The sequence below is a fragment of the Zingiber officinale genome, chromosome 7B (genome assembly GCF_018446385.1).
Source record: "Zingiber officinale cultivar Zhangliang chromosome 7B, Zo_v1.1, whole genome shotgun sequence".
Taxonomy (NCBI): Eukaryota; Viridiplantae; Streptophyta; class Magnoliopsida; order Zingiberales; family Zingiberaceae; genus Zingiber; species Zingiber officinale.
In genome coordinates this window covers 5,081,544-5,153,632 of record NC_055999.1, presented here as the reverse complement: position 1 = coordinate 5,153,632, position 72,089 = coordinate 5,081,544, and the positions used below count along the sequence as shown (strand labels likewise).

The following is a 72,089-nucleotide window of genomic DNA, read 5'->3' as shown; positions in this document are numbered from 1 at the left end:
TCTCGCTGCAGGCCGTCCACGTACTATGATATGCTCATACCCATGATGCAAGCATGTTAAGAGCTGGGAAATATTAGCATTATCTCAAGGATCTGAAAAAGAGACAGAGAAAATTCACTGATACTAGCCAATTGGAGAACAGGTAGGTTAACTCCAGTGGTGGGCCTTCCAAAATCTGGTCGGCGGTAGTTTTCCAGGACTCAGCCAAGGCCCCATGAAATTTCACCTGACCAGAGAAGGGAGAGGAGCTGGCAGAAGGAATGGAGCCCTGCACCTACAGAGATGGCAGCTGGAAGGAGGAGGTGAAGGCGTACTTGCTCTTGAGTCGCTCCTTGGGGTAGGAAGAAGAGGCGGGTATTGAGATTGGGGAAGAGCATGGAAGAGAGGGGGTGGACGAGTCCTCGGGCTAGTCTCCTGCTCGAGGGCTGGTTTGCTCCGGGACCGAGACAGCAACCGGAGAAGAGGTCGCAGCCTATATCACTGGAGAAGGGGCCACCCGGCCGGGGGTTTTGGCCTTGGAGGAGGCTTGAGAGAGGGGAGGCCTTGACGGAGAAGCTTGGGTTGATAGGATGATGAGCTTCCTTTTACGTTGGAGGCGCAAATTCTTCTCTGGAGGAGGAGAGGGGGCCCTCTCACCCGCGGTCGCTTTAGCAGGGAGCAATTCGATTCCAAGGGTCTCGGGGTCCCCGGACGGTTGAGAGGAAGCCTCTACTAAGGCGCTGGCCTATGGGGCCTGAGGAACCTCATGGCCCTCCAAAACTTCTGGGCCTAGATTCTTCAAAATATCGCTAGGTAGCTTAGAAGAATCAAGGGCGTAGGCACGAAACATGGTGGCTTCTGCAAAACAGAAAGAAGATACCTCAGTTAGCGAAGACCGGGAAGCGGGGACATAGGATCTAACCAAAAGGAGCGCCCAAAGGCGTCCGGATAGGGCTGAGTCCAAAAGTTTATAGCTTCTCTCTCGCAGCAGCAGGGAGAGCCGAAGCTGCACCCTCCAACTTTTCGGAAGCCGTGTGGCAGTGTGGTTAATGTTGGTGGTCGCGTAGCTCAAAGGGAGTTGGAAGATTATAACGCCACTCAATAGGCCAGGATGCTGACTTGGGCAATTGGACGTAGAAGAATCTAGACTTCCAACCCTTGTTGGAAGAAGACATCCCCTCAAAAAACTTGTACCCGACCCTGGACTGCACCATAAAAATGCCCGACTCTGAACATTTGAGGGTGTAAAAATGGTGGAAGAGCTACAGGGTTAAAGGGATTTGATATAGGTGACAAAGGATCATCATTCCGCACATAGCGCGGAAGGCATTGAGGACAAATTGGGATAGGGAAATGCTAAAGTATCTGCTTAAAGAGGAAAAGAATGGATGGATAGGAAAACGAAGACTGCCAAGGAGCTGATCCTTGAAAAAGGTCACAAAATCAGTAGGAGGGGAAGAAGGATGGTCATCAAGCCCCAGAGGACGGAGCTTGTAGGCTTCAGAAATTTGCAAACTCGACTGAATCACCCTAAGGTCACTCCTATCTAAGTCGGAGTGGAAGTACACATATCAGGGAACTTCCATCTCGCCGACCAGTAGAGGATCGAAAGAAGGAGTGGAAGATGGAGAAGGAAGAATACATATAGAAGACAAAGGAGAGGCACGAGGAAGAAGGCGAGCAAGCAAAAGCAAGAAGGAAAAGGAAGGTCGAAGGAAGTCGAAGCGATAGTGAGCAACGGCGGACACCTTTAGGGTTTTGAAATCAAAACCCTTAGGAAACATCGGGAAGCGAGCCGAACAACTGAAACGACACAGCATACGTCAGCCATCAGATCGAGAAGCAGAATTGATTTGGGGTAGCGTGCAAAAAGTGTGCGTCATACATTATGATAAGTTAAGTTAATGGGGCACGTGTCATCTCCCTATGAAAGGGCATTTATGATGGAAGTGACAGCAAAATGATGGAAGGGGATATGCAAATAGGAACGCCCCACCTTGTGAAGACCATGCCTCGATGACTGAAAATTCCATGCGGTGTCCTCAGGAAATGAAGAGGAAGACGGAGGGAAGTGTCGATCCAAATTCGGTGCCTTTACTCCTCCTAGAAATCAGAGTAAAGTTTAAGTCTGACTAAAGCCTTATGTATTGCACTTTGTGGTCGCAGGAGCATTAGGCTATGCCCCCAAGTATAATCAAGCCACAGATGCTCGTTCGAACCACTTCCTGGTCAGGTCTCCAAACCATTTCCTGGTCAGGTCTCCAGATCAAATCCTGGTCAGGCCTCCAGATTGCTTCCTGGTCAGGTTTCCTGTAAAATACCAAAAAAAGGGCGAATAAACATAAGGGAATTTTTCAAAATTTTTATAAATTTTTTGAGAATTTTTCGAAGCTCGTATGACGAGTTTAAGGGGGATCAAATATTAGACCCCAGGAAAGCCTGTTTAGGCTACCCCATTTAAACGAGGAAATGTTTATTTTCTTTTTATTTTTATTTTGCTTTTCTCTCTTTTCTCCCTCGTCGAACCCGTGCCCTAACCTCCTCGCGCCGAGCGGTTTCTTCCCCCTCGCGTACAAAACTGTGGTCGAGGGTTTTTGCATCTCCTTCTTCTCCTTCATCTTCTCTTCTTCATCTCCTCCAACCTCGCGACGTTTCTCCTCTTCTCGCACTACCGACCTTCTCTGTGCCGATCCTTCTTTCTCTTCGCACCACCGCCAGCCAAGCATCTTCTCCTCTGCCGACACAAACAACTCGTGGAGCATCCCGAGTTGTTCCCTCTCCCAAATCGCCACTCCACACAAGCAGATCTTCAGCATAGAGGGGAGATCCAAGCCCTAGATCCGATCCACCGTTGTTGTAGTCACTCTTGCGCCGGGACTCCGACCATCGATCCGAGCCCTAGACGTTGATTCCCAATCAACTGATCTAGCAGTGGACGATGTGAGTGTCGTCGGTCGCCTTGTGCGTCGCTGCCCTCACCTCTTGCGATTTCATCGTCGCCCCATAACCGATCTTACCAGCATCGAATGATCCTTTTCGCATGCCCTAGTAGCCGAGGTTCCCTTCCCGATCCAAGCCGCCATCTTCGATCTGTCGATCATAGTAGGCTGTGGTTTCTGTCGGCGACCAGATCGGAGACATCGTCGGCACAAAATTGGGTATGTATGGTTCGTATTAGATTTCATGCTTGTCTGGTCATTATAGCTTCGGTTAGTACTGATTATGGGTGATCCACAGCAGCCGGTGATCCCTTAGGTGTTGAGTGTTGTTGGTCAGATTCGTTATTTTCCAAGAGGAAGCCAACATACGTGTCGTAGAGATAAGGCGCATAAATTGTTCTGGTTTTAGGTTCATATTTGGGAGAGTTTAAGCTGATTTAGGTTTAGACTTAAATCAAATTGTATAGTGGAATGATTAGGGTTAAGGAAATTAATCCTAGTTGACAAAGGGACTAAATTTAGGTAGGGTGAATGATCTTGTTGATTAGGGTATTCCCTAATTAGGTTTGGGCATTTTCTTTAGCTACTTAATTCATTTGAATGTAGCTAAATGAAACTATACATGTACGATTTATTTTAGGACTCTGATTTACGACGAGTTGCTTTGCGTGGGATTACTTTTGTCACGCACTATATTAGAGGCGGGTACCTTGACTTATCTATTTTTATATGTCATATTGATATGCTTAGTAATATTTAACAAATAGTAATATTTATGTTCATTTTTGCATGGGTATGTCATTATTTATTACCTGAGCATGCTGTATTTATTTCCTGCTGTTGCATTCATGTTCCTTTGATTATATATGACCTTAAGGTAATGACATACCATGTCTTATTATGTTCAGGACATTGATTTATTTTACCATACCTGACCCGTGTACCTAGATTATATTATTTGATCCATATATCTTTTGGTACACATTTTGGTAGAGATGGATAGGATCAGGATATTTTCATCCTTAGTGTCATGCATCATCTCGCGTGATTACATACTGTGTGATTGTTGGCTCCATTATTGTTGAGCACATCGCCAGTTACATGGATCTGCACACACAACCACTCATGGGTTAGTGGTTTTTATCAGGTAGGGTGTGTGCAGTAGGTTGCTCTATCAAGGGCTCCGCTGGTCCACTCATGGGTAGTGTGACGCAGCGTGGTAGCAGGACAGAGATCCCTCCTCTAGACTGGCTCAGGGAGGTGAGAGCATTGAGCTCCCCACTTATGATTTGGGGTAAGGAGGATAGGCGTACTCCGACAGCATCCTGTCCATTCGGTCACTCAGGAGCAGTGATGGCAAAGTGCACGATTGTCATAGCTCTACCCACTCGGTCTCACCATCGTGTGTGAGACGGCTGACTGGCAGTAGGGGTGATCAGGACATGTCATTGGCATCATACTCATTGATGCATTTATTGCTTGTGTTTGCTGCACTTATATGCTGCATATTTAGTGGATGCATATGTTTGACATGCATACAAGATTTATGATACTTTCGGTCTAACAATCTTGTTATCCTTATACCAGGTCCTGGTTAGTACAAATACTCATGTTCCTTATAGTTTTGCATTTTTCATATGATATATATATCCAGGAGACTGTATGCATATTTATTATTAGTTGTTATTTCTTACTATGCATGTCAGTAGTTACTCGCTGAAGAGTTGACTCACCCCGTTGATATTACTATTTCAAGTTGAGGTTGTCCGGAGATTTCCAGTCGCTAGTCCCCCTGCAGGTTGCAAGGATGTTGTTTGGTCTTTTGATTTTCTTATTATACTATCCAGACTATATTTTAGACTTGTTCTGATTTTGCTCTATGGATATTGTATGGTTTTTCCTTTATTTGTCGATGGGGTTTTATTTGGATATGTTCTGCTACATGCATGCCTGGACGCTAGAAGAGGTGAGTTGATTTTAATTGTGTCGTTGTGATTTGAGTTTTATGGGTGTAGTTGAGTAGGATATAAGATTTGAGTTTTATGGGTGTAGTTGAGTAGGATATTTGAGATGATTTCCTTATCGTTGTTTTAGTTTGGTTTGTTTACTATTATACTGCATGGTTGTCACTTTTATTTTATTGTATGTTTCTGGCCGTGTTGGACGTGTATGGATATGTTGTAGAAAGTTTCAGATTGTCACCCGTATAGGGGAGATGCTGTCGAAATTTCTTCTTGTAGGGACTACCTAGGGCGTGACATCTCCAAATCAAATCCAGGTCAGGCCTCCAGATTGCTCCCTCCTGGTCAGGCCTCCAGATTGCTTCCTGGTCAGGTCTCCAGATCAAATACAGGTCAGGCCTCCAAATCAATTCCTGGTCAGATCTCCAGATCAATTCCTGGTCAGGCCTCCAGATTGCTCCCTCCTGGTCAGGTCTACAGATCGAGTCCTGGGCAGGCTTCTAGAGCAATTTCTGGTAGGGCCTCCAGAGCACTTCCTTCTCATGACCAACGACCTCTCGATCAAGATTCCAGACTCTCACCCCAGTGCGAGTTATAAGTTAGCTTACTCTCATGACTAACGGCCTCTCAATTGGGATTCCAGACTCTCGCCCAGTGTGAGTTATAAGTGAGCTTGCTCTCATGACCAACGACCTCTCGGTTGGGATTCCAAACTCTCGCCCCAATGCGAGTTATAAGTGAGCTTGCTCTCACGACCAACGACCTCTCAGTCGAGATTCCAGACTCTCATCCCAGTGTGAGTTATAAGTAAGCATGCTCTCATGCCTCCAGACTCTCGCCCTAGTGCGAGTTATAAGTGAGCATGCTCTTACGCCTCCAAACTCTCGCCCCAGTGCGAGTTATAAGTGAGCATGCTCTCACGCCTCCAGACTCTCGCCCTAGTGCGAGTTATAAGTGAGCTTGCTCTTACGACCAACGACCTCTCGGTCGAGATTCCAGACTCTCACCCCAGTGCGAGTTATAAGTGAGTATGTTCTCACGCCTCCAAACTCTCGCCCCAGTGTGAGTTATAAGTGAGCTTGCTCTCACAATCAACGACCTCTTAGTTGGGATTCCATACTCTCGCCCCAGTGCGAGCTATAAGTGAGCATGCTCTCACGCCTCCAGACTCTCGTCCCAGTGCGAGTTATAAGTGAACATGCTCTCATGCCTCCAGACTCTCACCCCAGTGCGAGTTATAAGTGAGCATGCTCTCACACCTCCAGACTCTCGCCCTAGTGCGAGTTATAAGTGAGCTTGCTCTCACGACCAACGACCTCTCGGTCGGGATTCCAGACTCTCGCCCCAGTACAAGTTACAAGTGAACCTACTCTCATGACCAATGACCCCTCAGGCAGGATTTCAAACTCTCGCCCTTGTGCCTTAGCACAAGCTATAAACGAGCACACTCTCGCGATTAGTAACTCACGGGTCAACTTTCTTCCCGGGCAGGTTATCAATGATCAAAGCCTTCACTAACCTCCCTCGGGGTCTGTCTAAAGTAAAGAAGGGCTAGGGAAGAAAGTAAAAAAGAAACAAAGACTGAAGTCCAACCAGATTTGCATTTATTTGGTAGAATACAAGGGACACCCCTCAAAATCTCATTTCCACATTAAGGATATTTAAGTAATTAGAATCTTGTTCCAGTGTCAGTAGTCAGTCGGCAACTTGAGCAAAGGTTTTTCGCTTGGCCTGCCCTGAATTAGCTCGGCCTTGGTGGACTGAATAATGCGACGTTGCTGAGCAATGATTTCATGTTTAAGCCGATTTTCTTCTTGAAGATGTTGGTGCGGTTTGCACTAACGATTTAACCCAGGTTTTGATGAATGACAAATCAGGTTAAGTTAGCTTGTTGTTGTCTAACACTCTGATCGAGTGTGCAGGAAAAGTCCAGACAGGTCGACGGGCTGATCAGATGTCTGGCACGAAGCCCAGCTAGGTCGAGGGGCTGACCGGATAGCTGACGAGAAGTCCAAGCGGGTCGACGGGCTGACCGGACGCTTGGCGAGAAGTCCAGCTAGGTCGACGGGCTGACCGGATAGCTGGCGAGAAGTCCAGACGGGTCGAAGGGTTGACCGGACGTCTGGCAGGTAAGTGAGGTAAGTCATTGGAGGGGAGTGACTGCGAGGACGCGTTCCCAGGAAGGGAACATTAGGCGTCGATCCGGCTTAGATCCATTTCGGATATCTAAGTCGAGATCGTGACTAGATTCCGGTCTCGAAAAGACGGAATCTAAGTCATACTCTTTTCTTGTTAAATCATATTACTTTAGTTGTGCTAACAATCTGTTTTGCAGAATATATATTTGCCTTGGACTAACTCTGTTTTGCAGGAAAGGAAGTTTCTGGAAATAGGAGGTCCGGGCGCCCGGAAGGGATCCGGGTGCCCGGAGGTGAATTTTATCCAGGCCGAGTCGTCGCCACGTGGAGTTCGCTGATTAGACCTGCCACGTCGCACTAGGGCGCCCGGAAGGGATCCAGGCGCCCGGAGCAGCATATAAAAGAAGCCCCAGGGGTGGAGCTTCAACAACAACTGAGAACTCTTCGACTGCTTGCTTTGCTGCTCTACGCTCCTGCGACGCTAACAAAGCTCCAACAAAGTGCTCCTTCTTCTTTGGTTAACTTTCTTGTCGGTATCACTTTATTTCCATTAGCATTTCTGTACCTTAATGTGTAATAGTATTTCGAATTGCTAGTGAATTGCCCAACGAAAGTACTCAAGGAGTACGGGCCTTCGAGTAGGAGTCGTCACAGGCTCCGAACGAAGTAAAAAACACCTTGTTCAGTTTGCCTAAGTTTTTTTTATTATTCCGCTGCGCTTAACTCTTATTAACGCGATTTTTTTGAATCGATATTCACCCCCCCCCTCTATCGACGTTTCACGATCCAACAAGTGTATCAGAGCAGGTACCGCTCTGATTTGGTGCAACCACCAATCAAGCAAAGGGGGGTCGTTTTAAAGAAAAAAAATTAGATATTGTTTGTCTTTTAACGCCTTTCGTTTTTTTTCCCTCCAAAATGATTTTTGAAAAATACATCGCCATCTTTTCACCATTGTTTAGTATTTAAAAAATATTACATTTTCAAAATTTTGAAATAATATTTTTTCAAATATTTTATTAATATTTTATTATTTTTTCCGAAAATAGTGAAATATTATTTTTTTCAGCACTGCTAATCCAAGACCAAGTCTTGGGATTTTTTTCTGTTTCTCTGTGTGCAAGAATAATGACTCTTCAAGAAGGACGGAACCCCTGCGAACCACCACCTTACGATCATGAAGACTTCAACTACTGGAAGCGATTAATGGAATGCTTCTTAGGAAGTGTAGACATCGATTATATGCTAATTTTGAGGAAACCTTCTCAAAACTCGGAACTGAACAAAAAGGTAAGTAACATTATTTGTAATGTTTTACCTAACAATATTTTATGCAGATTAGAAAAGTACAAGAATGCGTATGAGCTGTGGACCCAGTTGATCAAGCTTCACGAGACGCCGATGGAGCTAGAAGATCAAGTTAAAGTCAAATATGGACTCGAGTCAAATCCAACGGAGAAGCCTACTGAATTAGGGGTTGCGCTCAAGGTTAGTAATATTTATCAAAATACCCCTGCTAATAGTAGCTTAAATAATCAGCATGATGATAAGTATGAAATTAGTCCAAGTATGATGCATGATAATCTAGATTTAAATTCAAAATCACAAAATAATCTAGACTCTGATCAAGTCAATCAGGACTCTAATCAATTTGACATCAACCTTGACTTGGTCAAACAGAACAATGACCAAATCAATTCAAATACTTTAATTAATTCAGAAAATTTAAAATTAGGTGAGCATTTAGACATAAATAAGTCAAACATTAAAATAAATTTGAATTTAAATGCTAAAAATGAGAAAATGGATAAAATCAGTAAATACCTTGATAAAATATTTAATAATCAAGATAAAATTAGTCTAGAAAATGCTATCCAAAATCAAGATAATTTAATTAATAAAAAATTAAACTTTAAAGATAAAACTAATCTAACTAATTCAATTAACCATATCAATTTAAAAGGCAAAGAAAATATAAGGATAAAATCAAACACTTTGATAAAATCAAAACGGAATTTAACAAACTTAAAATTAAATGTTAAAGATAACAAATTAAACAAAAATAATCTAGAAATTTCAAAATTAACAATTAATAAAAAGCTAAAAGATAAACCGTTAAGAAAATATAATTCAAACAGTTTAGTTAATTCAAATTTAAAAATAAATAAAAACTTAAACTTTAAAAATAAGCTATTAAAGAAAGATAATTCAATTAACCCAATAAAATTGAAATTGAAAGAAAATTCAAATATTAAATACACTCTCTTAAAGAAAGATAATTTGACCAATTTAATTAATTCAAAATTAAAAACTTAAATTTAAATTACAAACTAAACATTAAAACTTAACTAAAACCAACTCTAATTATACAAAAATCTTAAATTAATGGCCAATAATTCAGGGGGAGGCTCCAGACTAGCTGGCACCTCCAAAACTAACCTACCCGACAGGGTAATTAGGACTAGTTAAAGAGGGTTCAAGTTTAACTTGAATCATGGTACTGGTGAAGTTTTTTTATGATAGTACGTTGGGGAAGCTTGGGCATCGCATGTCTAGAAAGATATGGCTTCAATCTGGTGCATTTGGCCAAGTGGAACCGACCGAAGCTACCTTTAAATGGATCCTAACTAGTTAGACCAAGGCTTAGTACTAAGCTCCGTGGATAGGACTATTCGGAAAACCTCGAAAGGTTGGTTACTTCTAATGACGTCCAAGTGACTCACCAAGCTTAGAAGTTTATCCGAAGAATGTCTATTTGTTGAGACCAAAGCTAAACCTGAATCAAACACAAGTTAAACCAAACTCTGTAATAAAATCTAATTCATCTCACAAAATTATAGGATTCCCTGATTGATAATCTAGATCGGATGAGATGAATAAGGATTAAATTAATTTGCAAACTAAATTAAAATTACTTAAAATTAAAATTCGAATTTCAAATTACTTAAAATTAAATTTCAAATTTCAAATTAAAATTAAATTTCAAATTTCAAATTAAATTTCGAATCTAAAATTAAATTAAAATTAATTAAAATTAAATTAAATTAAATTAAAATTAAATTTTTTTAACTTAACAATTTATTTTAAAAATTAAACTTAATTTTTTTTAACTTATAAATTTATTTTAAACTTACTTTTTTTTAAACTTAAAAATTTATTTTAACCTAAAAATTATTTTAACTTAAAAATTTATAATTTTAACTTAAAAATTTATTTTAACCTAAAAATTATTTTAACTTAAAAATTTATAATTTTAACTTAAAAATTTATTTTAACCTAAAAAGTATTTTAACTTAAAAATTTATTTTAACCTAAATTTTTATTTTAAAAAAAAAACCTTTTACAAAATCATTTTAAAAAAAATCTTTTAAAAATTCTTTTAAAAACTATTTTAAAAATTCTTTAAAAACTATTTTAAATTTTTTTTCTTTAAAAACTGTTTTAAAATTTTTTTAAAAAAACTATTTTAAAAACTACTTTAAAAATTCTTTGAAAACTATTTTAAAAATTCTTTAAAAAACTACTTTAAAAATTCTTTAAAAACTACTTTAAAAATTCTTTGAAAACTATTTTAAAAATTCTTTAAAAACTATTTTAAAATTTCTTTAAAAAACTATTTTAAAAATTCTTTAAAAGCTACTTTAAAAATTCTTTAAAAACTCTTTTAAAAATTCTTTAAAAACTCTTTTAAAAATTATGTATCATTTTGAAAAATTCTTCTTATTTTTTCACTATAATAAAATTTTGTTAACTTAAAAAAATAGTAATAGTAATAAATTATTTCTATAGATTATTTTCGCTTAAAAATTATTATTTTGACTTTAGACTCACTTTTAATCTTAAACATCATTTTAGTCTTAAAATTATTTTAACTTAATTGAAAATTAAATCTTAAATTAAAACTTAATATTGAAATTACAATTAAAATTTAATAATTTAACTTAAACTTAAAACTTAAACCTAAATTAATCACTGATATTAATTTAAATCTAAAGTCAAAACTGAATTAAACGTATGTTAATTGCCATTAAATAATTAGAAATCCCTTTAAAATAATAATAATAATAATTCTTTTAAATTCAATTAAAACTTAGACACCTAACTTAAAAACTTAAATTCCGTTAACTTTAACTTTAAACTTAATTATCTAATTAATAAGTAGAACTTAACTATTTAAGCTTAACTTCATTTGAGAACTAAAGTTGACTTGAATTAAACCTTACTTAACTGTGTCTAATAATTTCATGCTAACCTCAAACTAAATTAATCCCACTTAAAAGAAAGTAAATAAAAAAAAACACTTTCATTGACCACCTCAATAAATTAAATTTAAATTATTTTATTAAGTATTAAATTATTAAATCAAGTAAAAATTAATCTATAAATTATTGATTATGGCCAACTATTTTTGATTTAATCTTGTTAAACCTTAAACTGAAGTTTAAGCGTCTGAATCTAATATTAAATCAAACTCAAGGATACAGAGATAAATATTTACCAAATCTGTTGGTTGCTACTCGGAAAACCTAGAGGTTCCACTGTACAAAAATTTTGTACAAAGGTCTGAACCTTTTCCTAGCTACCATGTGTTCTTTTAAATTAAATTTTGGATCGCCTGTGGAACTTAACACGTTTGATCCAAAACTTAATCTATTTGTTCTTTAAGGTTTAGACTTGGATCTCCTGCGGAACTTAACACGTTTGATCCAAATCACCTAAGTTATTAATTCCATTAAATATTAATTTCCATAATTGGTTCCCAGTACTGACGTGGCGAGGCACATGGCCTTCTTGGATATGGGAACAACCACCACCGACTAGACAAAACCTTTTATGGAAAGCTAATATTTAATTTCCTAAAATAACTTTAGGTCAACCAAAAGGAACAATCAAATCACAAGAAAAAGAAAAATAAAAGAACACAACTTCGAAAAACATATTCGAAATACTAGAATCGTAAGCCTCTTGTATTTGGTATTATTTCCATAAATAACTAGCATGATGCGGAAAGAAAAATTACTAGTTATACCTTCTAGAAAGACCTCCTGATCTTCTACCGTATTCCTCTTCTAACCTCGGACGTTGTGTGGGCAACGATCTTCCGAGATGAGAAGCCACCAAGCACCTTCTTCTCCTCCTAGCTAGGTTCGGCCAACACAAAGAAGCTTCACCAAGGACGAAGAACAAAACACCAACCAAGCTCCAAGGGATGCTAGAAAAAAGGCTTCTTTTCTCTCCTTCTTCTCCTTCTTAGATCTGGCCACCAAAGCTATCTCCACCATGAGAAGGTTTCGGCCACACAAAGGAGAGGAGAGGAAAGAAAGGACCGGCCACACCCAAGGAGAAAAGAGAGGAAAAATAGAATAGAGTCGTTAGCCTTGAAGCCTCCTCTACCCCCTCTTTTATAATCCTTGGTCTTGGCAAATAAAGAAAATTTAATAAAAACTTCCTTAATTCTTTTGCCATTGAAAAGGAAAATTTATTTAATTAAAATAATTTTCTCTTTTCAAATTATAATGGCCGGCCACTCTTCTCCCCAAAACAAGGAGAGTTTTAATTAAAACAAAAATTAAAACTTCCTAATTTGTTTCTAGAAATTTATAAAAATTTCTCCAATAATTTTAATCCCTTCATGATTGGTTAATAAAAAGAAATTTTATAAATTAAAATCTTTCTTTTAAACATGTGGATAATTTCCAAAAAGGAAAGTTATCTCTAAAAATTAAAATCTCCTTTCAATCTACAAATAAGGAAAGATATTAAATCTTTTCTTAATCTTTTATAGAAACTAATAAAAGAGAATTTTTAATTTTTAAACTTTCTTTTAAATCATGAATATAATTAAAAGGAAAGTTTTTACCAAAATTAAAATCAACCTTTTAATCTACAAATAAGAAAAGAGATTTTAACTCTTCTCTTAATCTTTTGTAGAATCTTATAAAAGGAAGGATTTAAATTTTTAAACTCTCTTTTAAATTATATTATCCACATAAGAAAAATTTTAAAATTAAAATTCCTTTTTATTTTAATAGGGCCGGCCACATGAATTCACCCATGAACATACCCATGGCCGGCCCTAGCTTGGTCTCCAAGCTAGCTTGGCCGGCCCCTATAGGATGGGTAAGAAGGTGGGTATAGGTGGGTATAGTACTCTATAATTAAGAGGCTACGATAGGGACCGAGAGGAGGAATTGGTTTTGGTCTCCCGATAAAATTAAGCATCCCGTGCTCACCCCGAACACACAACTTAATTTTATCAATAATAATTCATTCCACTAGAGAACTATTATTGAACTACCGCACCAATCCCAAATTACATTTTGGGCTCCTTCTTATTATGAGTGTGTTAGTCTCCCTGTGTTTAAGATAACAAATGTCCACTAATTAAGTAAGTTACTAACAACTCGCTTAATTAATATCTAGCTCCAAGAGTAGTACCACTCAACTTCATCGTCATGTCGGACTAAGTCCACCTACAGGGTTTAACATGACAATCCTTATGAGCTCCTCTTGGGGACATTCTCAACCTAGATTACTAGGACACAGTTTCCTTCTATAATCAACAACACACACTATAAGTGATATCATTTCCCAACTTATCGAGCTTATTGATTCATCGAACTAAATCTCACCCATTAATAAATTAAAGAAATAAATATCAAATATATGTCCTTGTTATTATATTAGGATTAAGAGCACACACTTCCATAATAACCGAGGTCTTTGTTTCTTTATAAAGTCAGTATAAAAGAAACGACCTCAAATGGTCCTACTCAATACACTCTAAGTGTACTAGTGTAATTATATAGTTAAGATAAACTAACACCTAATTACACTACGACCTTCCAATGGTTTGTTACTTTCCATCATGGTCGTGAGCCACTGTTTATAATTTATAAGGAACCGATAACATGATCTACTGTGTGTGACACCACACACCATGTTATCTACAATATAAATTAATTGAGCAACTACATTTATCATAAATGTAGACATTTGACCAATGTGATTCTTATTTCTAGATAAATGTTCATACCAAAAGCTAGGCTTTTAGTATACACTCTAACAGTTAAACCTTAAACTGAAGTTTAAGCGTCTGAATCTAATATTAAATCAAACTCAATGATACAGAGATAAATATTTACCAAATCCCCTAAAACACTTAGGTAGACAAATGCGTTAGGGCTTAAAATTTAACACACTCAAACCTTAGCATTATATTAAGGGGGAGTAATAAATAAAGAGGATTAATAAATTAAAGAAGTATCAAATTAAGGGGAAACCTATCTCTTTAAAATTTCTCTAGAAAATTCTACCTCAATTTTTTTTCTACTTTGAATATATTTAGCAAATATTGTTAAAATTTTATGTCAGGTTCAGGGGGAGAAATAAAACTAATTCAGTTTTTCAAATTGAATTTTAAACTTAATTTTGAAAATCAAAGTTTAAAAATCAATCGTCAAAATCAACTTGTTTAAAATTGTGAAATTTTTTAAAAATCAACTCAAAATTGTTTGTTTTAAAATCACAAACTTTTTATCCTTTTTACTTAGTCTGTGAAAACTAACTCTTATAAAACTAAGTTGTTTTTAAGAATTGGGTTTTACTTTTTATTAAAAATTGATTTTGAAAATTTAACTTAGTTTTGAAAATTGAATTTAAAATTCTAGTTCTTAAAATTTGATTGTACTTAATTTTGACATTTTGATTTGAAAGTTAAATTTTACAAAAATTAGTTTAAAAATTGCTTTGTTATTGAAAATTGTGGAAATGAGATTTTTCAAAAACTTAAGTTTACAAATTAAATCTTTTACAAACTTAGTGTTGAAAAATAAATTTCAATCAGTTTTGAAATATAATCTTTTTCAAACTCAGTTTTGGAATTTTTGAAAACTTGTTTAAAAAGCATTTCAAAATTGAAACTTGTGTTGAAAATTTTAAAATTTGATCTTGAAACTTAGAACTTATACACTTGTGGTTAAGTTAAACTCCCCCAGATTATCTTGACATTTTTTTTGTCTAAAGTCTATGCTTAGTTAATCCATGCTTATTTTTGATGAATGTCAAAGGGGGAGGGTTAGGTGGTTAAGTTAGCTGAACCAAACAACCAAACTGAAAATACAAACTAACTTAAAAACTACATTAAATGCATGTTGTTTTATGCATATATTTACACTAACTTAACCAGGTTGTCATTCCATCAAAAAGGGGAGATTGTTGGTGCGGTTTGCACTAACGATTTAACCCAGGTTTTGATGAATGACAAATCAGGTTAAGTTAGCTTGTTGTTGTCTAACACTTTGATCGAGTGTGCAGGAAAAGTCCAGACAGGTCGACGGGCTGATCAGATGTCTGGCACGAAGCCCAGCTAGGTCGACGGGCTGATCGGATAGCTGGCGAGAAGTCCAAGCGGGTCAACGGGCTGACCGGACGCTTGGTGAGAAGTCCAGCTAGGTCGACGGGCTGACCGGATAGCTGGCGAGAAGTCCAGACGGGTCGAAGGGCTGACCGGACGTCTGGCAGGTAAGTGAGGTAAGTCATTGGAGGGGAGTGACTGCGAGGACGCGTTCCCAGGAAGGGAACATTAGGCGTCGATCCGGCTTAGATCCATTTCGGATATCTAAGTCGAGATCGTGACTAGATTCCGGTCTCGGAAAGACGGAATCTAAGTCATACTCTTTTCTTGTTAAATCATATTACTTTAGTTGTGCTAACAATCTGTTTTGCAGAATATATATTTGCCTCGGACTAACTCTATTTTGCAGGAAAGGAAGTTTCTGGAAATAGGAGGTCCGGGCGCCCGGAAGGGATCCGGGCGCCCAGAGGTGAATTTTATCTAGGCCGAGTCGTCACCACGTGGAGTTCGCTGATTAGACCTGCCACGTCGCACCAGGGCGCCCGGAGCAGCATATAAAAGAAGCCCCAGGGGTGGAGCTTCAACAACAACTGAGAACTCTTCGACTGCTTGCTCTGCTGCTCTAGCTCCTGCGACGCTAACAAAGCTCTGACAAAGTGCTCCTTCTTCTTTGGTTAACTTTCTTGTCGGTATCACTTTATTTCCATTAGCATTTCTGTACCTTAATTTGTAATAGTATTTCGAATTGCTAGTGAATTGCCCAACGAAAGTACTCAAGGAGTACGGGCCTTCGAGTAGGAGTCGTCACAGGCTCCGAACGAAGTAAAAAACACCTTGTTCAGTTTGCCTAAGTTTTTTTATTATTCCGCTACGCTTAACTCTTATTAACGCGATTTTTTCGAATCGATATTCACCTCCCCCCTCTATCGACGTTTCATGATCCAACAGAAGAAGGGTTATAAAAGACGCGTGTTTCTCTTTCAAATAGATTATGAATTGGGCTTGACTCTCCAGATCCGCGTAAGCCTTCTGCTTCAGTGCTACTTCAGCTTGGGCCCGAGATTTAGTGGCTAACTAAAGTTCCTCAATGTCTCGGCGGAGAGAAAACTGAAGATCTCTATACTGCATCATCTCAGCTAAAGCAGTATTCTTTTGGACAAGTAACTGAGTCAGATGAGCTAATTGTTGGCGTAGAGGTGACACCTCATCAGACTCAGAGATAGATTCCATGGTCAAAAGAAGACAACAAGAAAAGTACAATGGTGTAAGGGGATGCAGCCCCTTTAAAGAGGAAGATGGGAAGAGTCGGCTTCGAAGGGTTTGGGAGGCCTTCCTTCCTAGGATGATAGAGTAATTAAACAGGTTATGCGATCGAGGACCTGGAAAAAGGAGTAGCATTTAAGGACTCATGAGGGAATAAGAAATCGGAGCATGAGTCTAGTCAGTCGGACCTAAGTCTCCTTCGACTAGACTTGGGGGGAGGCTTGTGATACGATACATAATGGTGGAGTCCAATGAAGTCGGGCAATCAAAAGTCAAGGGGGTGTGGTAATCATAAGTCAAAAGGACGTGACAGTCAGAAGTTAAGGGGGCGTGACAGTCAACAGATATAGAAAGAGGAAGTAGGACCATGTGACGACGTCAACAACATGATTCCCGGTCGGGTTCTCATAGACCAGGACTCCAGATCTGAGATACCTTGGTCTAAGACCTGGTAGGCAGTTGGGGTGATACCTGGCCTAGATCTGACTGGTCAAGCTCTCACGACCTGGTTGTATCTAGGCCTAGTTCTCTCAGTAAGCTAACTCCCGGTCAACAAACTCCTGGTCGACTCTTGGACGATCTCTCCACAGCTCCCGACCCACCCCCCACCCCCCCAAGATTTAGGTCAGGTGTTATACCCGACTGATCATCCCGAGCTACCCTATTCATACCCCGTCGGGACAGAAGGCGCTTCATGCAACAAGGTCAGGGAATTGTAACCGCCTATCAGAAAATAACTGTTGAGTGTCAGGGAATATTCCAACGGTCTGCGGTCATCTGCGAATGGAACCTTCCTTCAGCCTACAGGAAGATGTCACGTGTCCTCCATCACCCGATAGGACCTAACACCCGACATTCTCTGACATTGGTCAGCCTCCAGAGGTATGCACTGCCATATAAAAAGGGAGGTCCTCTCCCTTGCGCAGGTATGTTCTCTCGCACATTCGCACTTGTCTTCTACTTTTCTTTATCTTTCCTACACTATTCTTCTAGGAAAAAAGTACATGACTTAAGTATCGAAGGGCCTGCTCTGGGGACTTTTTCCCTAATTTCTGACATCTAACGTCCCGTGTGCTTATCTGAGTGTGCGCAGAGTTCGAGTACCACCGATGCGGTCATCGGCGTTTGTCAGCACCACGTGGTCGAGTCACTTCTTATAGGTACACATGAGAACGATATCCCAGTCACCTTTCTGTCAATATTAACAACAGCTTATCCAATTTTCATCTGACTCAGATTCTAGATTGGAACAATAAGCTAAGGAAGAAAATCTACATGACTAAAAGAAACATGGACACACGACCATGTTTAAAAGAATTTAAAAAAATGACTGGTTAATAAGACGTCGACAAGTGTTAATGAAGGCATGGGACCATTCTCATATCTCGTGGGCTACCCTCAATCAATCAATTCACTCACTGTCAAAAAAGAAACCACAGACTTTCAACGTGCGGAGGAATTAAGTTGGCCTAATGTCTTTAATTTTGCATTAGAAAATCATTTGATTAAAAACAAATTTGGATGTAGAGAGTATGAAAGAAGAAAAGATCGAATGAAAATGAGAGTCACGGTGGAGGCGAAAGAGACGCCGCCATCCTCTTAGTCTCGAAAAATAAATTCACATTGATGCTTTCTCAAGTTTGGTTAAATGCCATGAAACTGAGATTTAACTGTTTAATATTTAAATTTAATAGGAATATTATGTTAAATTTTAAAATTTAAGAAAATCTTTATATTAGATTTTTCCATATTACTTTATGTAATATAATATTTTAATTATATCAATGCCAAAAAGTCCGTAAGTCTCCGGATCAATCAATTATGTTATCTATAATTTAATGTTGATTAAGATTTAAAAAATAATTTGGTTGACATTTGTGAACAACGATAATTATTAATTAGCAACATTAGCTAGCTACTTTATACTATCCCAAAGAATAGAGATATAAAAATAAAATTTCTGAAATAAAATGATATCTTATTAATTTAACGGACAAATGTATTATACATCATTCCAAATTAGAACCGTAAATTTGTATTAAATATGTCGGATTGATTTATTGTGCTAAATAATTTAAGAAGATTATGTTAAAAAAAATTTAACTCATTTAAAAATAAATGATCTATGACTTGTGCAAGTTGGCCTGCGGATTGAAAAAAAAAATTCCAAACCACTAGATAAGCATCTTGTCATGACAAAATTGTCAAACTCTCTTAGCATCATTGTTGTCTTGCTATTAACCAAGAATGCAATTGATAGGATGTGTCATATTGTGTAGTTTCAATTCTAATTAATTGAAACCAAAATGATTGTGTATTTTTTTTTTTAATGAATGCATGAGATGTTTTTCAGTGAAGCATGAGTCATGACAATTAGATTCTGTCAATCATATTGTTCTATTAATGGTGTATATTATATAATACATATTTTCAGGATGTAAAAGAATTCAAGCTGGATAGGTATTTTTAAAACTTACAATTAGATTGGGAAATTCAACGGACGGTGAGTTTGACCTGAACCTCAACTATAAATTCATAACCTAAATTTTTTTTTATTTATATATATATATATATTTTATAATTTTTAGTTTTTTTTAGGCTCATAGCTTGACCCGTCTAATCCATAATCAATCTTACTTGGGTTAGATTAGAAATTTTTCAATCCTCCAAGATAATGAATCTACCATACCCTGCTAAATGACCATTCCACTATGGGTCAATTCGTTTCATCATAATTGATCCATTTGATAGCTCTAGTCTAAATTCATCTCGTGATCATTTAATATATATTTAAGAAGTTTTATTTTGAATTCTAGGGATTATAATAATGCAATACTTGGGAGAGTATAGTATGTTTAAATATTTTTATGGAATGAATGATGAATCAGTTGGTAAAAAATTTAAAATAGCATCTGAATCTTAATTTCTATGGCGTAAAGGTTTAATTGGAAGTATGACAAATGGTTTAGTATTTAAATTTAAAATTTTATTTTTTACAATAGAAAGAAAAGAAGAGTGGATGATGTACAACACGTAACATAATCAAATGGAATCTCAATAAAATATAAAAAAGAAATAAAATAAAAGCTATTTCATCTCTATTTAATCATAACAAGAAACTCCATAACTAATCTTTTAAATACCTTTAACCTCTATATTTTCTATCAAGTCACATTTTGGTCCCTTATATTTAAAAAACAGCATTTAATATAATCATCCTTTTACTAAAGTCAAATGTAAAAAAAATTTAAAGAAAATTGTATCCTTATTTTTTTATATTTTTTATACTCTTAAGAGAAAAAAAAACATATTAAATTTATTGATAATTTACCTCCATTCTTAGATATATGAAGAAATTCTAGACAATTCAAGACCCTAATTGATATTTTTAACATGTTTAACTGTTGATTTACTAATTAAAATCAATAAATTGTATATTACTTCTAACAATATATAAAGATTAATAATTAAGTATATGAATAAGATAAAATTAATTAGTTTAAAATATATATTTTCGTCGCCCGGCTGTGCAGTCTTCGAATACAATATATAATAATTATTTGCTTCACTTTTTCCTATATTTAAAATTTTAGATCCACCCCTATAAATGATTATATAATGTTCTGCGAAAATAATTAAAGGTATAATTTTCTTTTCTTATGTAAAAGCAAATTTTCTTCATCTTCTTCCGGCTCTTTTGCTTTCTCATGCATGCATGCATGCATGCGAGCCTCCCATTTCAATTCATCACTGGCTTGATCGTCAAGAGGGTAACACTAACAATGTTAACCCTCGACTGACAAGTTGTACTTTGTAAGACACCGAGAACGGACACACTTACAGACTTGACATCAACCAAAGATCTGAATGAGTGACGAAGAGTACTATTATTAGATGCTTCTATATTTTTTTATTCTTTTATGTGTATTTTTCTCCTTATATATTATTTATCTAACAATCAATAATTAAAGAGTCAACTCAAAAGATATATGTAATTATTTTTCACATCAATTTAATATACTTTTTTCCCTCTTAATATTAAAAAAATATTAAAAAAGATAAGGACATAATCATTTTTCATAAATTTTTTCACATTAAATTTAATTTTGGTCAAAAGGGAATTAAGTATTATTTTTTAAATAACGAGGATAAAATACTACTGGATAGAAAATAAGGGGTTAAAGGTATGTTTCCCTTTAATTAATTTATTTGAGTCTCAGTTATCTAATGGATGCATAGGCTATTGTATTCCATTTCATGCACATGATAAACACAACGCCATGGTTCACTTAAGTATTTCACAAATGGCCGTGGGTGCTGTTGGATTTATTATGCGGATATTGCGATATAGCATTCATCATTAATTAGGCTGAGGAATTTTCCGAATGAATTAAAGGGCGCATATTTTACACAGGCAAGCAAACTACGAAGCACATTTTGCATAAACATGCATGTTCGTAATTAATTGCGCATCCTAACGTCGACATTTATCAGCCAATTAACTTAACTACGACTTGTTTGTCGTGAAAATTAAATCATTTCACTTTTACGTGATCAACTTCTCCAAGTGCTCGTGGCGCTTTCTCGTTAATGGTTGGCCCTAACATTTAATTATTTGATTAAGCAATGAGATTTGTTACTCTCAGTGAGCTTAATCTTAGTGGAATTTCTCTCGGTATAAATGTTTTCACATCTATTTAATAAATAAAAATTGAAATCATCATTTTAACGGCTCCTTTTAACTTCACGTATTCTAGAAGAGAGGATGAAAATTAATTTATTGTCCTATTATTATAATAAAGTTAACACTCTCTAATCAATTAGTAAGGAAAACTATTCATCATTTCATTGAATACTAGATGGATGGATAAACCATATAAATATTTAATATTGAAAATCTATTTATCATAATTCTCCGATCCGGCTAATACTTTTTTTCGAGGTTCATTAGAGATGAAGACATCTCCAATTTAAGATTTATGAGAAGTTTGTAAAATCAAAAAAGTTGAATAAAATATCTTGAACCATTATAGAGATGAGGTTTGAGGTTTGTAATTTAAGAACAGTAGTGAAAACGTAAATATATTTTTTTATGTCAAATTTGATGTAATATATATGAAGTCATGCAACTCATGCTATGACATGGATCATAAAAAAATTCATTTAGAATTTTAATCATTGAAAATATTTTAATAAATTTTTATATTATTGATATGATATATTAGAATTTTGAAAAAAATTCATTTAGAATTCTAATTATTAGATGCCTCATACGATAACAGTTTGTTTTATTTTTTAGTTATCAAAAGCTTAATGAACCGCTTTGCCTTTTTAGTATAACGAGCTGTCTACACGTGTCGTAGGGTCCCATGGGACCTCACGTGGGAATCGACGATTAGCAGCTACGTCTGATCCAACCTATAAAATGCCCTCCACCCTCGCCACCTCTGCTCACCGGCTACACCGCCGACTTTCTCCGGCGCCAGCGGCACTCAAAATCGCCTCTTGCGATTCCGCCACCCACCCTCATCTCCTATTATTTATGTTCCTTTCTCCGACAGGCGTAAATCCCACTATGACGCAGCAGAATGTTGTGCCGGCGGAGGACGTCGCAGCTTTCACGGTGGCGGCGGCGGGCTCCTCCCCCCTCTTCCCCTACCCTCCATCGATCGCGCTCCGGAAAAAGTACCTTTCACAGATCGATGTTGTCGGCGTCGGAACTAGCTGTTGGCTGGAATCCATGAAGGCCTCCTCGCCCACCCACCCCATGGCCGCTCCCTGCCCCATCGTCGACTCTGTCCTCGAAGTAAAGGTGAACGACGACCTGAAAATTTCTCGCTTTCCTCTCTTCTGAAGTACGTGTCTTTTGGGCTTTAGCCCCTTCCCCCATTTTCTTCCCCGGCAGATGCGGCATCCGTCGGCTTTGAACCAGTTCGATCGCATCGTGAGAGCCTCCAAGGGAAAACAGATCGTGATGTTTATGGACTACGACGGTACCCTTTCCCCCATCGTCGACGATCCCGACTCGGCCTTCATGAGTAATGCGGTGAGTCGTTTCGCTCCGCCTTGCCTTTTCCCCTCCCACTTGCTTGCTTTGTGCTCCCTGCTTCAAAATGAGATTTTGATCGGTTCTTTGTCGCTTCGGACGCTAGATGAGGAAAGCAGTGAAGGAAGTGGCAAGGGACTTCCCCACGGCGATCGTGAGCGGGCGATGTCTCGACAAGGTAGATTTCGATTTCAGGTAGACGGTACGACTTAAGACTCCTGTTTCTTCCCTACCTCAGTGGTTCTCTTGGAGAACAGGTTGTTAACTTCGTGAAATTGGCTGAGTTATACTACGCTGGTAGCCACGGCATGGACATCAAAGGCCCAGAGACGTCCCAGCATGCCAAGGCCAGAGTATGCTCTCTTCCCCAATCTCGACCAGATTAAAACTTCTTCATCCTTTTTCTCATTTAGTTTCCTTCTCTGAGATGCTCATCTTGATTTCTCACTTTGTGTGGTTCAGGGTGCCAAAGGAGTTCTTTTTCAACCAGCGACTGAATTTCTTCCCATGATAGATACGGTCGGTTCCTCTTCTTAGTTCATCTCCTCCCTTTCTCTCTCGATCCTAAAGTTTCTTTTTTTCCTAATACTCTCCTTTTTATTCCTCTTATTTTCTTCAGGTCTATAAAGCATTGTTGGACAGAACCAAGTCCACTCCTGGTGCCAGAGTGGAGAACAACAAATTTTGTGTATCCGTGCACTTCAGAAGTGTGGATGAAAAGGCTAGTTATCACTTCACATTGGCCACCAATTTACTTGTTTATGGCAGTAACGAAAAGCAATTTTGCAAAGTTAATAAAGTTCAACTTAGTCCATGTCAATTCATGCAGAATTGGGGCGCATTGATCGAGCAGGTGAGATATGTGTTGAAGGAGTATCCCAGATTGCGGCTTACCCAAGGCAGAAAGGTGAAACATTGTTTTGATTCCTTTGGCTTACAGCATCTTGGTGTTTGATTAGAGCTTAATTGTGATTTGCTCTACCTGTTGGCTGGATATTTAGGTGTTGGAGATTCGCCCAACTATCAAATGGGATAAGGGGAAGGCATTGGAGTTCCTATTAGAGTCACTTGGTAAGCTGAGCAACAGTCCAACGTGTTACATGACATCATTTCCAGCAGTTTGGTTGGCTGACGGAATATTTATGCAAAATCATCTACCTTTAACCCGTCATTCCTTCTGATTCGAGATGCTCAGCCAAATAATCTCTTGCCTTTACAGGATTTGCCAACTGCAAGGATGTAATGCCGATCTATATCGGAGATGATCGCACTGATGAAGATGCATTCAAGGTATAGCTCTTATTCTAACTGGAAGCCATATACAAATATGGTATTCCATGGACATATGTTGATCAAGGAAGTGTCTCAACTCTTACTAACAACGGAAACACTCTCTCTCTCTCTCTCTCTCTTTTTGATCTCAGGTTCTTAGAGATAGGGGACAAGGCATTGGCATCCTTGTTTCAAAGTTTCCAAAGGAAACAAATGCTACTTATTACCTTCAGGAGCCATCTGAGGCAAGTGCCAAAGCTGATGAGCCTTCTCTTTTGTTTGCTTGGGAATATTTTTAGCGTTCAATGCACCTTAAGGACCACTAAGTTCTAGTTATATTTGGAGACTGCCAAACTGCTAACATGATTCCTGTTGTGTTCATCCAGGTTAAGGACTTCTTGATTCAGCTAGTGGAGTGGAAGCGTCTATCAATGAAGGTTCTGTCAAAAGTGTAGGTTGTATACAAGTTGCCCCACCACCTATGAAATTTTAAGATGTTTGATAGGGTTGAATGAAAATAGGAATTTTATTTTATTTCCTTTGTTCTAGGATAAGAACACCTCATAAAGAGGTTTTTCTGTTTTCCTTGTTGCTCATCCTTTTTTATATCGTCTTTTTTTGTTCCTTGGGTTTGAAAGCACTGCAACCCAAGCTTTCTTCCTTAACAAGCAGCTGAATCATGTAAGTAGATCTTGTACAACTGAAAAGGATGAAATGAGAATTAGTTTCTTACTACAGAAAATGGATATTATATCTTAGTAGTGAATGCTGGATGCTCTTTTGTTTTTTATTGTAACGAATGCCAAAGGTCCCAAATGAATACAAAGTATATGATTCGCAATTGTATACTGATTAAACAAGTTCTTTGCATGCAATGTACAGAACCTGTCTCTTTTATTGTGGTAAATCTGTTTACAACTAATTAATGAGCACCCGAAACTGTTGCCTTCAAATATATCAATGGCACACATGCCGTGACATTTCAACTAGCACAATTTAACATTTATGTGAATGTAGTTTCTCTTACAAAAGTTATTTATTTAAAGTGCTGGATGGATGATGGTCCTGAGCATGCCTTTCTCTATGCCTTAGTCACTGTAGTAGTTATCCGTGATTTACCTCTTTCATGTTAGCCTAGGGATGGATTGGCGGGAATGCTGGGGCGAATGAATCGTCTTTTGCCACATGGATGGATGATGGTCCCAAATATCGGCATATGTCATTTTCTTCTTTAACTCGTGTGTTAAATGAGAAAATTTGTCTACTTTGAACATAATTATTTGTGTCTTAACTGATTGGTCTGATGATTAATGCTTGAATATTGATCATAAAAGCCACGGTAACTTGAATTCCTTTCATTAACTCAATTGACTCTTAAAAGTTTTACAGTCATGATTCTTTTCTGAATCAGTAAAATACAGAAGGATTGGTTCTGTTGTACGTATCCATTAAATTTTAATATTTTCATATATTTGAAGTTGAATAACTCCCCTTCTGCAGAACATAGATTCAAATAACAATCCCTGGTAGGCAAAAAGGTAGACTGATGATTGTGTTACCAAGAGTCTTTGAGTGGTCCGATTTCTATATTGATCTGACACTTGTAGAATGAAACTGAGCTCTTATGTTATGAGGATATTGATTCCATCCATAAAACAAGTCTTACAATGGATGAATGACAAGTTTCAACTTCAACATGCATAATTGAATTAAAGATCCTTTGCATATTCAAAGCCTCTGCATTATATGTTGCTCTTCCTAACCATTGCTGCAGAAAATGACCACACATTTGCACATGGTCTCTACCTAATAGGTTTCAATAAGAAAACATGATTGGTTTCAACCTTTTATGCCACTTCAAGTACTAGAATCTAGAAGACATCTAAATGATTCAAATTGAGGAGCTTTCTTATCATCTTTACCTAATCCAAATCCATACTCACCAACCACAGTGTCTCAAATAAAACTGCTTGTAACAGTATATGATGAGATAGCCAGATAGGTAGCTTTATAACTGTGAGAATGCCAATAGGGTTTATGTTCTTTGATTGTTTTTGTAATAATCGTGTGTTTCCAACTCATAATTGAAGTTTGATCTTATCCTCTTTGCTTCATGAAGAAGAAGTTGAAGATTTTATATTAAAGCTCACTGGCACTGAGGAGAATCTTACTTGGGAGAGTTGAGCTCTTTCTTTGAGGAAGCTGTTCCAGGTGCCCCTCAATCTATGATTTCAGATTGCATGGTGGTGGGAGATAGTGAGGCAGCTCCAGGTAGGGGAACTAATATTTTAACCTCATGCCACATGGGTTGACATTTCCTATTCGAATTCTGCTTCAAGCTATGAGAAAAAGAGACAGTAATATAATTTATCAAAGTAAACAAATATTTTTCTTGCGGTGCAACTAAAATATCTCCATTGCATTCACTTCTCCAAACAAAGAGATAAAAAGAAACTAGTAGTTCAATTATTGAACTTGTATTCTAGAGATCTCCAACCCACTGCACGAGGAAAGATCCTTGCAAAATAAAATAATGACTGCGTCCATTATAGGATGCAAGGAGAATACTAATGCTATCCTAGGATAATGATGTAGTGGTAGGGCATCTTAAGTATCTAAGAATTGAATTTCAGCCTCGGTACATTAACGGATGAATTCCTTTAATAGATGATTGACTTAAAAACGTTAGGTTAATGGGTTGTCCGCTGTGAGCGCTTCCCGATTATTTTGATGACCGGTGAAAAAATTTTTGTGGGCGGGTTAATTGATATAAGTTGAATATTTGATGCTAAAAAAATGCTAGGAAAAGCAATGCTGTTTTAACAGATTGTTTAATAACCCAAAAGCTGGACGGCAGCCTTTCTCTTGAACCAAGAGAACACATGAGCTCGTTGTTTGGCAGCTCCATAACATGATTTGATTGCTGAATTATGATCTTTAAAGAAAAACAATAACTGCTATTACCATTGGCCATCTTAGATCGTAGGACCTTCTCTAACAGGGGAGGGGAATCTCTGCGCTACCGATGCATGACTTTTGCAATTTAATAAGCTTTGGTGTTGGGATATTCTTTGGAGTAAGTCCGTGAGGTAGGCACCAACTAAGGTTTTACTAAGGTTGAAAGGAATCAATGTGTGGTTGGGTTAGGAGTTGGAATCCACTCGAGGGCTCATGGCTTTTGTGCACAAGTTCCTATTGAGTGGGTGGGGTCAGTAACATGCCTACCTCAATCCATGCTATTTCCTGCGTGTAAAGGGGTTGTCCACTGCCAGCAGTTCCTATAATTGGAGCCAAAGTTCAAATAAATAAAGCGTCAGTTTGGCCCCTTTATTGATGTGATACACAGTTTCTTCCATTGCACTGAACCACCCCAGCAGCAGCCAGTCATAGATCCATCGAGAACACTCCCGAGAAAGAAAGCAATTAATGAACAGAAAACCAAACAACCGAAAGGATAGTGGGGGTTGAGACAGTTTCTTACTTGTGACTGATTAGGTTATCTGTTCATGGAATTGATCTAGTTTTTTCTATATATGAGTCGTAGTGTTTGCTATTCAGTTCATCTTATCTCTCCTACATGATTCTGATAGGAAGCCAAAGGATGCCTTCAAAATTGATTAGCTCATTTATGATGAACATGTGATGAAGTAGTGGAAAGTAATAGGCTGTTGTTTGTTTTTTGAGGGAAAGAGGACTCAAATCTGGTCATGAACTCCGATCAGTCTATCAATGGGCTTATATCTTGTTCTATATATTTGAGTAGTGTTTGCTAACCGTTTCAGCTCAAGATTTTTCTTAGAGGGAACTTTATTGTGCTTCAGCGAAGGAATAAGAATCAACATGAAAGTTGATCAGGTCATTAAATATAAATGTGATTGCATAGTACACATTTATGGATAGCTATGGCATGGCAGAGGATTAGTTCTTGCTGTTTCGGATTTTCCCTTGATCTAAAGAGGGGTCCAAAGAAACAAATCTTAAAGAAGAGAAAATGGTCCTGTAATATCATGAAGAACATTTCATATATAAATAAAAAGGAAAAAAAAAACAGATCAATCATTCTGTTATACTAAGTGGAATGTGGAATGTAGGGATATTAATTCTTTGTAAGGATTGAAGATATCAATATTAACTAACACAAGGGAGTCTTAACAAACTCAATCATACATGTAGCTTTCATAGATAAAAACATATTGATATCGTTGCAACACGATGACAGAACAATTTAGGAAACATTATGTCTGACATAACTCTTGTGACCCTGCAAATGATTCAGCATCATTGAAAGTTATCCAACTGATTTTCAAGTAGCTAATGTTCTACATCATACACAAAGTTGTTTACACTGATAAGTAGGATCATTAGATAAATCACCATTCCAATTGCTGACAATATTCAATGTGTGTTTGTAAATTCTTGGTGCCATTTATGCTCAAATAGCACCCTGGAAACATCTATGATTGTATTTTTCTTTCATCAATCTGCAAATTGAGAGCGAACCTTGGAGCAAAAATAATGATGCCTTCATTTGTAACTTTCAACTAGTTGGTTTCTATATTTTTCTGTTGTTTATTTGACCCAAAAATAGTAGTTGCAGTAAAGTTGCAAAGAAAATTATCAGAAATTTCAGCTTGAATTAATCTTGTGATCTACCAGTCTATCTCTTAGATTGTAATAGTCTGCTACTTCAGTAGGTTCGGTCGTCACAGATACTTTAAGATTAACCATAATCACTTCAGCATTGTGCACCTTTCTTTTGTGTTCCCCACCCACTAAACAACAATGTTTCGGTAGTGTATCACGTCTATCAATCCATTAGCATGTATCACTAGCCATCTAGCTAAGTTTTTATCATTGAACCCGGCCTCATATTTTATCCACCAAGTAAATTTAGGAAACGCGAAGTCTCACCGCTTGGGAGAAATGCATCACCTAGAGGAGGGAGATAGCTAATTACATTAATGGTTAAAACTTTTTAGATACCTTTGAATTCAAATTACACTTATAGAATTAATAATCTTTCCCTCGACTTTAATTTAAATTTATGGGATCCTCTTAATTAAATCTCTTTATTTATAGTTTTGAAGGAACAAAAACATGTGAATTATTGTACCAGATGCTTTTTAATTTGTCCCGTTGACATAACTGATTCAAATCCTTCTCGGATTCTTGTCCTCTTCTTGCTAACTTCCAACTCGTGCCACCTCCACTTGTCACAAATCATTCGGAGAGATCTAAACGACCTTCTCCACTTGTCACAAATCCTTAGGAGACGTCTAAACGACCTTGTCACGAATCAATAGGTGAGAATCTTGGCCACGTCACCTTCTAATCTTTTTGAAAAAGGAAAATTGCATGCCAAACAATTGTAAGCTTCTAATTGAGATTCATCTTTGTAAGCTTCTAGCTATTTGAGACCTATCTTTAGATTTGTAGCTTCTTGATGATATATATTTGCAATTGACTTGCATTTAAATTTTATTTATTAATTTTTTTTTCAAGCTCAACTTGATTAAAATATTAATCTAATAAATAAAAACTTATTTTTTAAAACATTTTATAAATATTTTAAAATTATAATGTTTACAGGATGTTACATTTTTTTTAATATATTTGAATAAATTGTAAAATTTATAAAAGGTTGCATTTTTAATGTGTTTAATAAAGTAAAATTGTTACAAAATTTAGATAAATTTAAAATATTTTTTTAAAATTATTAAGATTTTTTATTAATGTAATAAGTTGAAGTTGCTAGTATTGAAGTTTATTTAATTTATATTATACACTATCAATTTAGTAATATATTTTATTTAACTATTTCTCAACCATCCCAACGATTATAATCTCTATACCAAACTATATAATATATTGAGAAAAAGAGTCAAATATATTATTTTACAGTGGCGAATCGTGAGTTATATATATATATATATATATATATATATATATAATTATTCTCTCGAAATTAGCCTATGGTTAAATGTAAAATTTGCTAAATGTCCGGATATCAATAAAATAACTTATTTTAAGGAATATCAAAACACTAATTCAACTTGGGAAAACATTGGACAAAATCATTTTAGTTTCAACATTTTTAAGAAAATGATAAAACGAACCCTTGTTTCCAATAATTCAATTGCTAAACGCGTGCTAAATTAGAGAAGTCCAAATAATAAAATAAACACTTTTTTATTATTGAACGACCTGGTTTCCTAAATATCTAAATGACTAATTTTTAAAATAATCAGATTATGTAGCTTATATTTATTTATTTATTTATTTTACCTCTCTCGTTCATATCAGTATAACAGTCGAGTGTATTTTTTTAGGATATATTTATATTAAAAAAATTATTTATCTTAATATATTAGGTTAAATTGATATTTGAGAGTATAAATATAATTATGAGAAATAAACGAATATATATATGACCTAATTTCATATCATTGTGATCTATATCCATCAACTGATTTTAATCAATTTTCATGTCAATTATCGATTGATGACTCTAGAAAATTCAGAATTACATCAACTTTGATTTTATATGTTCGTTTAATTCTTCTGATTATATTCATACCTTCAAATATTAATTTGACATAATATATTGAAATAATATATTGAAAGTAATATTTTTTTAATATAAATTTGATTTTTTCTTTAAAAATTGGTTGATGAAACTATAAAATTTAGAATGACATTAAATTATATCATATATTTATCTAATTCTACTAATATCTATATTTTTAAATATTAATTTAATAGAAAAATAATTTTTTATTACATGAATAGATTTCTTTAAAAAATACATTAGTGAAGTGCTATAATATAGTAGTTGACCGGTGTGAAATAAGACAATTAGGAAACTTAGCTGCATAATTCGATAAAAATAAAATAAAAAAAAGGGGTAAGTTTTAAACGTTCCCCTGAAGTTTATCTCCATTTTCTAAACGCCATCTAACGGTTTGGTAATTTTATTAGGACATAGGAACTTTGAACGGTCCAGATCGACTCGCCTCTCTCTTTTTATCTCCCTCCTCTCTAGACAATGCATTGGTTACCAAAACCTCCCCCTCCCCCTCCGCACGGTTTCCAAGCGCTTCTCTGCCTCATCTTCCACAGACAAGGATGTTGCTCGGGAAGCGGTCCAGTTCACCGATGAAGCGCACTACCAGCTCGATTGAGTTCCCCGCCCGCGTCCTCTTCGACGTCGAGGTCCCCCAGCCTCTGGTTCAGGACGGACCGATCGCAGACCAACCCCTTGATCTGCAGTGGGGTGCGGCGGAGATGGCGCAGAGACCACCCTCCTGGTACGCGGGATCCATGCCCTCGCCCCGCCGGCGACTAGGAGGCGCCGGGGATTTCTCTCTACTTCCTGGGACGGCGCCCTTCTTGAGGGCCTGCGGACTCTGCAATCGAAGCCTCGGGCCCGGACGGGATGCTTACATGTATAGGTACTTCCTTTCTCCACACCGCCTTCCAAAAATCCCATCTTTTTAGTTTACTCTGCGATTTCTGTTTCAAAGATCGTCTTTTTAGGGTTTATCATCAGATCTAGTTATCCTTGCACTTCTTTTCGTGGGTTTCTTTTCTCTTTTATGGTTGTTCACCTTAATTTTTTTTTTTTTTCAAAATGTCCATTTAACAGCTTTGAACAAATTGCCCTTTAATATTAATGTTAAAATCGCTTGAAAGCTTGTATTTTGCTGTTTAAATCTTTCTAAATAATCTAATTTACTATGAGGCCGGGCAATCTCTTTAGTTCTAATTCCATTTAGCTGAAAGAGAGTATTTTGCAAATTGAAATTAAAAGTTTAAAAAAGTATTTTAATACTAATCTTTATATATATATATTAAAATTGCAGGGGTGAGATCGCGTTTTGCAGCCTCGAGTGCCGTCAGCAACACATCAATTTAGATGAACGGAAAGAGAAGTGCCCCGCCAAATCCTCAGCCAATAATGATGACACTAGTGGAGCAGTGACTGCTTGATCTTTTTCTATAAAAATTATAGACGCTTTCAGGAAAATATTCCAAGCGGTTCTATGAACCGAATGGATATCATATGGTTCTATATTTTTCCAGCACCAACGAATTAATCAGAAAAGAAATCGTTCGATTTGGTGCTTATGAGAATGTTATATATCTCCATCAATCTCTTTCAGATCTCTCTGTTTCCTGTAAAATGCTTGTCCTTTGTTTGGCAATGAATAAAATGAGATGTTATTCATATTTGAATTGATTACTTCATTGCGATGTTGATAAATAACTGCGAAGTTGCAAGCTAATTGATAAAGCACTTGCATCACGGAATGAAAAAAGAATCTCTTTTTGGATGTCTCCTTGAACTTTCATCGTCATAGTGGAATTATTAAACTTTGGTGATGCAGATTGCTAGAAATTAAAGAGTAATCGACACGCTTAATAATTAGCTTCGACTAATAGACTGATTAATTGTCGACCTATTGAGAATGAGGATCTAATATAGGATCATGGTCAGCTGGCGTGGCATGGGGCCCATCTGTTTTTAGATTCTCTCTCAACATCATGCGTGGCTTGTATAATGTCTAATAATTTGAACATTAATTACTTCCCAGAGCATTTGAATCCTTTGTAATACAAAAGTTCGATTCTCTCATTTTAAATTTGGAATGAGGTGTAAGCTTCGTTGTTATGGAATTCAGCAACATTTGAAACACGACTGATCTCAAATTATGTGCACATTTATCCTCCTCAAATTATTTTCTTTCCCTCATCCTAAAATATGCAACTACCAAACAAATCCCATTGCAAAGGACTGCCTTGATCATATCTAAATCATCGCTACATCATGCTGTTTGATTGAAGTATATATTTTTTAAACATGCCGTGGATGAGGAAGCCGTTAGCCCTCTGTTCTCAATAAACAAATGAATTGTTATTTTCTTGAATTTAGCCAGCCATGGCTTTGAGATTGCTTGTGCTGAGGGTTAGGGGACCGGGGATCACTTTTTATTGTATTCTTTTTCCTTTTTTTTTATTTGTTGGTTTGTTTTCAATGAACCTAAATTAATTGTGTCAAACACACTTTCTAGAGCACCATGTAAGTGGCTATATAGAATTCAGAATTTTAAGTTCTCAAGTTTGTTTGTGCATAGATTGTCATCGTATCTGGAGTAGTAAATTAGGCACTTGACGCACACTTCTGATTTAATATTTGGGATCAATGAGGATGATTAAGCAAGCTATAATCTGTAGGCCCTTGAGAAGGAATCTATCTACATATACTTGAAACTTCTACAAGTTTGCAAACCTACAACTTCATTTGTTCCTCTAATTCAGATAAGAATTAATCATGGAGAGTTGGACACTTTTCTAGTAGCTTGAGTTACATGTAGAAGCTTAAGGATATGATTAGAGAACGTAACACAAGAGTGTGTTATGTTCTTGAGTAGTTCTGAAGGAAGCACTTCTATTGACTAATAAGAAAGTTTGTCGGCGTCAAAGATGGATCTAGAGTACCGAGAGACATAGATTCTCTATCTCTTGTTTCCTTTTATATTTCTCATATATTTCATTCTCTGAAAATTTACCTATTCATGTAACAAATGTCGTGATAGAAAATCGTTTTTAAATTTTATTTAGGGACGATTGTTAATTACAATGTTAGTGCCTGTCAAATTTAAGGTTTGAAGTCCATTCCAAGTGTAAACTGACAACTACCACATCTGTTAAATTTGTGATATCATAAATTGCTCCAGTCCAAATGAAGAGGATGAAGTTTCTGACCTCAGAACGTGTCAGAATCATATCAACCTAACAATAATCATGAGTCGTATGATGTGTTTTAGTAGAACTCCTGGACGAATATTTTGAAGATAAAATGATCGAGTTCTGATAGTGACAAATCTGATCCGGCTGGCATTGGTTCACTTATCAGCAGTCTCTGTCAACAATTCTTTTATCATTATCATTTTTTAGATTTCTGCTGATAAGAATTAATGCGCTGCCATTTGGTGTACAACAGTGACGGCTGAACAAACTGCATGAGTGAACACTCAAGCATTTGATGAAGCAGTCAGTGGTTCCAATCATCAGAAAACTACTTCGTTTGGCAGCAGCAGACAAAGGTCTCAAGGCAAGATGACTGCTGACAACTGACAGCTGACAGCTGATAGATGCAATGCATGGAAAAATATCAGGGAAGGAAGGCTTGCAGTGGACCCTATAATATATGTGCTAATGTTGTGAAGGTTCAACTGCAAAGGTCAACTTCATGCTGTTTTTTGCTGCTAAATTCCTGGTGGATATTAGTTGAAGATTGAATCAGTGAGATGTAAGAGGATAAACACAGATATAAATATCTACCGACTTGCATTTATAGTTGGATGCTTACTCTTAAATAATCAGCTTCTACTCTTAACTTCGTAAGATGGGTGGACCATAAAGGAAGTGTTAGTGTACTGGAGTCACCATGAAAGATGTAACTAGATATATAGTTCAGTATTAAGGTAGCTGAATTATGGATACAATGGAGAGGAATCAACTGACCCAGATAGAATCTGGCGTGATATCAGTCATATTGAAGGATTTCAACTCAAAAATCATTATGGTGGATCTCCCTGGGATTTAGAAGAGTAAAAGGACAGAAGAAGTCATGGCAAAAAATGGATGATCTAAACTAGATTGAACGGATCTAATGGAGACTGGCTATTTTCATGACTGGTTTGATCATGCGAAGAGGAACATTTGATCTGGTTTAATCATGCAAAGGGAAGTTATACGATGTGCAGACTTATGAAAAATGTGCAATCAAAAGAAGTAAGTAATCCCCCAATGCTGATTAATGTATTCAATAAAAAAAGTGTTTCATACATATAAGAAAAAAAATAATAAAAGAAGCCGTTTAGATTACAGACTATAGTTACCCAAGAACAAAAATTGAAAGATACATATTCTCAAATTTTCTTAATATGTTTGAATGCAAAAAAGGAAAAAAAATAACTTCATTACACGCGGTAGGATTGAATAACACTCTTTTCATATTGAAGCAAGAACCAGAAGAAAAAATCCTATACACATTTCCTAGCAAACGGTGCCACAGGGAGGATTGCTCAAGTGGAGAAAAGGGAGCAAATGGAGAACTGTCACACTAAACTATATGAATGGTACACAGGTAAAAGAAGATGTTATTTGTTTGACCACTGCAATTCTATTTCCAGGTTTCGAGCTATTCCACTTTTGCTTGCTGGAAGTAGGAGGTACTCTCCGGCAGCTGATCCTAGTACAACAACCTGGTCGACTAGAATTGTCACCTTTCCAAATGCTTTCTGCAGTCAAGTTAAAGAGGTATGTTAATTTTGGGGGGAACTCAAATGAGCAAGTCCAAAAAATTATTAGAAATGTCAAGTAGCTTTCATTTGCTTTGTTGGCTTATGACCTTTCCAAATTTGCTCTTGTTCTTGCAAGATATGTGAAGCTTTTGACCCTTGGGTGGACTTTCGAATGCCCAGGAGAAACTTTCATCCCATTCAGGCATAGCACCGGTAGATAAAATCTGCAGAATGGTAATTAGTATTGAGAGAGAAGCGCAAAGCTGCAATGTTCAGACTCCATGAGAGGAATCAATCTTACTATTGATTACTATCAAAATCAAGGAGGTAGGTTTACCAAGTGAGGATGACCGAGAAAAGAAGTCTTGCTAACTACCCTTTATCAGCCCAAGTTTTATATACTTTGTCTTCATTTTCCAACTGAATGTTTAAATAGTTTGCTAATCATCCAACTCTAAGATGTAACCCAACACTAAGATGTAGCAAAAATTGACAGAAACATATATTTTGTATTATCAAATTTGTGATATTTGGAATGTCTGTGTATGAGTAAAGTCTAATTTTTTTTTGTCTCATGATACACCTCAAATATGTAAAACTATAAGGAAACACATACATAACAAGAAATTTTTTCTTTTTCAACTGAAAGAAAATAAGAAAATAACTTATTTTCTATATGTTGAAAATAAGAAAAATTAAGTTAGCATATCTAGTAAGATAATGCTGGGTTGTTGTTATTGTAATAGAAAAAAAAAAAAGTTAATGTAGAAAAAATGTTTATTTTATAAACTCAATATTAATCATTTGGAGAAAGCAGACGACAAAAATTGGTGAATAAATACAAATGAGTAAAGTTACAAAATGGAAATGTAATTTTGGATGTCATCACCCTGGCCTACAAATGGAAATATAAAATGGAGAAGGCAACCTTTTAACACACACCAATCTACTATTAACATGGAACACGGATAATTAGGATAAGGCGGCTGGGGCCCAAAATATCAATACTTGTAAATCACACAAGTTTTAGATGCAAAATCACCATCTAATCGTTCTCTTATTTGAGAATATTGAAGCGTGCTAAGTATCCCTAAATTGCTATCAACCTTATTAGGGCTTACTAAAGATGAAATGTGAAGGAAAAGAAGTGTGCCTAGTAAACTCATAGAGATGAATTCAATACCAGGAAATTCAAATCAAGAGAGCAGGAAAAGATGGTTGACCTGGACCTCCTATTTGAAAGGAGGAAAAAAAGATTTGAGTTGCTGTTATTCAGTGTCTTAGGATATTTTTTACTAATTGTCCATATGAGGGAAATATCCTTGAATGAAAGACACTTCATATTTAACCTAGTGCTTTAACAAGATTTTTGGATACTTTCTTCAGAGAACAAAGAATTGAATTAATCCATTCTGCTTACGGATTAACATAAAACATATTGTCCCTAACAATAATGAACCACCTTCTAGTAAAAGAAAAAACAAAGATACATAATACCATGAAATAAAATCTAACCTACAAAATAATTCAATGAACAAAGTTTCAGTGGGATACACATGTAACTTGATTCTGGGAGCCAAGACTCAGTGCCACAAACTTCAAAGTTGTTAAAACTGACATTCAAATATCTATTGTGAAAGAAGCAAAATAAAATTTTGCAAGAGATAATGTCAATTCTTAGGCTCAAATATCTAATTTATTGAAGCACAAAGCATAAAATAAGAAATGTTTTACCTTGGTTGTTCTAGGTGAATCATTGCCGAGCCTAAGTTTGCAGTAGACACTTGGATTTCCCACTGATTGTTTCAAATTGTTCCCACGTTTTATGATAACAGTTAATGTCCCTGGCAAACTCTGTAACAGTAGCTCAGCCTTCTCCTGAAACCGGGGTGGGCCAGACTGAATCAAGAATTGCAGTAAAGGAATTGCCTCTGAAGCTGCAGCTGACTGAGCTTTGTAAACTTCATTTGGGCACATAGACCATGCCTGCCTGAGAAGAAATAATGAATCCAATGCTGCCTCTTGAGATACCTCAGATCCTGTTTTGAGAGATTTTACTAAAAGTGAAATACTCAGTGTAGCAGGTTCAGTGGCTCTCAAGCGAGGGAAGTTGCTTAGCAGTGCACTTAGTGCTTTTAAATACTCCTCATTCACATTTCCTGAGGCTAACAAATCCTTCTCAATCATAGCTGCACATATATCCAATGTGTGTAAGAGACTAACAATAAAATGATCTAAAAAAATGTGAAGAAAAATAGAATGTAACACAGATAATATGCTGTCAAACAAAATTAGCAAATAATTATTGTGGAAATAAGTGACAAGCATCTTGAGTTTCAACTCAATCCTATTGGAAGTTGGTGAAAATATCAAATCTAAGCCAGTCAATTGTACTCTTTTATTCACCCTTATCTGCAGATCCCATAATTCAGACATTTATGATATATGACTATTTATTAAACTGCTAAATGGAGGACAGGGATCATAATATTATGCAGAAAAGAGTTAGGAGATTGAACACGTTGACATTTTTAAGAGACTAAGTCCACAAGATTTTACCAGTAATTGCTGTCACTGTATCACTGGAAGCATATTCTTGAATAGTTTGAGTGGAAAAAAGAAGTTTAACAAACATTGCTGCTTGAACTGATGTATCTGGATTGCTTGAGTTGATAAGCTCTAGAACAACTTGGACACCACCAGCTTCTGCTACTGCTCTTTTATTTGATCGGCTATAACTTACCAGGTTTTGCAGTGCACAAAGGGCTACAACTTTCATTTCTTCAGTTGGATGATCTTCAAGGAGATTTATCAGAGCCCGACATGCCAAAACAGCATCTGTAGTTCGAGCAAGACCTTCATTCTGGAAAAGGTCACCCAAAGCAAGAGCTGCAAGCATCTTCCCCTGCTGGGACTGTGTTTGTAGATCTAGAAGATACATTGATAGTGGTGCAATTGCGGCCTTAGCTGCCTTTGTCTCTCTGATCTTCACATTGTTTAATAACGCTTCCAGTAATCTTGCTGAAGCTTCCTCACACTGATGACTCACGACAAGCTCCACTAAAGCCTCAATGGCACCACTTTCAGCCATCGCTTCAGCACTAGTTGAATCATCACTTTCCAAGACAAGGAGGGCATTAAGAGCACCAATGACTGTGCTTTCTATTCCAGAATGAAGCAGTTGCGCTAGAACAGCCACAGGCACCTCCAGAAAATATTCAGAGCTATACTGCAAGATGCTGGATAGGATAGAAGCGGCAGATTCCCATATCGATTGAGGCAAGGGAGTCTCAGATTGAAGTATGACCTTGGATAACTCCTGGACGCCACCTTCTTTTGCAATTGTATTTGGCCAGATCATAACAATCATAACAAGAGCATTTATTGCTTTCTGCAATACAATGCATGAACCTGATCCAAGAATTTGAATGAGAGGAATTATTGCTTGCTCGGTCACTGGATCCTTCTGCAGGTCTTCCTCTAAAAGTAGAATTGACAAGAGTTCGGCTGCTGATTGTTGTACTGCTTGAGTAGGTGAAGCCAGTAGAGAGATAACTGGTTCAACAGCCTGTTTTGGAGTCAGATTATAATTATTAGTTTGACACCTGTCTTGCTCCAAAATATTAACAAGAACCTTCATCGTACTATGCTGTCCATCTGCACTATGCTCGGATTTTGAAAGTAAAAGAAAAAGTGGCTTTACAAGTTTGGCTGCTGATGGATCCTTAGCCACACTAGCATTGTTAGTCAGTACCCGAAGAAGTTCTGCAAATGCAACACACAAAAAATCTGGAGCTTCACAGAGGATGCTAAGTATATTTTCTACTACTCCACATTTCACCATTTCTAACTTATAATCTGGCCTGTTTTTTCCTAATTTTGTCAATGCTATAGCAACAGCCTCATGAAGGCTATATTTTCTACCAGACAGAAGCTTTACCAGTAAGACAAGAGCTCCGTGTGAAGCAACTACATCTGTCAGCTGCTCATCATCCAAAAGCTTATCCAATGCCCGAACTGCAGAGTGCTGGGAAGGACTGACCTCGCCAACCAATAGAGTCATCAAAGGCTCCACACAGCGTGCTGCAGTTGCAGTAGACCGAATTCTTGAATTTCTAAAGAGGACAGCACATAATTCTGCAGCATCCCCCTTCAGTTCTAGAGAATTTTTCGATGAAAGAATGCGGAAGAGAACATCCACTGCATTAAGCTCAACATCCACAGCAGTAGAAACTCTTGATGGGTTATCATTGAGCAATCTAACAAGTGCAGCAATAGCTGCATGTTGTTCCTTTGTAGTACCTGCACTTAGAATCTCCACCAGGGGTTGAATAGCTTGCCTAGCTGATTCTCCATGCCTAATGTGGTCTGATGAAAACAAACTCTCAAGTGCTTTAGCAGCACTGTACCTGGAATTTCTTCTTCCTAGACGCAGAACTGCAATAAGTTGATTAACAGCACTATGTGCTGATTCATGTTGCCTTATTTCAGCAGTACTAAACAGGATGCCCAATAAATCTGTGGCAGCTTCTTCTGTAGTATCTTGCACACCAAGCGAGAGGTACTTATTTAGTGCTTCTAAAGCCCCAGATTCCACCATTATCGCTTTGTTAGATGGGCAATCTATTGCCAACTGTGTTAGAAGGCTCAAAGCCAGAAATGGTGCACCTGGTCGATCTGGAATTGGCTTGAGTAGATCAACAAGAAGAGGTATGGCTTTCCGTGAAGTTGAGCTGATCTTTATGTCATCAACTCTGAATAACCTCTCCAATGCAACTTGTTGTGGATTTGGAACCAATGAGAACTCTTCTGCCAATTCTATAAGATCAGAGACATCTGTGTCTGAAAAACCAAGCAAAGATATAAGACCACTAGCTGCTCCAGAATTAGCAACAGAAAGCAAAGTTCCTCTGCTGCCACTACAGACAAGACTTGCCAAAGATTGTGCAGCAAAATATCTGTTTGCAGACTGCTCAGATCTCAATAAACTTGAAAGCACTGGAATAGAGCGTGCTATTGCGTTTGATCGAACAATGTCCCTGTCTTGAAATAGCAACGATAAGAGCAAAGCAGAAACCCATATACTGTTATCTTCTCTGGAATCACTCTGCAAGTTTCATGTTCAAAGAGATGAAAGTTCTAAGCTACCATAGTGTCAAAGATATAAGGTATATGATTTTAAAATTTTATATTCAGCAGAAAAGTTTATAGCTAGCAGGAATAGGTTAATGTTTAAACTTGCAATTTCCAAGTTCAGATGTCGTATATTTAGAATTGCTCATGTGCTTCAGGATAGATTATGTTGGGCTAGAAATTTGGGAGGCAAAGGACATTCGCTCATGAGAATGTTTAACTTTAATCTGCATGAGAAAATTGAAAATCAACATAATTGGATGGAAAAAAAAGATTAAGCAGGTCAGGTAATGTCGAACTTGGGGCCCGGCCTCACGGATGACTTAATTCACTAAAAGTAAAAAATACTTCAGACAAAAATGTATAATAACAGAATTATACAATTATATATAAAAAAATAGAAAAATAATACTCAAGTAAATATATTAACAATACTAAAAAGATAATACAACTTAGAAAAGGAAAAAAAATGAAAGATATACCAACCATCTTATCATAAATACTTAAAATATTTGAGAGAATAAAATGTAGATATTTGAAATGCTCTAATAGAATATAGAATATCAAAATTTCCTTCACAACCTTCTTTAGTGTCTTAATAGTATCCATTGCTCCATGCTAAATGTCATATTGTCTTTCAATGTTTGTGTTAAAATATCCACACACACACACAAAAAAAACTCATAAAATAGGAATAAATTGAAGGTACAGAATTTCCATTTACCTGTATAGGCAGGTACCCGTGCTGAGAGATCTTATCTGTGAGAATTTCAACTGCCCCGGCCTCCATTAGGGTTGTTTTGGAACTTTTAGTGTGGACAGCAAGTTTAGCAAGCAGCCATGGAGCCATCATATTACTAGAGATCAAGGCTGTGTTGCATTCAATTTCTCCAGATATAGGTTTCCCTGTAGCATTCCTACTAATTCTTATACCTGTTGCCCATTCATCATCTATTTTGTCAGCTGAAGAACCTTTATACTGCAGCATCCCAACAAGAGAGTGAATAAGTCGGTTGCATAAGCTTGATTCATGCAAATCTTCAATCAGCCTCTGGCTTTGCTCTTTTGCAGTGCATATTAGAAGAGCACTTGCCCCAACTTTGACCTTGAAATTATTTGACTCAATGACCCTTTTTGCAATTGATGACACACATCCAGAAGCTTCAGAGAGTAGAACACCAAATACAGTTTGCTGATCATAACACAGTTTCGACACCACTTCTATAGCTTTATCTTGCAATAAGGGTGTTCCTCCAGCTATACAAGATACCAGAGGGACTATCTTAGAGGGATTTTCAGCAAGAATTAACCATGGTGGCTTTGTGAGTTCTACTGAACCTTTTGACCTTGACAACATCACTAGTGCATCAAGAACTTCATAGGTAGCTGAATCTTCAACACTAGCAAACTCAAGAATTGCAGTGAGTTTGAGAATCGTTCCAGCACGGTTCACAATGTCAGCTAACGTTTGATCCATGGTGCGATGACGAAGAAACCGTGCAATTATTGCTGCAGCATAAGTTTTGCCATCTATAGTGCCATCTTCCATGACACGTGTAGCAGGGAAAATAATATCCTCTGGAAATGCTTGTGCAGCAATTTCATGATCAAGAAAAAGATTAGCCAAAGCATGAATCGCCTGCTCAGCCACTGTAAGAGCTGGGGAATTGGCAAACAGAATTAGCTGGGCGAGTACATCTCTAGCAACTTCAGCAACCTCCTTGTTCTGTAAAATGGAAAGAAAAATAGCAGCAAGGCAGCGTGAAACCTCAGCTAAAAGTTTTTCTGAGTCCACATTAAGGAGCTTTATTATAGTCAAAAGAGTCTTCGTAGCAACAGGGGTTTCCCGTAAGTCTTTGCGGCTGTCAAAGAGTTCTGCAAGAGCTAATGCTGAGCTTGCTTGAGTTTCTTCCCTTGATGAGATCAAGATTTTTATCATTGTCTCAATGGCATCATTTGCAGCACTTCCTTCACGTAGAATGTCAGGGAGCGGAGCCACTGAGAGCAGACTTCTAAGCGCATTCAATACATGAACTTTAGACTCAGGCTGATCACTGATTAGTAAAGCTGATAGCTGACTGATAGTTCCAGTATCAGACTTTTGTATTAGATAATTTATCGTTCTTGATGCAATTTCCTTCCCATTATCACTTCCATTCTTTAGCAGCCAAAGTAAAGCAGGAACAGCCTCAGCACTTTCCACACACGCTCTTATATCTTCACTGTGATTACAAAGGTTGCCAAGGATTGTTGCAGAATCTTCCTTTGCTTTTGAAGATCCTGTTTCTAAGATTTGAACAAGAGGTGGTATCCCTCCAGCAGCAGTTACAGCCCATTTGCTTTCATCGTTCTCATTGGACAGAAGGCAAAGCAAAGCAACTGCACATTCCTGCTGTTGCTCTGAAGAGAGGCCGAGAAGAGAGATTAACAACTGAACACCATCACGACCACGCAGTGCATGCCATAGACTGCAATCTTTGTTGCATAATACCACAAGAGACTTAACAAGTTCCCCTTGTGCCTCATTTGTCGTCATGGTTATCAAACAAGCAAGCAGGCGCTTTGCATCAGGATTCTTAAGTGCTCTTGAGAGAATGGTGTTCCCATACAAGCTAGCTAAGGCTTCAATAGTACGCTCCTGTACAAGAAATGATAAGTTTGGTTTAAACTGCTTGACCAATATTTTCTCAATAACTGAAGGGTCTGAAGCCCTGATAGAATCAGCCTTCAAATCATATATCATTAAGGCTGAAGCTAAAGCGCCCAATGTGTCAGCTATCTGTGAAGGTGAACTGCATGATTCAAGGCTCTCACCAAGGCTGGAAATCACATATGACAACCCGCCAGATATATTAGCCAATGCACACATTGCATTTTCCTGTAATGCTTGAGCAGATTCCCCTTGCATGAATTCTTTTGATGGGGCTATAGTTGCATTTATCAAAGAAGGAATTCCACTTAAATTGACAATCTCACGTCTTGCGTCCTTACACTGTGCAGAAAGTGCTTTAAGAGTGCCTGCAGCCTCAGCTCTAACAGAGGCTTCATTACCAGGTCCGATCAACTTCAAGAGTTGCTTGGTGGTTTCTGCAGCTGTTACTCGAGAACAAACTGATGCATCTTCCGTCATTACACATCCAAGAAGATAGCAAACATTTGCCAAGGTACTTGTTTGGCCACAAGCAATAAGATTTATTAGTATATCAATTCCACCAAATTCTATAGTTGCTGACCAGAATCCCTCAGTGTTTTTGGATAAGTTTTTTAAAGCAGCAATAAGCAAACTACCAACTGTGCTTCCAGTTTTGGGATAATTTCTCAGTTGGTCCCACAGGACAGGCACAACACCTTCAGTTGAAAAAATCTTGGAGCCTACATGATCCTTCACTCCACCTTGTGAAACAGCATAAACAGATTTTGCAGCAGCTGTTTGGCCCTCAGCTGAGCTGGATTTAAGCAAGGCAAGTAAAGGAGGAATGCATCCACCAAGTAGTACTTTCACTCTTAATTCTTCCTCCTTGCAAAGTGATCCTAAAACAGTTGCAGCCAGAATCTTCACTCCTGATGACCCTGATCTGAGAAGAGCAACAAGAACAGGAACTGCCTGGGAATGAGAACCAACAGCCCCAAAAGCACTTTCACGAGTTATGATCAGATCTAGTAGCTCTTTCAAAGAGTTCTCTTTCTCTTGATCAGTAGAGTAAATCTGACGCAACTTCTCTATGCATTGGGCAACACTTGAAATAGTTCCATCAGTGTCATCCATGCTACCACGATCCCTGGAAACAGCCACAGCAGCAGCAATAAAAGAAACAAACTATAAGTCCCAGCCATCTAAAGTCAGCTACACCATACATGAATCTTGTCCTACCAATGACCTTTATGTAAATCTATGTTGTAAGACACAACCATCATACTAGGTTTGAAAAGTTCCTCACAATTTTAAGAACTTGTTCTTTATTATTTTAAGGATTTCTATCTCCTTATCAAATTATACATAAAATTTTGCAAGAAGTTATTGTACCACCCCAATTTCGTCTAATAGAGAAGATGTATATAAGCTTAGATGAGTTGGCTACCATTAACTTGGGCTTAAATATGGGTGCTTGGACCTGACAACATAATAGATCAGTTCTCTCATCTAAGTGAACTATGACAATTGGTATCAAAGCAATCCTAATCCAAGGCATGGTGGGGCATTGAGAGGGTTGTCTGCATGATGGTAGCAGTCATGGGCGGAGCTAATGTAGGCCCAATGTGGGCAGCTGCCCCCACTGGGTTCAAGAAATTTGTTTAAAAAAATTATTAGTTCCAAGGAGGATTATTAACTGTCCATTCTGGGAAAAAATCAATTCACGAGCAGTATTAACTATCCCAAGGAGGAGTTAACTTGAGGACGTATTATATGAATATATGATATAGAACCCATTTGGGTAACCAAATACGCCAAAAAATGTTGTAAATGCACTATGTAATCACCATGGTCATGCTAATAAAGGACTTATCTTTCCAAGGAGTATCAAATAACGTTTCTATTTTTGTTGATGAATCTCATATTGTATCTAGAAAGAAGTAAATGTCAGTTGTTTTGCATTATGTGGATAGTAGTGGGCATGTACATGAACGCCTTATCAAAATTGAACATGTTCCTAGTATTACAACACTTTCACTTAAGTTGTCCTTGATAAGATGTTCTCTAAATATAATTCGAGCATGTCTAAATTGAGATGATAGGGTTTTAATGGAGCAAGTAATATGGCGTGTAAATTTAATGGTCTAAAAGCACCCATTTTAAAGAACCCCTCTGCATTTTACATACATTATTTTCTCAATCAGCTTCAACTATCTCTTATGGCTACGACAAAGAAAAATCTTTTGATTTCTAATTTCTTTCATGTTATTGGTGATATGGTAAATGTTATTGGATCATCCTGCAAACGTTCTGAATGTTGTGGTAAATATTGTTAGATCTTTCAATTTCTAATTTCTTTTGATTGCGACTGCGATGGTAGAGAGTGTTTCTGTCATGAGAATTGTGAAAGACAGATTGCACAATCGAATGGGTGATGAATGGATATCTAACAATTGATAATGAGCTATAGTACAAAGGTTTAAAAGAAAGCTCAAAAAGAACAATTGTAAGCTAATTATTTTATGGTGCTTAATGATTATAAAATTTTATATTTTATGTTTTATTAATTATATTATATTGTTGTCTACACTAAACCAAGACCCTAGCTCCACCCCTAGCAGGAGTCTAACAACTTAATAGGTTAGTTCTCATCTAAATGGATTCTAACACTTCTTATCCACCCAATTACTCATTTTGTGTTTTTCACTGCTGATTTGAAATTGCATATTGTAAATTAGTTTTGATTAATTTAGTTTCAAATCTCTAGCGCATAGAGTTTCTCTTCATAATTCAAGTTTCAAATTTATTGTCATTAGACTCTCAAAAACTAGCACAATACTAATACAAATAGCATATATCAATTAAGACCGTGACATAAAATGAACAAATGGCTAGAGGAGAGTGAATAGAACTTAAACTTTCAAATAGCAATCAATACTTTTGTTAATGCATTAACAAGGTCAAACCCACAAGATTATATGAAGCAAAAATTAAAGAATAAACAAGTCAATATTAACAAACCATATAATGTGGTTTGGAACCCTCATTCTTACTCTACGACCTATGACTTTTCAATGAGTTATTCCCAATAGCCCATTAGCTTTCTCCTTCATGGATGCCTTCCATTGGTGGAAAAAAAACATCTTACAACAATCTTCTTACAATTATTACAAAGGAAAAGTTCATAAGATTTTGGTTATAAGTACAAGAGAGAAAGCTCAAGAGATTAGGCTATATATATTTTTGCTAACCTTTGAATGCTCCTTTTGGTATTACTTTTATAGCTTTCAAACATTTTGAAGCTTCACTTTTTATTGTTTTATTGTCAATCAGTCTATTTTTTTAATCACTAAAGTCTTCAATATGCCAATGGCTATCTCAGTCAACATGATTCCACCATTAGTCGATTGCTTCACTTTGTCATTTGACCATTGCAACTTCATTGTATCATATCAACAATTATCTTCCAACTTTTACGTTGAGTCATCAATCGATTAGATTCAATATTAGTCAACTAAACGAGTTCATTTGGCTCAGAACAGATGTGTGACGTTAGCAAGCCAACAACAAGCCTGAGTCGGCTATCTAGTCAACTCAGCTCACCAATCAACTTCCTAGTCAACTCACCTCACCAGTCAACTAAAACTTTGACTATGATAACGATCAAGTGTTCGCCTAAGTCAAGATCTATCCTAACTCCAAAGTATAAGTCACTCAACTATCATAATTCACTAATGAGCCCTACCCCAAAGTATAAGTTGTCTCCTGTCTCCCATTAGGTCTTGAAGTCTCTCCACATGTATCTTTCACTCCATACCTACGTAATTTGCCTTCTTCTAGCTACCATCAATGTTGCGCCTTGATGCTCCTTGTCTTGCAGTCTCCCAGATGTCTCATTCCATCCCTTTTCAATCTCCAGTGGATCTCGAGCCACCGATTCAACCAACTTGGTTGCGCCAAGTCAAGATCCACGAATTACTTCTACACCATCTCAATACTTCTTGTCCTATGGTCCTTCAGATATATCATGCATCCTTCTCTTACCTCATTGGACCTTCAAGGACATGTCTCCTTGGCACGCCAAGTCATCATCCAACCTCCACCCCATTGAATCACAAACTCTGCAAGTTTTGTGTCTTGCCAAGTTCTAACACAACTTAATGCATATATGAAATAAAAATGCAGGACCAAACATAAACTCTTTTTCCAAACATCAACACCCATGATCGAGCTCGATCACTTAGGGATGGTTGCACCAACATCAATTATTCCCTCTCTTATGTTTTCCATTTTTTAATTTGAAAGTGCATTTTGTTAATTAGTTTTGGTTATATTAGTTTCAAATCTCCAGTTTCTCTTCATAATTAAATTTTCAAATTTATTCCAATTAGGTTTCATCAATTAGCACAATATCGACACAAATATCATACATTAAGATTTATTTTGAATACCACTAGTAAGTTCATCTAGTTTTGATTATCTTAGTTTTAAATCTTTAGTTTCTAAAGTTTCCCTTCACAATTCAAACTTCAGACTCTCAATAATTAGCACAATATCATTTGAAAACATAATACATCAAGACAATTTGGTTCAAATTGATTTATATGAAAATTTACACAAGAAAAGACAACCAATTCCATTTTGGATATCATATTATCAAATTATAAGAGATAATTTAACATTTAGGAGAGTTAAATTTTGGATTTTACTGATGCCTACCTAAATGGATAACCTATTGACATATTATGCAGCGCATGAAATGAAAGAAGTTAGATGACACTAAAAGTGGCATACTCCTGGAAAGCTAGTTGTTAATTGTGTGCTTAATATTGGAAAACTCAATGCTGTTTTTTTTCTAGGACGTTTTTAGACAACATGACCTAGCACCTAAAACATATAACAACCTGACTTGTGGTGTGAATTTTTTAGTCATTAACGTGTATCACTGATAATATGTCCTTGCATAGAACTCACTGGCAGAATAAGACCTATGTACCAGCAGCTGGAACATATAACTAACTGTTGTTTGACCGTGCACAAGTCTCCATTATTATAACTTTTACATTCCATGTACTACTAAAACATTAGGATATAATAAGGAGAATGGGCTATGCTGCTGATGACTGAGCATAGGAAACAGCTATGTCTCTGATTTGCACATGACATACAAACTTGGAAAGGCCTAGGGTGTCAATGTTTCTATCAAATAGATAAACTTAGTCACAAATATAAGTCATTCAAAATTCATGTATTTGATACACCTAACTAAAGCAAGATTATAGTTTTAAAATAAAAATATACAGACTCACCTCAGGCCCATTTTTGAGACTGATAGCGGGGTTGGCGGTTCCAGTTCTTGGACTTTAGCATCCAGCTTCCTCTCCTATAATTACATAAGAAATTGAGCATAAAAGGAAAAACTAATCAATTAGGAAACTTTTATGTCACCTAAGTCATCAATGATTAATTGTCAAGACAAAGAAACTAATAGTACACATAAGATGAGAAAGTAGTAATAATTGGTAGATTCCTATTGCATTGATTAAGTACTAAATATTTTCCAAGTTCAAAATCATTTACTTTATGCATTCAAGGAATTCAAAACCTAAATGTCTGCTACAACTTAGTGAAATCAAAGAGATTTTGACAGTCCGAAAGTGCCTGATCATGCTATTACACACCACAATTAGAGAAGACATAGTGTGACATAATGTTGAGACTTGAGACTGGTTAATTAGAAGAGTTATAGACCAATAAAATTAACCGGTTTGATTCAGACTCAACATTTAGAAGTAACACTGTGAATTATAGTTAGTATGGGTTGGGAATACAATCAAAGTCCCATATGGGAAAGACATGGAAAAGATCATGAGTTTAAAAGGGTAAAGATATCTCCATTGACATGAGACCTTTCGAGTAGAGCCCAAAAACAAAACCACGAGGGTTTAGACCCAAAGTGGACAATATCATATTATTATGGAGATATGTAAATTCTTTTGGACACAACAAATGATTGTTGACAGATGACTCATATCTGAGAGAAGGCCAATGCGAGGGACGTCGCGGAAGAAAAAAAATCTGTTTGTTCTGTTACAATTTTTCATAATAGAATTTTGTTATGATTTTTCAGATATTTTTTGGCATGCTGGGGTTTGAGCATTATTTATAGGGATCATTGTAAACTTATTATATTATGGTGTGAATTCTTTTGTGTAGAGAGAATTCTGATAAAGCTTGGGCCGTTTTGTGGAGTAGGCAAGCCACCGAATCACGGTAACTCTTCTTCCCCTTCTTCCTCGTGTTTGCTCCTTCTTGTGGGTCTTTGTCTCGTTGCTCCGTGTGATTTCTCTCTCTTTCTCTTCTTCCGTGTTAGAGGTTGAGAGATATTTGCCCCCTCTTGGTCCCAACAATTGGTATCAGAGTCATGGTTCAAACCGAATGTCATGTGGGGTGGCCTTGAACGAAGTTGAGACGCGGCTAAAACAGGTCAAGAGTGACCGGATGCTTGTGGGGAGGCCCGGAGTAGGTTAAGAGTGACCAGATACTTGCGGGAAGGCTTGGACCATAAGAGTAATGGTGGTTCTTCGTTGAGGGGAGGATTGTTGGGAATACAATCAAAACCCCAAGACATGGAAAAGAGCATGGGTTTAAAAGGATGAAGATATCTCCACCTTTTGAGTAGAGCCCAAAAATAAAACATGAGGGCTTAGGCTCAAAGTGAGCCATATCATACTATTGTGGAGATATGTGAATTCTTTTGAACACAACAGTATGTTTCGCGCATAATGAAAATAATCATACCAAGGATTTGTAGTATTATATTGATAATGTATCTCTTCTTTTACCAGTGTAATTTTCATTGTTCATTGATGATGGCAAATACCTTAGGACATCTGTCCCAAGATGAACTACAATGAGAATATAATTAGTTGAGATTTGACCTCCAACAAATGATAAGAAGATGATTTGAAATTTAAAGAAGGTTGTGCGTTGCAGGAACTTAGCAACTTCAAAGACAATTAACAGATTATATAATCAAACAAGTCTCCCCAATTAAGTTCAAGGTGTGAAGGATAAGGGGATACAATTAGTTAATGTAGTAAAGGTGATTTAGTAACGAATCTTATTGGTGATATAATCTTGCATGAGTTCAATGGAGGAATGATCTCATCATAGCCCCAATCGTGAGAATTAATGACGATGACGAGTTCCAAATAGTATGAACTCACACAGTTTGACAATGATGATGATAGAAGATTGAGTGGATGTTGAAAAAAACTTGGTACAAAACATTGACAATAAGTAAAAAACTAAGAACATTTAAGGCAAATTATGAGATGAATATGTGTCCCATGCAAATGCCCGATGACCCCTCACAAAACAGTCTTCCTTTTTAAGTTTTACATTTTTCCTTTGCTTCCATTAATATAAGCATATGTTGTACTTCTACCTAATCTACAAGAATATACTAGGATGATTTAGTGGATTTGATGCTACATGGCTAATGTTGCATAGAATTCATAATATTCAGGTGTTTTCTATAAAGAAATTTCAAATTTTAGTGATGCTAGCAATTCTTTGAAATCAAAATGTTCAGAGAAAATAGAATGATTCATGACATTACTAAATAAGGGAAGCTGAGGCAACAAATTGAATCTAAATACAAAACATAAGAGAAATAGATTTCATGTTCAACAATGAATCAGTATAGTTAAAGTACCAATCTCCAGAACTTGTGAGAAAATTCAACCAAAAAAAGTTAGCACTGCAACTTTTGTTGGGCAATTAAAAATTTGATTTTGACAAGAGCCACATTTTGACTTGGCATTTGGTACTTCAAAGCTACCAACCTGGCTTCTTTACTATCACCTATTAGATTAGTAAATCTGTCATTTTTTTATCAAAAACATTTTTTCTAGGTTAACCTCCAATTCAGTATAAAGTGTTTTTTTCGTATTGAAGCATGATCATGTGGCTAAATTGCTATTACTTATCACAAGTATGATAACTTTGTAGATTGATTTTTCATCTTAGAGGTTACAGATTCAGAGGATATCTCCTTTTTATTAATGCTAAATTTACAGGAGAAGGAAGAAACAATGAAATAAGAACTACCAAATCTGAAGCTCCGTAGCTTCCACCATTGCTGCTGGTATACTGCCAAGTGAGTGTTGTCGTCATTTTTACTGAGATGAAGAGGCTTCACTGGGTAGACCCAACTGCCGCTTTACACAACCAGCGTCCCGATTTATTCAGCAGAAAAAGGAACAATCAAGATCTGCACTTGGTGAAAGAGAAGTAACTAAAGATCAAACCAGGGGAAAACCTACACCGGTTTGTGACATTCAGTAGTTGATCTAACCGAACGAAAACTAAGGAATTAAGAAAATACGTTTGTTAAAAATCGGAGTTCAAAATGCACATGGCTATTTTTCCCAGATCTGATGATTTCTCGTGGTTTCAGAAATTTTGACGGAAGTCAAACCTGATCCAAGCTAGAAATCACTAGATACATCCGACCCAAATCACATCCATTGATTCTTACCACCTCCAAGATAACCGATAAACAAATAAGTCCACCGCCAAAACAAAATGCCGCAAGATTGCAATTTTCAGTGATCAGCAGGGAGAAACAATCGCAAGCATGCCAGATTCCTCAAGCGAGACCAGATTGTCGCCACCAACTTCAACTCCAACTTCGAAAACGCAGAAAAGGGGCGAAAGAGAGGGAAAATATCAAGGAAAGGACTGACCTTTAAACAGACAAGGCGACAGAAAGGGCACCAAATGCCGCTAGATTTCCGGAGACGGAAATCGGAGTCTGGCCTTTTCTCCTCCCCTTCGATCGAGCGGGGAGGTAAAAGAAGCTCCCTGATCAGGATGATCCAATTATTTTCCACCAACCGAATCGAATATATAGCTCATTATTTACAGCGAGCTCGCATCGCTCTCCAAAGCTCTCGCCGCGTTCACTCTCCTCCCCTCCCAGCTTCCACCGACAACTAGTAAACAGCGAAGCGAGTGATCATATCTCCGGCTCGTAGCGGATCGGCGTCCGCCGACACCGACGTTAGCACGTATTAAAGTGTCCTCTTTTAATTTATTTATTGCTAATTACTAAGATATTAATTTTAAAAAAAACTTCGAAACTTATTATTTTGTCCGTAAATACTGATTAATTTAATGTAAAGTAACCCAAAAACAAAAAGTAACACAGAAAAGTAACCATAAAAGATGGTTATTTAGTAATTAAGCTTGGATTTCCAAACTTATCCTATGATTGGTGGGCAAAGCTTACATATAAATTGTCCTTTTGTTTCCCATTTATCCATGGCTCTCAGACCTCTTCCTAATTAAAAAAGATTGATTTGTGTTACTTCAATTAAATTTTTATAATTTAAAAAAAAACCTCAATGATTTGTGAAGCAAGTAAGAGGGCCACAAGAAGTAAAAGTTAAAGGGAAAATTTTTAAAAAAGGGAGGAAAAATAGAGCAATGGAACATGAGGATTGATTTGGATGGACGCAAACAAGAAAAATCATGCCGGCGCATCATGTCTGGTTGTTGATAGCACCTGTCCAAACGAATTATCCTCAATTATTGTTTTATTTGGTTTTATTTAATGAAAGTTCAAAAAAATGAACAAATCCAATCGATATTATATTGCGATGAAGTAAAGGAGAACGATTAAACAGTTTTTTACGTTCTTAATTAGCTGATAATATAATGATTAATGACACTTCTCATCCCTCGCCCAACTACTCTATGGCTTGTTGCCTGATGCTTTCTCCCACCTTCCAGTCTCCCTGTAGTTGAGACGCAGCTATACAAGAAGCTAAGTGCAGCCACATCTGCATCTATCACGCATGATATTATTTTTGAAAAAAAAACACACACACACAATTAATATATTTCCGCTGGATTGCTTGACGTTTGGTGCGTCCATGATTTGTAAGCAGTGTTTGAATTTGAGGTGCTTCTTGCCTCTTACTTGAACTGATGGAGACAAAGCAACAAGCATGCCTTTATTAGCTGTATGATTTGGACACCGCAGCAAGTTTATTAGAACAATAGTGGTAAAACCTTACAAAAATGTGAATGTTTTACTGATAAGAAACTGTATTATATTCTTAATTATGATTTTGTATGTATGGTTTACCATTGCAGTCTCATCCTGACCAATATAATAAGCGGCGTCGGGGAAATGGATTATCAAGTGAAGTCTTACTTTTCAGCTCTATCTCTCCCCTGCTTTATCTCTCCCATGCTTTATCCATGATTTTATAATAAAAGGTGGAATTCGTCGTCCAACGATCATAAAGTCAACTTCATGATTATAGTAATTTAGTAAGGTATAGTTGACCATGAGTATTTTTCTCAACTTTATTAACATTCGACTCCTTACCTATTATAGCAATATCTGTTCAACTCAACTATATCTTATCCTAAGAGAATAGACCTAGTCCTTTTACAAATGATTTTGGTAAAAGATGAAAAAATAAATTTATAATAAATATATGTGTAACTTTTTAGGAAATATTTTAAGTTTTTATAAATCTGAATCTCAAATTTTACGATAATTTTTCATAAGACAAAGCTAAGATTTCAGAATTCCCAAAAGGCCATCAAAATTTTATTCTTCTCAACATATAATTCTTATTTTATACCTCGATCAATGTATTCCTCTGTTAACAGTATGTGCTTTTTTCTCTTCTTTATCTTCTTCGCTTGTGATACGGGTTATGATAGATTAGTCGAGTGAGTGAATGAGGGGTTTAGGTTCAAAGCGATAGGAAAGGTATATCGCCGGCCGAATAAAGGCCGAACGAGCGCCTCCGTACTCATATATGCTCGGTCGGACAAAGTCCGCCCGAGCGTAAAGGTATTTAGCTTTGTATATAACTCTCAGCATATAACCGACCGACCGCATGCTAAATGAGCATCCACGTGCTCATATATGCTCGGTCGTGTAAATCCCGCCCGAGCGTAAAGGCATTTAGCCTTGTATATAACTCTCAGCATATAACCGATCGGCCGCAGGCCGAGTGAGCACCCACGTGCTCATATATGCTCGGCTGGGTAAAGTCTCACCCGAGCGTAAAAGCATTTAGCCTTGTATATAACTCTCAACATATAACCGGTCGACCGCAGGCCGAGTGAGCACCCATGTGCTCATATTTTCTTGGTCGGGTAAAGTCCACCTGAGTGTAAAGGTATTTAGCCTTGTATATAACTCTCAGCATATAACTGGCCGACCGCAGGCTGAGTGAGCACCCACATGCTCATATGTGCTTGGTCGGGTAAAGCCCGCCCGAGCATAAAAGACAGGTTCAACAGGAAGCATTCTTAACAGTAGATACAGTCGACTTGAATGACTGATCAAAACATATTCAGCAAGAGGTATTCTTAACAGTATATGTGGCCAGCTTGAGCGACCGACCAAGACATATTTATCAAGATGTATTCTTAATAGTATATACGACTAGCTTGAATGACCGGCCGAGACATATTCAGGAGGTATTCTTAATAGTATATGCGGGCGACTTGAGCGACCGATTGAGACATATTTAACAAGAGGTATTCTGAACAATATATGCGGTCGGTTTGAACAACCGACCGAAATATACTTAACATGAGGTATTCTGAACAGTATATGTGGCTGGTTTGAACGACCAACCAAGACATATTTAATAGGGCATTCTGAATACTATATACGACCGACCTGAACGACCGGACGAGACATATTCAATAGTGGGCATTCCTAACAATATACACGGGCGGCTCAAATGACAGGCTGAGACATGCTTAACAGAATATTTGGAGGGAAATATCTTCTAGAAGCTTCTTCAATTATGATGACGTGTCTCCATTATTAATACAAGTCATAAATGATAAAACGGGTACATCTAGAGTACAAAAAGGATTCTTTGAAGGATTATTACATGAAGTATAGAAGATAACTTCATCTCCTAACAAACTCTAACGAATCAAGGACCACCTCATGACTACGGAGGTCACGTGAGGTGGTATAAAGGGGGGATCTTCTCCATTAGCAAGGTACGCAAATTCTATCATCTAAACTCTATTTCACTTCAGTTACTGTTCTTCTTCTTCTTCCATCTACGAAAGGAACTGACTTGAGCGTCGGAGAGCCTAGTCAGGGATCCCTACCCCGATCTTAGGTTACTAACGTTTGTTGGCTCATCTCACTATGCATAGGAGCGTTGAGGAGTTCCTTCATATCTTCGGAGTTCATCTTCGTCGGAGGTCATCATCAATCATCAAAATCAGTGCTCATCTTCGCAAATATCAAACAGGATCAACATGTAACATCGTTTTCTCTCTATTTTTTTATGTTTTTTATAATTAAATTAAATTTTAATTTAAACGAGTTAATTCACTAAATTTAATTCTTTTATTTTGTATTTTTAATAAAAAAATATTTTTATATTTTTAAATATTTAATTATAAAAGAATAAAAAATAAAAAAATAAATAATAATAAATAATAAATAATAAATAAAGAGAACTTATTTTATTAATAAATAAATAAATAATAGCTTGGTAGCCGTGATTTTTAAAAACTAATACTAAAACATAATTATTAGCATAGCCGTGGTGCTAGTTTTTAAATAACAACACCATTGTGATGTTGATTTGTAAATATCAGCACCACTGTGGTGATGATTTTTAAAAACTAACACCATAGCTTAAGATACTATTGACCAAAATCTATTGATGGACCAAGGGGATTTGGATTTTTAAAAAATTGATAGTAATTGATCCTGTCCGAAAGTGGGAAAGTGGAAAGTTGGGATGTGGCGGCTCCCTTGACCAGACGTGAACTATGCTTCGCTCTGCAAAACAAATGGCGTAAGTTCTGAGCCAGGAAAGGGGTCCCGACGTTGGCCCTCTGACGCTCAAGTCAGTCACCAGAATATGGAGAAACACGGAGCAATATTAGTAACAGTAAAACTCACGAATAATGCGTACCTCCGTCGATGATGGACCCCCTTTATATAGATCCCTAGTGGTTGACGTGCACTCTTCTCGAGACATGTGCACGCTCTCTAATGTGTTCCACGAAGAGCTTTGTCAGAAAAGTATCTCTGACATCATACCTTTACAGGGCATGCATATCCCTGACAAGATAGTAGAAGTTTCCATCGTATGATTAGCATGTCGACCATGTCTCGTGTCAATGGCACTACCTCCCAAAAGGATGTCGAGAGATACTATAGTGGTCTCGTTGCTGGGCCGAGTGGGATAGCCGCTCGCCAGGACTCTGCTCTGTCTGCGGCCAGGTCCCGTTGCTTGGCCGAGTGGGATAGCCGCTCGGCCAAGACTCTGCTCTGTCTGCGGCCAGGTCCCGTTGCTTGGCCGAGCAGGGTAGACATTCGATCGGGACCCCTCCGCTCTATCAACCTTGGTGGCTCTCCTATGCGATGGTTTTGTAGCACCTGCCTCCCCGCCCCCCGCGCCCGCGTTTGGATAGGCTATGCGGTCTCCTTCGACATCCTGCTGCTCCATATCGAGCATCAGCTGTCTTGCACATCATCCCGAGCTAGACTGTGTTGGAGTGTATACTGAAAGCCTAAGCTTTGTAAACATTCATTATGAATAAAGAATCACATTTGGTCAAATTGTCTACATTTGTTTGTAGTTGTTCATATAATTTATATTGTAGATAACATAGTATGTGGTGTCACATGCAGAAGATGATGTTATCAGTACCTTATAAATTATAAACAGTAGCTCACGACTAAAATGGAAAGGAACAAACCATTAGAAGGTCGTAGTGTAATTAGGTATTAGTTTATCTTGACTATATAATTACACTAGTACACTCAGAGTGTATTGAGTAGGACCATTAGAGGTCGTTTCTTTTATACTGATTTTATAAAGGAACAAAGACCTCAGTTATTATGGAAGTGTGTGCTCTTAATCCTAATATAATAACAAGCACATATGTTTGATATTTATTTCTTTAATTTATCAATGGGTGAGATTTAGTTCGATGAATCAATAAACCCGATAAGTTGGGAAATGGTATCACTTATAGTGTGTGTTGTTGATTATAGAACGAAACTGTGTCCTAGAGATACTAGGTTGATAATGTCCTCAAGAGGAGCTCATAAAGATTGTCATGTTAAACCCTGCAGGTGGACTTAGTCCGACATGATAATAAGGTTGAGTGGTACTACTCTTGGACTTAGATATTAATTAAATGAGTTGTCAGTAACTCACTTAATTAGTGGACATTCGATATCTTAAACACAGGAGACTAACACACTCATAATAAGAAGGAGCCCAAAATGTAATTTGGGATCGGTGCGGTAGTTCAATGATAGTTCTCTAGTGGAATGAATTATCATTGATAAAATTAAGTTGTGTCGGGCGAACACGGATGCTTAATTTTATCGGAGACCAAAACCAATTCCTCCTCGGTCCCTATCGTAGCTTCTTATTTATAGAGTTCTATACCACCCAAGGGGCCGGCCAAGCTAGCTTGGGAACAAGCTAGCCGCCTAGTATATATTGGCCGGCCCTAGAACCCAAGCTAGTGCCAAATTAAATTTAAAAGGGATTTTAATTTTAATTGTTATTATGTGGAAGAAATAATTTATTAAAGAGAATTAAAATTAAAATATCTCTTTTGTAAAAGATCTACAAAAGATTAAAGAAAGAGATTAGATCTCTTTCCTTATTTGTAGATTGGTGAGATATTTTATTTTCTCTTTAAAATTATTCACATGTTACTAAAATTAAAATTATAGAAATTTCCTTTTATTAACCATGAAGAGATTTTTAAAGAGAAATTTTATTTTTTAAAATTTCCGGAAACAAATTAGGAAGTTTTAATTTGTTGATTGAAACTCTCCTAATTTGATCTTTTGATTGTGGCCGGCCATCACAAGGTTGATTGGGAAATTTTATTTTAATTTTCTCAATTAAATCATGACAAGGAAAATTAAGGAAATTTTATTGTAATTAAAATTCCTAATTTGCCTAGGCCAAGGAATATAAAAGAAGGGGTGAGGGTGCCTTCATGAGACACAACATCTATTATTTCTCTCCCTCTTTTGTTCCTTGGTGTGGACGGCCATCCTCTCCATCTCTTCCTCTTGTGGTGGCCGAATCTCCTTCTTCCATTGGAGCTCTTGTGGTGGCCGGATACTACTCGGAGAAGAAGAAGAAGAAGAAGAAGAAGAGAAAGCTAGCATCTCTTGGAGCTTGGTTAGTGTTTTGATTTTCTTCCTTGGTGAAGCTTCCTCTTTGTTGGCCGAACCTAGCTAGGAGGAGAAGAAGGTGATTGGTGGTTTCTCGTCTCGGAAGATCGTTGCCCACACAACGTCCGAGGTTAGAAGAGGAATACGGTAGAAGATCAAGAGATTTTTCTACAAGGTATAACTAGTAATTTTTCTTTCCGCATCATGCTAGTTATTTATGGAAATAATACCAAATACAAGAGGCTTACGTTCTATAATTTCGAATATGTTTTTCGATGTTGTGTTCTTTTGTTTTTTCTTTTCCTTGTGATTTGATTGTTCTCTTTGGTTAACCTAAAGTTATTTTAGGAAATTAAATATTATCTTTCTATAAAAGGTTTTGTCTAGTCGGTGGTGGTTGCTCCCATATCCAAGAAGGTCATGTGCCTCGCCACGTCAGTACTGGGAACCAATTATGGAAATTAATATTTAATGGAATTAATAACTTAAGGAGACTTGGGTCGAACGTGTTAAGTTTCGCAGGAGATCTAAGTCAAAACCTAAAAGAACAAATAGATTAAGTTTTGGATCAAACGTGTTAAGTTCCGCAGGCGATCCAAAATTTAATTTAAAAGAACACATGGTAGCTAGGAAAAGGTTCAGACCTGTACAAAAATTTTGACAAAGGAATCTATAGGCTTTCCGAGTAGCAACCAACAATTGGTATCAGAGATAGGGTTTTGCCTCTGTGTATTTGGTATTTAGTTTAATTATGCACATGTCATACATAATTTAGGCAGGTTAATAGTAGGATGTGCTAACTTTGTGGATGCAGGATCCAACTATTATGGCTTTTAGTTATTATGTGTGTGATTGGACCCTTGGACATGTCAAGGGCATTTATATGTGTGTGCATGATTGTATTAAAATACAGCAGGAGCTGTATTTAGTTTTATTAGGATTTTATTTTTGATCTAGATACATGTACATTCCTTTTATGGAATATAGGATCAAAAATGTAAAATTCTATTTATGTCGCGGATCGAATCTTGCAAAGCGTGGAACCTTCAAAGGACCAGAGGCGCAGCGGAACTAGGAGCAAGATGGATCGACAGCTAGACCCGGTAGCGGTGGCCAAATATAGCAGCAGCTTGGGATGACAACACACTGAGGACAACTAGAGATAAAAGCCATAATAGTTGAAATTAGATTTTCTATTTATTGCTTTTATATTGTGCTGTGTGTGCATGTTAGTTTACAAGTAAAGTAGGCTAGCATAGTTAAAATTCCTCATTTATAAATAACTAAGTGGGAGGGGTTTTTAAATAAATCCCATGGTCTCCATTATCGGTTTGTAAGTGATGCAAACAAGCTGCTTGGCTCGAGTGCCTTCCTCCATAACCGATGAGCTTGTTTGTGGATCACTAGAACAGACTCCATTTTGGATGACTATAGGAAGTTAATTAAGAGCGTGTGATCTTCCCCAACGGAAGGGGCATAATCTTATTAATGGACTTAGTGTCAAGTAATGGTATACACTTAGACACATCTAATAGTATCCTCCCCAACGGAGTCACTGCTATTATTTGTATGACCAAATAATACCAACTATTAATTTTATTTGTCAAAAATTTAGGTTGACAAGATAATAAAATTAATGGGTTAAAACCCTCCTTTTACAAATGTTGAATTTGTATACATCCTCACTAACGTGGCATACAAAATTCACGGTGTTATGAGGTGTTGGTTAATTTAAAATAGTATTGTTTGAGGAATCAATATTATTCTAAATTTAGAGTTCTGACCAAAAGTTATTTGTGATTCTTAGGATGACTTTCAACCCACTGTCCATCATACTTCAACAAAATAGACTTACTGGACCTAATTACATAGATTGGAAAAGGAACCTGGACATTGTTCTGACTGCTGAAAGCTATAAATTTGTACTGACTGAACCTTGTCCTGATGCACCTACTGGTGAATCTACCCAAGAGGAGATTGAATATCATAAGAGATGGGTAAAGGCAGATGAGATGGCGCGGTGTTACATTTTGGCTTCAATGTCAAATGTATTGCAACATCAAGATTTTACCTTTTATGATATTATGAACAATCTCAAGGAGCTCTTCGTCATCGTGATAGGGCTTCTAGACAAGAAGCTATGAGAAAGATAATGACAGCCACCATGCAAGAGGGTACTCTGTAAGGGATCATATCCTAAAGATGATGGCTTATCCGAACGAGATACGGATCCTTGGAGGAGAAATTGATGGGGAAACCCGGATCGATATGATCCTCCAAACGCTACCTAGAAGTTTTGAGCAGCTCACTGAACTATAATATGAATAAAAGGATTTATTCATTAGGTGAACCACCGATGTAACTTCAAGCAAGAGAAGGATTATTTCACACATTCTCAAATTCACTTGTTGAAATGGTTCTACTTAAACCGAAGGAAAGAAGAAGAAGAAGAAACAAGTCGGCTCAAGAAAGAAAGTGAATAAATCTCGTAGTATGGGATTTAAAGTCGAGTGAAGAAGTCAAGGGCAAGTGCTTCATCCGCAAGCAGTCAGGGACATTCGAAGGCGGACTGCCCTCGTAGGAACCAAAACAAAGGTATATCTTATGCTCTAGTTGTTGAAACATGTTTAGCTGTTATCTACCAAAGACCTGTGTAGATACGGAGCCATCGATCATGTCTCGCAATTCTATGCAGGGTTCCAGAAACTCGACTAATATCTCAAGGGAGATTACCGCTCACATGGGCAATGCTACTAAGGTGGCAAATGGGAGACATCTACTTATCTTTTAGTAGAAATAAAAATTTGGTTTTAAGAAATTATCTTTATGTACCCAGTTTTAGAAAGAATTTAATTTCAGTTTTAAACTGTTTTTAGATGGATATTCGTTTCTTTCAAGAACGATGTAGTTATTAAAAGAAATAAAGTGATTATCTGCGTGCATTAGTTGGCAATTTGTATACTTTAAATCCAATTTCTTCCACAAAGCAAAACATGGAAATTTATAACTCATCTTCTAATTCTAATAAGAGAAAAGAACCTTCGAAATGAACCAAGCATATTTGGCATCTAAGGCTTGGTCATATTAACTTAAGTAGGATTCAGAGGCTTATAGCCGATGGACTTTGAGTTCATTAGAGTTGGAAAATTTTCCAACTCATGAATCTCGCTTAGAAGGAAAATGACCAAGAGGCCGCTCAAGGCCAAGGGGTATAGAGCCAAAAAGTGTTAGAATTGGTTCACTCTGATTTGTGTGGTCCTATGTCTGCCCAAGCAAGAGGAGGTTTTGAATATTTTGTCTCTTTCATGGACGATTATTCAAGATACGGATACATTTACCTAATGCGCCGAAGTCCGAGTGCTTTGATAAGTTCAAAGAATACAAGGTCGATGTGGAGAAACGATTAGGTAAAAGTATCAAGACACTACGATCCGATCGTGGTGGCGTAATACCTCTTAGGAGAGTTTAGGAATTACTTATCGAGGTCGATTCAATCCCAATTGTTCGCACTGTAACACCCCAATGTAATGGTGTAGCGAACGAAGGAATATGACTCTTATGGAGATGGTTAGATCGATGATGAGTTATTCGAATTACTAAATTCATTTTGGGATATGCTCTGAAACAGGTACATTCTCAACTTAGTACCTTCTAAATCAGTTCTTCTACTCCCATAGAATCGTGGAATGGGCGAAAACCCAATCTAAGACATATTCGGATTTGGGTAGTCCAATGTGCTGAAACCAGATGCCGATAAGTTAGAATCTCGTATGAAGTTCGCATGTTTGTAGGATATCCCAAAGGAACGAAAGGTGGTTTATTTTATAGTCCTAAGACCGTAAGGTCATTGTTAGCACCAATGCCCGCTTTTAGAAGAAGACTATATAATGGATCACAAGCCCAGAGTAAAGTTGTTTTAGAAGAACTTAGAGAGGATATATCTACTTCAGTACCAACAAGACAAGATGAAGTACCACAAGAGACCGCAACACGTGTCACATATGATACACAACCACAGATAATGCCTCGTCGTAGTGGGAGGGTTGTAAGGCAACAAAGATTCATGTTTTGGGAGAGTCTTGGACTTGATCCCTGGTAAACATGAACCCGATCCATGAACATATGATTAAGCACTCCAAGATATAGATGCAACATCTTGGCAAAAGGCAATGAATTCAAATAGAGTCTATGTACTCTAATAAGGTCCGGGAGTAGAACCACCGATGGTGTAAAAGCCGCTGGATGCAAGTGGATCTACAAAAGGAAAAGAGGGATGACGGAAGGTAGAAACCTTCAAAGCTAGGCTTGTTGCGAAAGGTACACTCGTAAAGAGGGAATCGATTATGAGGAAACCTTTTCACCGGTAGCCATGCTTAAGTCTATCCGATACTCTTATCCATCACGCTCATATGGATTATGAGATTTGGCAAATGGATGTCAAGACAGTTTTCCTTAATGGAAGTCTTGAAGAAAACATCCATATGAAGCAACCGAAGGATTTATTGAAAAGGCAAAGAGCATCTAGTGTGCAAGCTCAATCGGTCCATTTATGGACTAAAGCAAGCTTCAAGATCTTGGAACATCCGGTTAATGAAGTAATCCACATATGGATTTATTCAAAGTCCGATGAGTCTTGTGTATATAAGAAGTGTAACTAAACGTGGTGGTATTTTTGTACTATACGAGATGATATTTTGTTAATTGGCAACAATGTCAAGGTATTATCGTACGTAAGGGTATGGTTGTCAAACAATTTGATATGAAGGACTTAGGAGATTGTGCACATTCTTGGGATCAAAGTTATAAGGGATCGTAAGAAAAGAATGTTGTGTCTATCCCAAGCTTCATATATAGATACAATCCTTGCTCGCTTTAGCATGCAGGATTCCAAGAAAGGTTTCTTACCTTTAGACATGGAGTAGCTCTATCTAAAGAGATGTCTCCAAAGACATCGAAAGAGATAGAGGACATGAAAGCGGTTCCTCCTTATACCGTAGGAAGCCTAATGTATGCAATGCTATGACAAGACCGATATCCGCTTTTGCCGGGCATGGTCAGCAGATATCGAGTAATCCCGACACGGACATCGATCATGTAAAGCATATATTAAAGTACCGAGAAGGACTAGAGATTATATGCTAGTTTACCAAGCGGACGATCCGCTCTCTATGGGTTATACGGATTCAGATTTTCAATCAAATAGGGATAATAGGAAGTCTACATCAGGCTATGTGTTTACTTTAGAGGTGGAGCCATTTCATGGAGGAGTGTTAAGCGAATGCGTTTCGGACTCAACCATGGAAGTCGAGTATGAAGTAGCCTCCGAGGCGCCTAAAGAAGCAAGATGGCTCAGAACTTAATGGACTTAGATGTGATTCCTGGTTTGCCCAAAATCATCACAATTTATTGTGATAATAGTGGTGCAGTTGCAAACTCGGAGGAACCACGAGCCCATAAGGCAAGTAAACATATAGAGCGCAAGTACCACCTGATACGAGATATCGTGAAGCGAGGAGAAGTTGTCATCGCCAAGATTGCATCAGCGGATAACCTGGCAGATCCTTTCACTAAGGCCCTTCCGGCGAAAGCTTTCGATCGGCATGTGGAGGGAATGAGAATCAGATGTATGGTAGAAGATATGGCCGCTTAGTTATTAGTATAAGTGGGAGATTGTTGGAGTGTATACTGAAAGCCTAAGCTTTGTAAACATTCATTATGAATAAAGAATCACATTTGGTCAAATTGTCTACATTTGTTTGTAGTTGTTCATATAATTTATATTGTAGATAACATAGTATGTGGTGTCACATGCAGAAGATGATGTTATCAATACCTTATAAATTATAAACAAAGAGCTCACGACTAAAATGGAAAGGAACAAACCATTGAAGGTCGTGAGTGTAATTAGGTATTAGTTTATCTTGACTATATAATTACACTAGTACACTCGGAGTGTATTGAGTAGGACCATTAGAGGTCGTTTTTATACCGATTTTATAAAGGAACAAAGACCTCGCTTATTATGAAGTGTGTGCTCTTAATCCTAATATAATAACAAGCACATATGTTTGATATTTATTTCTTTAATTTATCAATGGGTGAGATTTAGTTCGATGAATCAATAAACCCGATAAGTTGGGAAATGGTATCACTTATAGTGTGTGTTGTTGATTATAGAACGAAACTGTGTCCTAGAGATACTAGGTTGATAATGTCCTCAAGAGGAGCTCATAAAAATTGTCATGTTAAACCTTGCAGTGGACTTAGTCCGATATGATAATAAGGTTGAGTGGTACTACTCTTGGACTTAGATATTAATTAAATGAGTTGTCAAGAACTCACTTAATTAGTGGACATTCGATATCTTAAACACAGGAGACTAACACACCTCATAATAAGAAGGAGCCCAAAATGTAATTTGGGATGGTGCGTAGTTCAATGATAGTTCTCTAGTGGAATGATTATCATTGATAAAATTAAGTTGTGTGTTCACGGGATGCTTAATTTTATCGGGAGACCAAACCAATTCCTCCTCTCGGTCCCTATCGTAGCCTCTTATTTATAGAGTTCTATACCACCTATACCCACCCAATAGGGGCCGGCCAAGCTAGCTTGGGAACAAGCTAGGCCCTAGCTTGAACCCAAGCTAGTGGGGGCCGGCCAAATTAAATTTAAAAGGGATTTTAATTTTAATTGTTATTATGTGGAAGAAATAATTTATTAAAGAGAATTAAAATTAAAATATCTCTTTTGTAAAAGATCTACAAAAGATTAAAGAAAGAGATTAGATCTCTTTCCTTATTTGTAGATTGGTGAGATATTTTATTTTCTCTTTAAAATTATTCACATGTTACTAAAATTAAAATTATAGAAATTTCCTTTTATTAACCATGAAGAGATTTTTAAAGAGAAATTTTATTTTTTAAAATTTCCGGAAACAAATTAGGAAGTTTTAATTTGTTGATTGAAACTCTCCTAATTTGATCTTTTGATTGTGGCCGGCCATCACAAGGTTGATTGGGAAATTTTATTTTAATTTTCTCAATTAAATCATGACAAGGAAAATTAAGGAAATTTTATTGTAATTAAATTTCCTAATTTTCCTAGGCCAAGGAATATAAAAGAAGGGGTGAGGGTGCCTTCATGAGACATAACATCTATTATTTCTCTCCCTCATTTGTTCCTTGGTGTGGCCGGCCATCCTCTCCATCTCTTCCTCTTGTGGTGGCCGAATCTCCTTCTTCCATTGGAGCTCTTGTGGTGGCCGGATACTACTCGGAGAAGAAGAAGAAGAAGGAGAGAAAGCTAGCATCTCTTGGAGCTTGGTTAGTGTTTTGATTTTCTTCCTTGGTGAAGCTTCCTCTTTGTTGGCCGAACCTAGCTAGGAGGAGAAGAAGGTGATTGGTGGTTTCTCGTCTCGGAAGATCGTTGCCCACACAACGTCCGAGGTTAGAAGAGGAATACGGTAGAAGATCAAGAGATTTTTCTACAAGGTATAACTAGTAATTTTTCTTTCCGCATCATGCTAGTTATTTATGGAAATAATACCAAATACAAGAGGCTTACGTTCTATAATTTCGAATATGTTTTTCGATGTTGTGTTCTTTTGTTTTTTCTTTTTCTTGTGATTTGATTGTTCTCTTTGGTTAACCTAAAGTTATTTTAGGAAATTAAATATTATCTTTCTATAAAAGATTTTGTCTAGTCGGTGGTGGTTGCTCCCATATCCAAGAAGGCCATGTGCCTCGTCACGTCAGTACTGGGAACCAATTATGGAAATTAATATTTAATGGAATTAATAACTTAAGGAGACTTGGGTCAAACGTGTTAAGTTTCGCAGGAGATCCAAGTCAAAACCTAAAAGAACAAATAGATTAAGTTTTGGATCAAACGTGTTAAGTTCCGCAGGCGATCCAAAATTTAATTTAAAAGAACACATGGTAACTAGGAAAAGGTTCAGACCTTTGTACAAAATTTTTGTACAGTGGAACCTATAGGCTTTCCGAGTAGCAACCAACAGACTGGAGGTCTGCTTGGACCTATCTCCCATCGGTCGAGGCCTGATTGCCTGATCGACCATTGTCATTGCCTCCGTTCGACCCTCTGGCACCCGAGCGTTGACCACCTTGACTTCGACCTCCACCCTGACAATTGACCCCGTGTCAGGTAGGCCTCCCTCTATCGCCGCATCAGTAATAAAAGAGGATAATGCAATGAATGTATTTATGGTATTCATGTCTAGTTCTGATATCCCTAAAATATGTTATGTGTACGTGTCAATTGTCTTAAAGTCATAAATTTTGAAAACTTTTTGATCACTACTGTTAATGACTTTAATTGATATCGCTGGGCATATATAGACTTCGAAACACTTCAGAAATATATATCACTTGAAATAAGATCGATCAAAGTTCTCTAAGTCCATCATTAAGTTTTGACTGCAATTCATTGATAGACCTAGAAGATTCAGATTTCTGAAAAGTTGATATATAATGGAAGAGAGTAGTGCATTGAAGATATTTATGGTGTATCTATGTCTAATTCTGATATCCATACGATAAGTTATGCGTATGTGTCAAATGTCGGTTTTTGGAGATCATAACTTTTGATTCGGGTATTAGAACAAGACATTTTACACGTCAAATCTAAGCTCGTTCATATATTTATATTTATTACTTTCCTTGGTTAAACCCATAATGACTCATGTTTCGAACCTAAAAAAATATAGTTTAAAGCATGCCTGAAGGCTCCGACCAATTTTGTCAATGTTTTGACAATTATCACATACATATAATTTATTATAGGGATGTTAGAACCAAGTATGGACACAATAAATACCTTTACCACACTACTCTCTTTTATTATATGTCAATTTTTTAAAAATATAAATATTTTAGGTCCATCAATAAATTTCAATGGACTTAAAAGTTCTAATCGGACTCATTTTAAGTGCTACAGATTTCTGAAGCACCTCTGAGTCTATATGTGCACAGAGATACCAGTTTGAAGTCAATGCAATGATCAGAAAGTTTTTAAATTTATGACTTTAAGACAATTGACATATACACATCACTTATTGTAGGGATGTCAGAATTAGGCATGGACACTGATCCTGTTTGAAATAGGGGAAAATGACGCCCTGAGTAAGTGACTTTGTTGATGACCATGAGAAGACTCTAAGCTGGAAGAAGATGACACCGAGCGATCCTCTCTATGCACACCATAGAGAGAGCAAACAAGAATATTAGAGCAAAACTAGGGAGGGATCTCTGGCGCAAACACTCTGACGCTTAAGTTAGAACCATAGTAAAGGGAGTAAGTTGTTGGAGTAGAATATAGAAGTATTTACTTATTTTGGATAAACATGAGGGGATAAGAAAGCACAAACCAGCCTAAAGCTGATCATTAAAGAAGGTGACGTAGCCTGGGGGAGGACAATGGGACGATCTTGTGGACCAGGAATGAGGATACGTAAGTTTTTAGGGATCTCCAGGGATAGACAGATCATTTCAAGGTCACAGTTATCAAAATCAGAATGAACGAACGTGTAGGGGGGGGGGGGTGAAGGTTTCTTGGGCCATGAATGGACGAAGGAGAAATGAAGGAAGGTTAGAAAAAATACTTACTAAAAAAGATCACGAGAAAGGGAACGTAGTAAGTGGAAATTACTGGAGAAGAAAATTAAGGATGACGAGGCATGAATGAAGTACTTCCTGAGACGCTTAGGGTTTTTAACATAAGCTCTGAGAACTCTTTAAAGCTCGACCATCTGATCAAAATGACCCGCTTGGTAGCAACCATCAGATCAAAGGGTTGTCGATCCATACGAAAAGGTGTGTGTCAGTTGTCGCATTGGAGAATAAGGAGTTGGTGGAACATGTAGCGCTTGCCCATGAAACAACATTTATGAGGAATAAGACAACTAAATAATTTTGTTGACACGTCCTCACACGTATCACTGTCGCTTTACCTTGCATATCACATGCTTGACAAGCATTTTTTTTAGAAAGATAAACGGTAACATCAAGGGACGATGAATGAAGTCAACAATCGTTCGGATTATCAGACGATAATAGGACTTAGGTCTAGTCAGTCGGTCATAAACCTCCTTCAACTAGATTTGAAGGGAATGCTTGTAATACGCTGTGTTGTGAGTGGCCCCGAAAGTAATATGAGATAAATAGTCAAGATGATATAACAATCAAAGTCAAGGTATATATAATCAGTTGTATACTTCAAGGGCTCAGCTCCCCACTCTTCAATGGCAAAGCTCCCAGCATACATTCAAACGACCTAAGAGTCGGTCGGACCTTCGGGGCTCAACTTGTCACTTCTCATGTGCAAGTCTCCCAGCATATAGCCGGTCTGCCTAAGAGCTAGTTGGACTTTCGAGACTTAGCTTCCCACTCTTCAAGGGTATGCCCCCAGCATACAACCCGTTGGACTTTCGGGACTTAGCTTCCCACTCTTCAAAAGCAAGGGCCTTGGCATACAATCAGTTGGCCTAAGAGCCAGCCAGACTTACGACACTTACCCCTTGGCAAGACTCCTAATATACAATCAGTTGGCTCCAAAGCCAGTTGGACTCCATCTAAGAGACAATATTGTCACAGAATCGTAACAACCTGTTAAAGAATAACAGTTGTTCACCAGGGAATATTCTGCTATTCTAACATATGTTGGCAACATAATCTTCTAGGGGAGGGTTGTTGTATACCCTCCGTTACCCAACATATTCTAACACCATACATTCTCTAATGCCTCATTATCATGAAGATTATAAAGGTCAGTATAAAAAGGGGGTCATCTTTACTGGCTAGGTATGCTACGCTACGCAAGCACACACACATCTGCATTATTATTTTACTGATCATATCTTCCCCCATTTTTTTACTACAATTCTGACTTGAATGTCGAAGTGTCTGCGCTAAGGACCCCCTTCCTAGTTCTCACTCTAATGTTCCTATTTGTTCTCTCTGTGGTGTACGAAGAGAGGATCACTCGGTGCTATCTTCTTTTAACTCAGAGTCTTCTTACGGTCAGCAGCAGAGCCCCCTACCCAGCACGTCATCTTCCCTGATTTTGGACATGATCAAATTTGGCGCTATTTGTGAAAAATCTCATCTGAATTTGAAATATAAAGATGGAAGAGATTGAACAATTCATTACAGTTAATTTGTCGTAAGAAGACTTGGAGCTGTTAATAACCGCCTAAGCACAGAAGTTAGTTCAGCAACAACAAGCAACAACCAGGTGTCCTTTACCGCATGACCCAACTGTATCGATGACGAGCCCTCACACCGAACTAGGGACTTGAGCGGAAGGATCGATTGTGTTCCAACAAATTCCTCCTCCTTTGCTAGCTTTGTGCATGCGCTTGCATAGCTGATCAACCTATCATCCTCCCATTCGAGGATATGGGTCCAGCGGAGAGGCCTCAAGGGTCATCCTCTGGAGACGTGCCTGTTCGGGATCTTAGAAAGGGAAAAGTCCCAATAGCTAGCAGCTCCCCCAAGTGGATAAGTATGACGTTCTCCTAAGAACTTTTGGAGGACAAGCTATTGAGCCACTTCCAACTCTTAGCGATCAGAGAATACTGAGAAGCGACTGACCTAGAGGACCATTTACACAAGTTCGAAAATGCAACAATCTTTACTAGTACACAAATGGCGTAAAGTGCCAAGTGTTCCTTATCACTCTCTCTGGCTCCGTACAAAGATGTTTCAACCGGCTTCCTGCCAAGTCCATTTGTTGCTTCAAGGATTTTCACAAAGCATTCATCCACCACTTCACAAGTAGTCATCGTTATCACAAAATCACGCTGAGTATATTTTCTCTCAAACAAAAGCCCAGGAAGGCGTTAAGGGCTTACATTAAATAATTTAATCAAGTGACCATGGACATTCCTTTGGTCACCCCAAAAATCCTAGTGAGTGCATTCTCCCAAGGTACTCGGGGACTTCGACCACCTACTTGAAAGAATGACCAAGTACATCATTGTGGAGGAAGTCCAGTCCGCTTGAAAAAAGGAGGTAGTAGTGTTCGCTCTTGTCCCTGCCCCCAAACGTCAAGCCCCTCCCCCGCCTCTTCTGCACAAGGGACCCCAATCGGAACTCAATCACATTATCACAAGCAAAGGCCTAACACTGTACAGTACGTGGAAGCCGAATGGACATGATTCCTCGAGCCCCCCCCCCCCCCCCCAATAGGCCTTGATGTTCTGTATCTACCATCATTTAAGAACACACAACACCGAAGACTATTATCAATATAAGCAGGAGGTGTGTCGGTTGACCAACCAAGGGTCTCGCCAATGCTCATCATCTCCCAACAATCGACGTTACCAACGTCCAAATGGACTGCCCAGAAAAGACTACAGAGACGTCGAGCTACGCTAGCGAGAGAACAGGGCCTAGGTCCCTACCCGAGTTGAACAGGAGCATCCCCTAACGTGACAACAAGAAAACTACAACAACGCAGCTCGGGGAGACATTGGTATGATCGCATGTGGCCCGACCGACGGTGACTCCAACTGTGCAAGGAAGTCACACGTCCGCGGGCTGGAAATCCACCCGATCAGATGCAGCCAAGAACAAGTGTGAGGCCCAAAATCAGCTTTGGGCCCAAGGACTTAGAGAGGATGGAAGTACCCCATTACGACACTCTAATCATTAAAGTTGTTATAGCTAATTATAACATACTATAAGTTCGCGTTGGGCTCGCTAAAGGGGGGATGAATAGCCTAAAAAGAAAGTTAACCAAATCTCTTATTTTTGCTTAGCAAGGATAATCAAATCAATTAAACAACATAAAATAAAGAGACTCATGAATTTTACTTAGTTTGCAACCAAGGAAATTGCTAATCCAAGGTGGTTGAAAGTTCACTAAAAATCTCATTCGTTGAAGGCAGAGAAGCCTCTTATATACACTTTAAAACTCAAGAATTACTAAAAAGATAGATAAAACAATTATTGAATAATTCCTAGCTTTAAGAGGTTTTTTGTAGCCTCCTAGAAAAAGTTACCGATGCTTGGAGATGTCTCTAAGAGGATAGAAGTTTATTCGTGTAGTCAATGTCTCTTTAACAATAAATTTCTATTCGAGGAGCCTCAGTTCAGACCAGGGCACCTCGGGTACTATTCATTCGAGGCGCCCTAGTGATGACTTGAGACGCCTCAGTTTTGAAATTCGACAGATGCAATTCTGGCACCTGAGGCGCCCTCAATCACAAGTGAGGTGCCTCAAGTCTTCCTAAAAGGTAAATCTATTACCTTAATGACCTCCTATTACCGGCCCCATTGATATGGAGGGAGATAAATGTAGGTACACATGTGTTAGGTGCATGGTAGGATAAACCTCAAGTCGACAGTTCTTGGGAATTGACCCCTAGCCATTACGTTATAAATGTCATGCGCCGATCGTCTGCACTGTTGGTTGCTACTCGGAAAGCCTATAGGTTCCACTGTACAAAAATTTTGTACAAAGGTCTGAACCTTTTCCTAGCTACCATGTGTTCTTTTAAATTAAATTTTGGATCGCCTGCGGAACTTAACACGTTTGATCCAAAACTTAATCTATTTGTTCTTTTAGGTTTTGACTTGGATCTCCTGCGGAACTTAACATGTTCGACCCAAGTCTCCTTAAGTTATTAATTCCATTAAATATTAATTTCCATAAAAGGTTCCCAGTACTGACGTGGCGAGGCACATGACCATCTTGGATATGGGAGCAACCACCATCGACTAGACAAAACCTTTAATAGAAAGCTAATATTTAATTTCCTAAAATAACTTTAGGTTAACCAAAGAGAACAATCAAATCACAAGGAAAAG

The 72,089-nt window shown here is 37.4% G+C and overlaps 3 protein-coding genes across 3 annotated transcripts; 2 read left to right on the top strand and 1 right to left on the bottom strand.

Moving 5' to 3' along the window:
* Positions 1-22,105: 22,105 nt before the first annotated feature.
* LOC122003529 (probable trehalose-phosphate phosphatase 6) lies at positions 22,106-24,668 on the top strand. Its single transcript, XM_042558635.1, has 11 exons — positions 22,106-22,448; positions 22,542-22,682; positions 22,789-22,860; positions 22,940-23,035; positions 23,145-23,201; positions 23,302-23,403; positions 23,512-23,589; positions 23,684-23,753; positions 23,902-23,972; positions 24,107-24,199; positions 24,341-24,668. The coding sequence occupies exons 1-11, from the start codon at positions 22,179-22,181 to the stop codon at positions 24,407-24,409; spliced, it is 1,119 nt and encodes a 372-aa protein (XP_042414569.1). The 5' UTR covers positions 22,106-22,178; the 3' UTR covers positions 24,410-24,668.
* Positions 24,669-30,994: 6,326 nt separating this feature from the next.
* Positions 30,995-32,189, top strand: LOC122003528 (FCS-Like Zinc finger 6-like). The gene is made up of 2 exons (XM_042558634.1): positions 30,995-31,405; positions 31,817-32,189. The coding sequence occupies exons 1-2, from the start codon at positions 31,080-31,082 to the stop codon at positions 31,941-31,943; spliced, it is 453 nt and encodes a 150-aa protein (XP_042414568.1). The 5' UTR covers positions 30,995-31,079; the 3' UTR covers positions 31,944-32,189.
* Positions 32,190-34,756: 2,567 nt separating this feature from the next.
* On the bottom strand, positions 34,757-52,087 carry LOC122005134 (protein CELLULOSE SYNTHASE INTERACTIVE 1-like). The gene is made up of 8 exons (XM_042560058.1): positions 51,782-52,087; positions 51,144-51,306; positions 48,338-48,411; positions 41,121-44,175; positions 37,823-40,370; positions 36,998-37,452; positions 35,371-35,487; positions 34,757-35,260 (listed from the first exon to the last, which is right to left on the bottom strand). The coding sequence occupies exons 2-8, from the start codon at positions 51,207-51,209 to the stop codon at positions 35,120-35,122; spliced, it is 6,456 nt and encodes a 2,151-aa protein (XP_042415992.1). The 5' UTR covers positions 51,210-51,306; positions 51,782-52,087; the 3' UTR covers positions 34,757-35,119.
* Between the last annotated feature and the right edge of the window lie 20,002 nt (positions 52,088-72,089).

Excerpts from the sequence above, each read along its gene's own strand:
- LOC122003529 (XM_042558635.1), top strand. The coding sequence starts at position 22,179 with ATGTTCCTTTCTCCGACAGGCGTAAATCCCACTATGACGCAGCAGAAT. Across the intron at positions 22,683-22,788 it reads CGGCCTTCATGAGTAATGCG|ATGAGGAAAGCAGTGAAGGA; the intron begins GTGAGTCGTTTC and ends TTCGGACGCTAG. Across the intron at positions 24,200-24,340 it reads ACCTTCAGGAGCCATCTGAG|GTTAAGGACTTCTTGATTCA; the intron begins GCAAGTGCCAAA and ends GTGTTCATCCAG.
- LOC122003528 (XM_042558634.1), top strand. The coding sequence starts at position 31,080 with ATGTTGCTCGGGAAGCGGTCCAGTTCACCGATGAAGCGCACTACCAGC. Across the intron at positions 31,406-31,816 it reads CGGGATGCTTACATGTATAG|GGGTGAGATCGCGTTTTGCA; the intron begins GTACTTCCTTTC and ends TTAAAATTGCAG.
- LOC122005134 (XM_042560058.1), bottom strand. The coding sequence starts at position 51,209 with ATGACGACAACACTCACTTGGCAGTATACCAGCAGCAATGGTGGAAGC. Across the intron at positions 48,412-51,143 it reads GCTACGGAGCTTCAGATTTG|GAGAGGAAGCTGGATGCTAA; the intron begins GTAGTTCTTATT and ends ATGTAATTATAG. Across the intron at positions 35,488-36,997 it reads ATTCACCTAGAACAACCAAG|ATTTTATCTACCGGTGCTAT; the intron begins GTAAAACATTTC and ends ACCATTCTGCAG.